We start from the raw sequence: 72089 nt of genomic DNA, 5'->3' as shown, positions 1-72089 counted from the left end.
CCGAGACGCGGAAAGGAAGAAAAAATAGAGAAAAGGGCTCGAGAAATACCACGTGACGGCGCTCAACCAATTCGGAGACGCAGACCGTCTCTCCTGCCTCCTCGCAGCAGCGGCGGTGGCAAGATAAAAGTATGTCGCTACCTTTTAGCTTTATTCAGGGACCTTAATGCCGCCGAAGTTCTTACGACGTAGTTTTGCCACATGCGCACTCACCGTCGAGTCGGATATACATATTATGGCTAGTAGCCTCCAGGATGCTGCCTGCTTCACGTGCTTCATCGCGTGCTTACTGTCACTGGCATTGTTTGGCCCTGCGAGTGAAATTGCAATTAATAAAAGACCGCGCGGATCTATGGACTTGCATTTGTGAATGTGAAATAAAGCTGCCACTGCTTCTTAAAATGTTACTTTCATTTTCGTAAGATGGTTGGTTGGGCTAGTTGGCAATTTATACTATTTGTAAACAGCGCAAAAGCAGCATGGGGACGAAAACGAGACGAGGCGAGCGCTGTGTTATCACTTTCGTGTTGTGACCAATTCCTCCGAAAGAAGGATCAAGCAATTTTTAGAGCGTAGCTCTTAGGTGCCCGTTCCTGCTGCGAGTATCGGCGCCGGCGTTGTCCCTCGTAACCGAGCGAACGAGCCCAGCGAAGGATGAAAGCGAACGTGGAGCGCAGAGGGAGATGAAAGACGCCTATAGCAAAGAGTGCGAGGAGGATAGCGTAGGAGGAGGGTGCAGCAAAACCGTGAGGTGGGAAGAGGACGAGGAAGGTATGGCGAAAGCGTGTGAAGGAAAATGAAGTGCCGCGCAAGACGGGTTTTGCGGGAACGATGGCTACGAGATGGCGTCAGAGTAGCGTGCTTCGTCTGTATGGAAATAAAGCGCTGCATGAACGGAGGTCTGTCTGCGGCGGCTGCTGTGAATCGCGCCCACGCCTCACAGACGCGCTGTCTCTCACAATCGCCTGATTAGCGAGGCACTCGCGCTACACTTCGCTCCATTTGCAACATGCCGCACGAGATAGATTGTCCGTTCCAGCCAATATATCGCGAAATGAAGGCCCTATGCAGCTGCGCTCAAATTTCGCATTAGGGAGTATCGTGATCGTCGGTGAGTTTTTCCTTTTCTTTATTTTCTTTTTTAATGGGCAAGGTAAACTGATTAAGGAAATAGTGCATTAGACTGTAGATGAAGCGACAAGGACGCCAAAGAACGTAGTCCCAGTATACAGTTGACCCCGACTGGACTAGAGTATGCGTGCGCTTTAGCCCGGCCGTGGTTTGGCCAGCTGCGAAGAGGATCAGTGGTTTTGTTCCGCTATCTCAATATCGGCCGAACATCGAAGGTTCAGGTGTGTTCGCACTTAGCAGCTGAGTAGAGTAACGCCCATTTCACACGGGCAGATTTAGTGCGCTATATTTGATTGCAGTTTTGGTAAGGTAGTAGAACGGTGGATCGCGCGCGAAATTGTGCCACGTTCTTTTTGCCTGGAAAGCATTCTCCGTTGCATGAAAATTACGTTGCAAGAAAGCCAATGGTGCTAATGTCGGCAGGAAATAAAGCGTTCTCATCCTTCACAAGCAACGTATATTTGTGTTGACGTCCCTGCTGCCTTCTGAACTTAATACCCTCCTACACGGGTAAATTTAGTACACTATACTAAGAATAGTCCAGCGACGGATCTTACGCAAAATCGTACGTCAAACTCCTTTTCGTTTGCCTGTAAAGCGTGCTCCCTTGCGCATATAGTAATATTGCAAGAAAGCCGTAAGTGCTACTGACAGCAGGAAATGAAGGGTTTTTGTTCTTCGCAAGCAACGTATATTACAGCGAAAGCTGTATAAGACTAACCTTCCATAAATTTTTCGGTGTCCGGCAACAGAAACGGACTTAACGATTTCTAACAAAACCATACAGGTGCAGTGCAGCGCCGCAGATGTCAAAATGCACGAACGCTCGCAGTGAACAATAGCGCCACGACAAGGTTATCGCATTGTATAAGCAGGAATGGTATCAAAGCTAAAAACAGCTTGTTATCGATGGAGCCGATACGTATAGTTCGTACGCCCGAAGAGCGACATGCGTACGAGGAGCGCCGGAGGGAACAGCAACGAGAAGGTAAACGGCGCCGGCGCGAAACGACCACCGAGGAAGAACGTTCCCGTGATGCTGAACGAAAACGACAATCGCGAGCCCGGGCACCTCCGAACGAGCAACGACGCCAGACTCGCAACGCAAAAAATGACAACTATTCCACTCTGTGAAGTTGGAATGGTAGCGAAAGCACTTTGCTTTTCGTTTGAGAACTTTGACTGTCGTCAGCTGTCGCTGCCATTCCATCTTCACACGGTGGAATGGTTATTTTTTTGTGCTGACGTCGCTGCTGCCTTCTGAACTTAATGACCTCCTACATGAGTAAATTTAGTATGCTATGTTTGATTGCAGTTTTGGTGAGGATAGTCCAACGACGGATCGTAAGCAAAATCGTACATCAAACTCCCTTTCGTTTGCTTGTAAAGCGTGCTCCGTTGCATAAACGGTAGTGTTGCAGGGAAGCCATAAGTGCTACTGACAGCAGGAAATGAAGAGTTTTTGTCCTTCGCAAGCAACGTTTATTTGTGGTGACGTCGCCGATGTCTTGTGAACTTAATGCGTTCATACACGGTTAAAGTTAGTGTGCTATATTTCATTGCAGCTTTGGTAAGGATAGTCGAAGGACGGATCGAGCGCAAAATCATGCAACTCCTTTCTTTTTGTTCTGTAAAGCGTGCTCCGTTGCATAATATATAGTGTTGAAAACAAGTTAACAGTGCTGCTGACAGCAGGAAGTGAAGTGTGTTTTTTCTTTGCAAGAAATGTTTATTTGTGTTGACGTCGCTTATGACTTCTGAACGTATTGCCCACATGCACTCACTCAAGAATTTAATCTGTTAATGTTGCGAAGCACCTAATGAAAGCGGTGCTTTATCACCTCGCGACATGATGAAGAAAATTACAAGGAACACGCTAAATTAGGGAGCACTTGTGCCTGTTGGGAGTATGAAATGTCTATGGGTGACGTTACGAGTTAAAAATGATTTTTTATAAGATTTCTAAACATCGCATCAAAGTTGTCGGGCGAATTAGAACAACGAAATGCTATTCACTCCGCGATTAGGATACGCGTTTCTGTTCCGGGACCAGAACCTTGCGGACTAATCTATAAGCCCATCAGCAATAGCATCCACTGAGGGGAGACTATACTCTCGCTTGTGAGACATTAGATGCATGTAGCAGAACGAAAAATATCCTGACGACAAGGAGTATGCGTGAAGCAACTGTTAACGCATCACCCAATAATACATCATTTTGAGAAAGGGAATGCTTACCATTGGCAAAGGGGAACGAATTGTGCCTCCAAGAATTCGGAAATAAAAGGCAGAAACGCCCATTAAATACTCCGCCATAGTGACAAAAGAAGATGCCGAGGGACGTAGCCGCGTAACACGTCCCAAGGCGAAGGAAGCAGTTTGATCCAGAGGACGCTATGTGACACTGAAACCGGAAGAAATGCGAGCTTAATTGGGAGCTTCAGAGAGCCATTATCGGGGCAGCTCGAGACAGCTGCCATAGTCACTGCCCGCGTCGCAGCTAGAGGCCGTGAATTGTGCGCAAGTGTGGCGTAGACTGTTTTAATGTGGAATGCATTCCGACGTGTTTTCAGTCAGGCGTCGTCCGGCTTTAGCGCTTCCATCTCGCGCTGCACTATAACCGCGCTGTTATTGCTGCCTAAACACGAACCTTTTGGTTTCTGAATTAGTCGGTAATAACGTAGCACAGATTTCCGGCGGCTGGTATAACGCGATAGTCGCGCTATTTAAAATTGGCGCGCCATCGCCGTCTGATGCCAAGCCAGATTAAATATGCCGCAAACGTGTGTCATATGGCTGCCGCTTTAAGATCACATTTGAATGTCTGCATCCTGTCGCGTACTGGCAGAGAGGGTGGGGAAGAAAACAGTAAAGAAAATGTGTTCGCTGACGACGTAATAAAAATCATTTCGGGCTACTTACATGTACTGTGGCCGTCAGACTTAATCCGCACAAACCGAAATATGCCTGTGAAGATCACTGAGAAAGAGGATCAAAAGAAGTGAAAAAAAAAAATAGAGGCTTTAAAGAGCACGCACTATGCGGCTTTAGAGCTTATCAGGCGTTAGCACTCGGAAGAGACTCTCAGAGGTAAACTCGACCACAGTAACGCAGGAAAAACGACGAGATGGCGCCTGTACGCCGCAGGCATACAATCTTGTACATGACATGTCATCGCAGCGCCGTATAGGCGATTGTTCATTTTTTGTTTTTCTCGCGCCATTTAAGAAATTGTGGCTTGCGTAAAGGCAATGTTGCACTAAGTTATCACGTCGCAAGCTTAAAGAAATCTATACCATAAGGTATAGATATAGTGTCGTCTGTTTACGTGTTTCACTTTGTGATACGAAGCTAATGAGTTGGAAATTTCATTAGGTTTGTCTGCATATTATTGACGAAATAAATATACAGATTATGACTATTGAAAGGCAACGAGAGAAAAATAATTCTTTAGGAGAGCGGAGCATGCGATAGATATAAGTGAACGTCACTTGCGTGTTAAAATCATTGAGTAAGTCTTCTTTTTCTCGTAAGGGAAGTTCGCGGGAAAGTTCAGTGTTCACTGCTGGTGCCAATGCAGTGTGGATCAATGCCAGCAACGTTATCCTCTTGAGGAGCCCCGTGCACGATTGTGTTCGTCAAGATGGTGCAGCAAAAGCAAGATCACTCATAAAATAATGCTATTTAAAACGTTTCATAATTCCTACATACTTCGGATTAAAGCTTTCTTGGAAGTTTGATTAATAAGTAGCGTCCAAACCAACATACTTGCGACGACTTACTAGCAGTGATGGACGCCAATCTCGAAGGCAATGCTTATGCTGCTACGGGTGCCGGAAGCAATTGCCCGAACCGGAAACACGTCTTTGCCGCCGTATTTTTGACCTCGCCTATGGTAAACAAGATTAAAAATATACGGCTGGATTTTTGCTTTCGCTGGGAGTACGTCATCATGTGGCGAGTTCATTTCTTTTAAAGGGAACAGCTTTCTTTGACTCTTTGCCCCGTTTTTGTAGTCGGATTTTCCCCGCTGTGAGAATGAGGACAGGACTGCCGCAGATGCGGAGCCAGCGAACAAAAACTTGGACAGAGGGGGAGGGGAAACAATGGCTGTGTCTTCAGATCTTGCTGGTTGGGCAGAGTGGTGCTGACGTCACGCCAGAAATTGGTGAACCTTGTGGGTCGGCGAAGGAATGCGGCCAACTGTTTTGCTACGATGACTGTGGCAGCAAAGGCAAAGAAGTTAGAAAAGCGCCGCAAGACTCCGCGTCAACGAAAGGCCGCCATGACCGCCGAGGAATGAGAAGAAACCTTGCGCCAACGACTTTCACAGATAAGTCAGTAAATTTAGAAAGCTATTAACTTAGTTTGACGATGATCTTCGATAGTTTCTTCATTTCTTTTGATTGGTTTGAGAAAGTTATTTATAGGAAACATTTTTCAAATGGCTGGATAGGTGCCTTCCAAGTATTCTGTGCATGGAATTGTTGACGTTCCGATATCTGGCATTCCTGTAGTGAGTTCACGCACAGAGTCCATATTTTGTAAGCTTCACAAAACTCACCTAAGAATGCGAAACTGTCAATTCATTCTGGTACTGCACGCGTTTAATTATACTGAAGAATAAAAATATAGTAGTGAAATTAAGTTTTCAACGTATGAAATAATTGGCGCCCAAAGGAGACTGATATGATGCACAATATATTTTTAGCGCAAGTAAAAAAAAAAAAAAAGGAACTAAGCGTTAACATCATGCGTTTTTTATTTAAATGCAGAGTTTTACCATGATTGTTGAGGTCAACAAAAGGCCAGAAAGAATCTGACAAAAGAAGAGAAAGTTTTAGCGGAAGTTAGCATGTAAATCATTTAGAAATAAGTAAATTATCGCTGATACCATCTTCTGACTTTCAGCATCTAAGTTTCAGCATCTGAGTGGTGTCCTTCTCGGCAATTTGAAGTTACATATATCAGACTACGCAGTCGCATTCCGCAATTGAATTTTTATTTACATAGAACTGGTCTGACGATGTCCCCTCTATGCCACAATTGTAAGGAAATTGAATCAATAGACCACTACTTTTTATCATGTAGACGACACTCACACCAGAGAAAGATATTGTCGCAGCACTGCGCGACTGCGATAGAGAAAGAAGAAGAGTGCGCACGCGTGATCTCGAGGTACTCTGCGCCGGCTGGGCCTTGCCTGTGGCTTCCTCCTGGACCCCGTTTTACCCTGTAAATAAACATCTTTCGTAACATCTTTGGGGGAAGCGCGGGATAAATCCTGGACGATCCTGGACGACCCAGCTCTACCAACTGCCCGACCGAGCAGACGCTTTAGACGCTTGGCCGGTTTACGACCACAAGCAGCGGACATGGCCGATTCCGGAGAAGGCAATGACGACCGCGCCTGCGGCGAACCAGACAGCAATCACGCAAGGCAGGCTGGCTACTGGACACCGCTGCTAGAGCCACCCACCTTTTAGGGGAAGGCGGACGAAGACGTCGACGACTCGCTGAAACACTACAACAGTGAGTAGCCACAACCACTGGATCACTACGAAGCAGCTCGATAACGTTTTTTTTTCTCGCTGGAACCGCGCTCCTCTGGTTTGAAAACAACGAGAACGTTCTGACAAGCTAGGATAATTTTGTAGAAGAATTCGTCAAGTGCTTCGACTTCGGGGACCTGATCGCTAAGAAAAAGAAGGCTGAGCAGGCGCTCTCCCGACGAGCTCAGTTACCTGGCGAAACTTGTACAACGTACATAGAGGCTGTTTTGAAATTATGCGGAATCGTCAGCGCTACCATGACAGACGAAGACAAAGTAGGACATCTGCTTAAAGGAATCACTGGAGATGTTTATAATTTTCTTATAACGAAGGAGGATCTTAGTACTCCGTCTGATTTGAAGAAATACTGCCGGGTGTTTGCAGCGCTGAAAATGAGAAGCATTGGACCAAAGTTCAGACGCTTGGACAATGTCACTACTGTTGCAAATGTGTCTGTCGCAGCCCATGACGACATCCCCTCGGCCATTCGGCAAATGGTTAAAGAAGAGCTTGACCGTCTTAAAGTTGTTGACGACGCTCATGTGTGTCATCAGTATACATTTGACGATCGCCCTAGTGTGTCACCGGCCACCTGGGCACGTCAGAGTTACCGAGAGCCTCGAAGGACTTATGCTGATCGCCCGGAGAGCAGCAACTTGCCACCGCAACCGACAAGCCTGGGACGCCGGCAAGATGCACCACAACGATTTGTTCCGCGGGCTCTTCCCTCCTACAACCAACCTGAGAGCTAGTTTCTGCCCCTGACATCCATGTCACCGGTGTCACCCGCAACAAGCCGCGACTCCCGCATTTGCTACAGCTGCGGTGTGCTCGGACACATTGCTAGGTATTGCCACCGCCGCCAGCAGCGTGCTCCACGGTTTAATGCCTATACACCTCGCGTGCCCGCTGACGAGCCCAGGCCGTATCCCACTTTCTTCCAACGGCTGCAGCGGGGATGCGCGAACCGCAGTGACTGCCCCGTTTCCGAGCGCAGCTTTACACCACCACCGACACGACAACGTCGCTTTCCATCACCTCGTCATCGCTTGTTGTCACCGCCGCCGCTGGGAAACTAGCTGGTGCGATCGACGGGGGTGAGACCGCAATATATTCATCGTCATCAAGACCCCATTATTTATTTATTTATTTATTTATTTATTTATTTATTAAGGAACCCACAGCGCCAAGGCATTACAGGGGGGCGGGGATACAAGAAGAAATACATACGACACCTCTGCTCCTGGACAGTGTTAAAAATGATAACAAAAGAGAAGAATGAAAAAAAAAGCAAAGCCCTTAGCAATGCACATCTACAATCTACAACATCAAAAAGAAAGCATCATTTGATTCAACCCTCACAACATCACACGGCAGTCTATTCCATTCCCTAATGGTTTTAGGAAAGAAAGACATTCCAAACAACTCAGTTTCTGTCGCAAATTCACGGACCTTAAAATCATGGTCAACACGATTGGATCTATAAAAAGGCTCTTGCACAAACTTTACGCGATCAAACCGAACAGCTGAATAGTAAATAGCATGGAAAAACTTCAAACTCAACTTCTTACGGCGCGTGTCTAGCAATTCCCAGTTTAGTGGTTCCTTCGTACGCGATGCACTGTACTGCGCCCCGCGTATGCCAGATACGAAACGAGCGGCAATATTCTGCAGCTTATCTTTATCTCTACGAGTAGGCGGGTCCCAAACCGTACAGGCGTATTCCAGAATTGACCTCACATAAGTCTTGTACAATATATCCCGACATGACTGTGGAAAAGTGTTTGCATTTCGGCGAAGAAATCCCAGGGTTTTGCATGCTTTAGCAGCGACATAATCGACTTGACGGCGCCAATTCAAAGCGGGAGTAAAATAAACACCTAAATATTTAAATTCGAATACCTGTTCCAACATTACATTCCTAATAACATATGGTTGCATATCAAGGTTTTTCTTTCTTGTAAATTTCATATGAACAGTTTTAGACAAGTTCAAATTCATATTCCATTTCACGCACCACTCTGAGATTATGTTCGTCTTCCTGAAACATCTCAGCATCACAGTCACAAGTGACTACTCTATAGAGGACGCAGTCGTCCGCAAATAACCGCATTTGAGACACTATTCCGTCACTAATGTCGTTCACGTACAGCAAGAACAATAGAGGCCCCAACACGGAGCCTTGCGGAACACCGGACACAACTTGCACCTTCTGAGACTGAGTACCATTCACCACCACAAACTGCTGACTTAAACATAGGTAATCTTTCACCCATGATATCACTTGAGGACTGATATTGTAAAAGGCCATTTTTTTATTAGTAAACAGTGCGTCACGGTATCAAATGCCTTTTTGAAATCCAAAAACACACCGTCCACGCTGAGACGCCTGTCCAGTGCTCCTGCCAGGTCGTGCACAAATTCAGTCAACTGCGTAGTACAAGATAGGCTCCTTCTAAAACCATGCTGACGAGGATTAAACAATGAATGTGCGTCCATATGTGCTACTATACTAGTATACAAAATATGTTCAAGAGTCCTGCACGCAACTGAAGTTAGTGATACTGGCCTATAATTTCAGACGGTGTCACGAGGACCAGATTTGTGAATTGGCACTATGCTTGCGATTTTGCGATTTTCCAGTCATCTGGAAGGCAGGATTCGTCAAGCGATTTTTCGAATATGATCTTCAAGTACGGTGCAACCAACTGAGCACAAAGTTTATAAAACTTGTTTGGTAAGTCATCAGGACACCCAGCCTTAGCAATCTTCAGATTCCGCAGCAGAAACTCTATACCATTAATGCTAATAACAACATCATCCATAACACTCATCACCGGCTGGAAATTCAAGGTACTAATATCATCATGTCTCTGTTGCAATGTACAGCTGAATACAGAGTTAAAATACGTATTAAAGAACTCAGCTTTTCCTACATCATCATCAATAAAGCTTTTACCAGACACAAGCGGTGGTATAATCACAGTGTCTTTTCCATTTCTCTTTGCATGTTTCCAGAATTCCTTCGGATTACCCTTTCATTTCGACTCCATTGAAATTCCAAATGAACGCTTTGCAGCTGCCACTGCAACTTTCATTTTTTTCGGTAGTTTCATGCAGCTTCAACCAATGATCACGTGTCGGCTTTCCTTTATATTTACTGTAAGCTAGTTGCCTTTTGCGTCTTAGACTGCGCAACTCCCGAGTAAACCAAGGTTTACTTTTACTTCTTTTCGTTAATGTCCACACCGGAACAAAGTGCTGCCTCAGCTCAAACATCTTCTCCTTAAATATAAGCCATAATTCAGTTACTCCAGTGTAGTCGGCATATGTTTCATATACTATACGGTACTCATTCAACGCTTTATTTATCTCGCTTACATTTGCTTTTTCGTAGTTATATACTCGTCTGTTTGCTGTTCCAATGCTTCTTAAATGTTCAACATTCATTTCACAAAGCACAGCATTATGATCGCTTATTCCAGGTAGCACTTGAGTAGACCGGATGACTTCAGGTTGATTTGTGAATAACAAATCTAAGATATGGTTCCCACGTGTCGGTTCTAAAACAGTTTGACGTAACGCAAAAAATTCAACCAAGTTAATCAGTTCTTGACTGGACCGACCCGAAAAGAGTGAAAGTGAGGTTGGTGATTCTAGTCAATATTAGGCAGATTGAAATCACCTCCAACTACCATGAAGTCTGTTTGAACTGCGTCAACTGTCACTGTCACTGCCAACTGCATAAGCACATCGACGGATGAATCAGGCGGGTGGTAGAATGAACACACAGTTAAAACTTTGTTATTATTAAGCGTCAGTCTGCACCATACAGCCTTACATTCATCGGCGCCAGCATTTATGTGAGAAAAAGAAATTCTAGAATCCACAAGAATAAATACACCTCCGCCAAGCAAGTCTGTCCTTTCTATTACACTTAAATCCACCTGAGAATACTTCACCATCAGCAACTTCATTTGCTAACCATGATTCAGTACCGAGAATAGACAGCTTTACTATGTCAACTAGAGATGCAAATTCATCAACCTTGTTCTTAATGCTTCGGCAGTTAATTACAAGAAAGGAAATAAGCGTTGCATTATGCCGACGCCGTCACCCGACCGGTTCTACTCCCTTTGTAGTATCGGCTTTGTCTTTTATTACTGGTACCACATCATTTGTATTATCATCAAACAAGTACTTCTGACCATTTATAATAAGAGTGTCCTACTTAAGACTGATCTTGTCGCCACTTTGTTGTCGCGATTTCGCGAACTGCCATAGATGCCTTCTCTTTCAGCGTAAATCCTCAGAAAAGTCCTCTGAAATACTGATATTGCTTCCTTTGAATTTATAAGCGCTTTTTAAAACCTTTTGCTTTTCCACGTAGGAAGCGAAAATCGCTATTAAAGGACGATTGCTACCAGTCTTGAATTTGCCTAGCCTGTGAGCATTTGGCATTTTCACTGACTGGATACCCAATTTTGATTCACACATATCAATTACACATTCTCCAGAGTGACTCGTTTGGTTTCGTATCCTCTACATCGAAAAAAAGCAAATTAAAACGCCTCCTCTGGTTCTCCAGATGGTCAACCTTCGCCATAACTGAACCCAGCATACGCTGATGTTCTTCAGATTGTTTCTTACATTCTTTAACTGCGCAGTTAATTTGGTCAATACTAGATATTCTGGATTCTATAGACGCTATACGGGTGCTGAGATCATTCATGGCGCGTTTAATTTCAACTTGGGTTAGTTCTATTGCATGTAATTTGGCCTTAATGGTATCTTGACCATCGAGGAACCTCTGCAGAGTTTCGGCAGTGGTCGGCCAGGGTTAAGCTCAACGTCGCCACTTAAAGGTAGCAGCAACAGGTAAAAGGAAATACGACACAACAATCGAAAGCGATGACGCGAATAATCTTTCACTTGCGAGTTAGTTTTCAGGCAAGCAAATAACATTTGGGGTGGAACCGGCAAAACAAAAAGCGTGCGAAAGCAATGGAAGTTCGGATTACTAACCTGCAAAAGCAACAAGAAAAACGTGAGCGGCACCGCTTCTGCCATGCCGGTTCCACGCCCCTCTGGGTGACTGCCAGATCCCGGTATTCGTAGACTGACGATAAGGCGATCATTGCACCAGTGTTCCTTGATCGGCACGGTACATCGGCCGAAGTCAGCGGCTATGCTTGTCGATTCGTCGTCGTGACTTTGTGCAAAATTTTTTGAAAACAAAGTGTGTGTTTAAGTTAACAATGTGAGTGCTTTTGCTTTAGTTGATACCGGGGCTGCAGTTTCCGTTATGAGCCTGTACTTCGAAAATCGTCCTTGACAAAAAGTTATGTTTTCTTGGGATCGGAACGCTACCTTTCACGGAGTTGGCGGGGAAATGTTACGCCCACTTGGGGTCTGTTCTGTTTCAGTTATGATAGGGGACCAAGCATTTCGAAGTGAATTTACTCTTCTTGCACGTACAACGCATGACATTATTTTAGGAATTGATTTCTCGCGTGAGTGGGGAGAAACTTTGGATTATGGCACCGGCACGATTTCTCTTCGCAGCGACGCGCGAACTTCAATGACAGGTAACACCAGTGATGCCGCGGACGTTCTGTCCGTGTCGCAAGATGTGCGTTTAACAATGCGCTCAAGAAAAATGCGATAGTCCCTCGCTCCCTTGTTGTCACCACTGATGGCTGTACTCGTTTGTGGACAGTTAACGTTTCAACCGAATCCATAACATTGCCGCTAGGACTTAAACTTGCATGTTTTGACGAACCAGCCATTGTCAACGTCGGAACGGTCTAAATGTCAACTGCCGGAAAAAAATCCTACCCAGATTGCAGCCATGATAATTCGGCTGACTTTAAGCTCATGATTAACAAGTCGCTGGTTTCTAGTGAGCAGTGTCTGCTTTAAGGTGTGCTCGCTCGCTACGCCACAGTGTTTGATTTTACTCAAGACCAACGAGCGACCCATGTACCACCGGCGTCTCGCATGCAACACAGCATCCATATAGGGCAAGCGACGCCAATTCGTCAGAAGCGTTGTCGCGTTTCACCGTAAGACACAAAAGTCATCGCCGAGTATAGGTTGAACAAATGTTACAGAAAAGAGTGATCCAGGAATCATGTAGCCCCTGGGCTGCTCCTGTGATCCTAGTCACGAAAAAAGACAACTGAGAGTGGGCAAGGTGACAGCAACGCCGCAACCATGCTTAGACGAATTCTGCTCTTTGTGCAGTTTCTCTTCGGGTTCCTTGCTACTGCGGGCCCCCCTCCGGCGGTCCAGGATGCGTCGTCGATTCCGGAACAACGGATACAGGATTCATCTCGCCCGTGCCTGGCCTGGCCTGTCTTCTTTGGTGAAGATAGCCTTGGCCCGACCGCCGCCGATTTCAACTTATCTCCGTTCGACTACGTAATCACGGACTGTCCAATCCTACTGGTATCCAACGCTGTGACGTCAGCGCCTGCGACTATAAGAGCAGCATCGCTGGCCGCTTTCTTCAGTGGGCAAGGTGACAGCAACGCCGCAACCATGCTTAGACGAATTCTGCTCTTTGTGCAGGTATGTCACTTCAATAATGCTTACTGCATTCGATCTGACGACCCCTTTTTGTTGCTGCTGCCTTGCCCACGATGCTGCAATTGCTGTTTCGCGTACATTTCGAAAGAGCTTGTGCATCTTGTTAGTAGCCTTTTGTTGAGTGGTGATGTTGAGACGAATCCAGGGCCTCCTAGAAGGAACCCTCAAGCCAACACAGAGCTAAACTCTCAATCCGGATGCGCCCCTACCCTCGATAGGTCGCCAGCAGCGGTTGCTGACACTCACAACGTTGGTGATATGTTTGCTCAGCTCCTCGCTGGCCAGAACCGAATTGCGCAAGATATTGCTAATCTTACAACTTCCGTTGACTCCCGTTTCAAGGCCTTTGAAAGCCGTCTAGCTTCACTTGAATCTTCATTCTCGGCCTCTGGCTCTGTGTCTGATGACGTGCAAAATAAAATTCTGGCATTAACAGCCACAGTGAACAGGCTTGTCACGCAGAATGATGAATTGGAAGCATGTCTCAGTCAAAACAACTTCAAGGCTGTTTCTTCACTTCTCGAGGACTTAGACAATCGCATGACCGCAGCGGTTAACGCCCTTGCGGTCAACGACCTGTGCACCAAACTACAGGCAGAGGTGACTTCGCTTTCGGCAACTTGACACGGCTACTTTCGAAGAATGATGAACTAGAAAACAGGTCCCGTCGCAACAATATAATTCTACACGGTCTTGATGAACCGGCTGGCGAAACTCGCGAAACATTATTAGCTAATGTTTCACGGCTATTTTCTGAGACATCAATGATGCAATGTCCGTCCATTGAACGGTGTCACAGGATTGGTCGGCCACGGGAAGGCCACCGGCGCCCCGTAATAATGAAGATCTTGAGTTTCCAGGAAAAGCTTCAGATCTTCAAAAATGCCACTAAACTCGTAAATTCCGATCTGCGCTTCACCGATGACCTGTCTTCAAATGTGAGATCTGTTCGAAAAAAGCTCTGGGAGGCCTCTGGTTCATTTCGCGACAAAGGTTTTGTTGTAAAAATGCGCTATGATCATGTCTTTATTAACAAGATTCGCTATCACTGGGATCACTTGTCTAACTCAATGGTGAAATCTTAGTAATTCCTTTCGCTCCTCATCTGTGCCTTTAGTTAGCAACTGTGCCGATGCCAGCAGCCATACGGCATCACCGTCATCGCATCTTTGACCAGCTCCCACATCGCTTGATTGCCTTCGTTTACTCAATCTTAATGCACGAAGTATCACCAATAAATTTCCTGCCTTATCTCTTATTCACTCGTACTGTCCTCACGTTGTTGCTATCACGGAAACGTGGCTACACAATGGGATTTTTGACTCGGAATTCACTCCACCGGACTATATTGCAATTCGGACGGACAGACAGAACAGTAAGGGGGGCGGCGTCGCCCTTTTGCTTCGGTCTGATCTTAGGTTTTCCGTTCTTCCAGCTCCTCTAGATACGGAGTCGGCCTGGTGCAAACTTCACTTGGAAAAAACGCATTTTGTAATCGGCGCTTTCTATCGCCCCCCGGGAACAACGGTGGACTCGCTTCAAGCAATCGAAACGTTCATGCACATGCACAACCTAGGTCCTTCCAACTTTATTTGTCTGGGCGATTTCAATGCACCGGGCATTCATTGGCCCTCTCTATCGACATGCGGTCATGATGGCTCTTTCGATAAAGAACTTTTAAATTTTAGCCTGAATTTGGGGCTTACTCAGATCGTTTGCGAGCCTACCAGACAGAATGCTCTTTTGGACTTTGTCTTTCTTAGCTCGAACCTCACCGCGAATGATTACACTTGTGAAGTGGTAGAAGGCATTTCTGATCATAAGGCTGTTTTTGTTTCCCTTCCGTGCATTGTTCCTAAACCATCCTTCGTTCTTACTACATTTCGCGATTTCAATCACGCTGACGACACCTCTATTTTAGATACATTGTCTGATGCCTTCGACACCTTTGAAACACTCAGCATATCAAGTGATGTGAATGTTCTCGTGACATATTTTGAAAATATTGTGATGTCATGTATCGAACACTTCATTCCCATCAAAACAAAAAAGAAAAATACTAAAATCCCTTGGATGAACAGAGATATACTACATCTTTCACGTCGTGTTCGCAGGCTTAGACGCTTGAAGGACTCCCATAACCCCGTACACACTGCTAGGTTAGCTAAGGCGAAGGAGGACCTTTGTACAAAACCCAAATCAGCCAAAGATTTTTTTATAGCGTGCAGCTACCGCTTCTGTTGAAAAGTAACCCGCGTAAATTCTGGGGATCCATTTTTACTCGTGACAGCTCTTATACATCCTTATGTGTGAAGAACGAAATGACTAGTGATTCACTATTAATCTCCAACGCCTTCAACGCATACTTTAAGTCCGTTTTTACTTGCGATAATCATATTGTTCCTCCTTTTCCAAACATTCGTCCGACTTGTCCCATTAATGATGTCTTAGTTAGCGCAGAAGGTGTCTTAAACCTCATACTAAATCTTGATACAAAGAAAAGTGAAGGGCCTGATGGAATCCCGAATTTGTTTCTCGTTTGGTATGCCTTATGGACTTCACGATACCTTACTCTTATCTTCAATAAATCACTAACTTCCGGCATAGTACCTTCATCATGGAAGATGGCTAAGGTGCTTCCGTTACATAAGTCAGGTAGTAAGCAGCATCTTTCTAACTACCGGCCAATATCTTTAACACCATATTCATGCAAAATACTAGAGCATATAATATACAAACACATTATGGAATTCCTTGAATCAAATAACATTCTCTCTAATGTACAACATGGATTCAGACGCGGTTTTAGCACCATAACACAACTTGTCGAGTTCACGCATGACATAGCTTCTAACCTGGATCATCATCATCATCATCATCATCATCATCATCATCATCATCATCATCATCATCATCATCATCATCATCATCATCATCATCATCATCATCATCATCAGCCTGGTTACGCCCACTGCAGGGCAAAGGCCTCTCCCATACTTCTCCAACTGCCCCGGTCATGTACTAATTGTGGCCATGTTGACCCTCCAAACTTCCTAATCTCATCTGCCCACCTAACATTCTGTCGCCCCCTGCTACGCTTCCCTTCCCTCGGAATCCAGTCCGTAACCCTTAATGACCATCGGTTATCTTCCCTCCTCATTACATGTCCTGCCCATGCCCACTTCTTTTTCTTGATTTCAACTAAGATGTCATTAACGCGCGTTTGTTCCCTCACCCAATCTGCTCTTTTCTTATCCCTTAATGTTACACCTATCATTCTTCTTTCCATAGCTCGTTGCGTCGTCCTCAATTTAAGTAGAACCCTTTTCGTAAGCCTCCAGGTTTCTGCCCCGTACGTGAGTGCTGGTAAGACACAGCTGTTATAAACTTTTCTCTTGAGGGATAATGGCAACCTGCTGTTCATGATCTGAGAATGCCTGCCAAACGCACCCCAGCCCATTCTTATTCTTCTGATTATTTCACTCTCATGATCCGGATCAGCAGTCACTACCTGTCCTAAGTAGATGTATTCCCTTACCACTTCCAGTGCCTCGCTACCTATCGTAAACTGCTGTTCCCTTCCGAGACTGTTAAACATTACTTTAGTTTTCTGCAGATTAATTTTTAGTCCCACCCTTCTGCTCTGCCTCTCCAGGTCAGTGAGCATGCATTGCAGTTGGTCCCCTGAGTTACTAAGCAAGGCAATATCATCAGCGAAGCGCAAGTTACTAAGGTATTCTCCATTTACTCTTATCCCCAATTCTTCCCAATCCAGGTCTCTGAATACCTCCTGTAAACATGCTGTGAATAGCATTGGAGAGATCGTATCTCCCTGCCTGACGCCTTTCTTTATAGGGATTTTGTTGCTTTCTTTATGGAGGACTACAGTAGCTGTGGAGCCGCTATAGATATCTTTCAGTATTTTTACGTACGGCTCGTCTACACCCTGATTCCGCAATACCTCCATGACTGCTGAGGTTTCGACTGAATCAAACGCTTTCTCATAATCAATGAAAGCTATATATACTGGTTGGTTATATTCCGCATACTTCTCTATCACCTGATTGATAGTGTGAATATGGTCTATTGTTGAGTAGCCTTTACGGAATCCTGCCTGGTCCTTTGGTTGACGGAAGTCTAAGGTGTTCCTGATTCTATTTGCAATTACCTTAGTAAATACATTGTAGGCAACGGACAGTAAGCTGATCGGTCTATAATTTTTCAAGTCTTTGGCGTCCCCTTTCTTATGGATTAGGATTATGTTAGCGTTTTTCCAAGATTCCGGTACGCTCGAAGTCCTGAGGCATTGCGTATACAGGGAGGCCAGTTTCTCTAGAAAAATCTGCCCACCATCCTTCAACAAATCGATTTGTTGAAGATTTGTTGAAGACTGGTATTTCGTATTGCGCAAATGTGTGAATAGGTCTGCTTCAAGGATTAGGTGCATGGCTCGTAAACTTGTTTGAGACGGTGAGCTATATCTGTGCTTGCTGTTTCTTTTGTTCCTGACTAGTGTAAATGTGTGCATAAGCGTAGCAGTCTAGTAATTCAGGAATGAAAGTGAAAGGCCGCAACGTAAGAAGTCTTCTCGCGGGCTTGTCGGTACGCTCGAGATTCCGGTACGCTCGAGGTTATGAGGCATTGTGTATACAGGGTGGCCAGTTTTTCTAGAACAATCTGCCCACCGTCCTTCAACAAATCTGCTGTTACCTGATCCTCCCCAGCTGCCTTCCCCCTTTGCATAGCTCCCAAGGCTTTCCTTACTTCTTCCGGCGTTACTTGTGGGATTTCGAATTCCTCTAGACTATTCTCTCTTCCATTATCATCGTGGGTTCCACTCGTACTGTATAAATCTCTATAGAACTCCTCAGCCACTTGAACTATCTCATCCATATTAGTAATGATATTGCCGGCTTTGTCTCTTAACGCATACATCTGATTCTTGCCAATTCCTAGTTTCTTCTTCTCTGCTTTTAGGCTTCCTCCGTTCCTGAGAGCTAGCCTGGATAAGGGATTTCAAATTGACGCTATATTCATAGATTTTTCCAAAGCTTTCGATACTGTACTTCACTCAAAACTACTGTCCAAACTAAATGCCATTCTTAACAACCCTCAATTAGTGAACTGGATAGAAAGTTTTTTGTCTCACCGCACTCGATTCGTAAGCTTTAACTCCATCAATTCTTAGGTGGTGGATGTGTCATCAGGCGTCCCTCAAGGCTCGGTCCTCGGAGCTCTACTTTTCTTACTATATATTAATGATTTGCCACACGAGATATTATCTAAAATTCGCATGTATGCAGATGACTGCGTATTGTATGACATCATTTCATCTCCCTCTGAGCATGTTCGCCTTAGTGAATCATTCGTCAGATTTTCTAAATGGTGTGAACCATGGCAAATGAATATTAACTTCCGTAAGACTGTCGTTATGTCCTTCTCTAATAAAGCTAACCCGTTCCTTTTCAGCTACGGATTTAATGATAATTTAATTCAACGCGTTTCTGAATATAAATATCTTGGTCTCACGTTTACCACTAACCTGTCCTGGTCAAAGCACATTGATTCCATTACGACTAAAGCTCTACAAAAACTCGGCTATTTACGTCGTACTCTGTCTAATTCTCCGCGCGACACTAAATTACTGTTATATAAGACTATTGTTCGCCCTATACTTGAGTATGGTAGTATCGTTTGGAATCCCTTCAAGCAGTACGAAATAGACAGAGTTGAGGCCATACAAAGGAAAGCCATTAGATTTGTCTACCGACGTTATGACCACCAGTTCTCACCATCGTCAGTCATGTCTTCACTCAACCTGACATCTCTCGCCGAACAGCGACACGTTAATTCTTTACAAATTTTTCATGGCATTATTCACTCATCTTGTCGCCTCTCCAGTAATGAATATATCACCTTTGCAAAAATCTCTTCTAGTAGGAGACATCACGCGCTTAACATTACGCCATTTTTTGCACGCACTAATACTTTTAAGTATAGCTTTTTCCCTAAAACAATTGAAGCCTGGAATTCGCTACCAGGAACCAACCGTTCTCTCCCATTAAATGAATTCTTGTCTGTACTCCCTCGACACTGCGCCTAAACTTTCTTTGTTGCCAATTGTATTTCTTTCTTGTATTGTATTATCCACTCCTGCTATAGCCCCAGCAAGGGCTGCAGTATGTGTAAATAAATAAATAAATAAATAAATAAATAAATAAATAAATAAATAAATAAATAAACTCGTGGAGATTCTGTGTGAATTATCGCCGCCTAAACAACGTCACAAAGAAAGAACGTGTACCCCCTACCACGAATAGACGACGCCGTCGACTGCCTCAACCTCCTCGTCGTATTTCTCTTCTGTCGATTTACGGTCAGGATATTGGCAAATTCCCACGCACCCCTCAGACAAAGAGAAGACAGCCTTCGTGACACTTGACGGTATCTTTCGGTACAACGTTATGCCCTTTGGCTTATGCAACGCTACAGCGACATTCGAGCGATTTATGGTTACCGTGCTTCGCGGACTCAAATGGGAAATTTGCATGTGCTATTTAGAGGACGTCATCATCTACTGCCGAACATACACAAAAACTTACAAAAGCGGAGAAAAACTACACCGTTACTGAACTCGAGTGTCTAGCTGTCGTCTTCGCCATTCAGAAGTTCCGTCTGTATCTACACGGCCGCGCATTCCTGATATTGGCTGACCATCATTAACTCTGTTGGCTCGTTGGGCTTTGCGCCTTCAAGAGTACAGCGCTTACGTCAACTGCAAAAGCGGACGATGTCACACGGATGCTGATTGCCCATCCCGCCTCCCTCCGCCGCACACTAAAGCTGACTATGATGACTTCGATTACTACCTAGTTTCCACCTCTTCCGACTTTCCAGATCTGAGTACCTTCGAGAGCGAGCAACGTTGCGACCCTACGTTGAAATCCCTACGGGCAGCTGCACGTGAGCCAGCAGGAACAACACCATTTACTTTTCGTAATGGTTCGCTGTATAAAAAATAATTACTCGTCTGATGGTCCTCCATTGCCTCTAGTTATGCCCGAAAACCTGCGCCTGCAGTCCTTCGTTCCATGCATGACGATATCACGTCCGGGAACCTTGGATTCGCACGCACACTACACCGACTTCGCCAGAGATTTTTCTCGCACAAGCTCTGGAAAACAACAACAGTATGTCGACAGCTGTACTGTTTGCCAGCGCCACAAGCAAACGACGACGGCTCCAGCAGTCTATTTGCAACCAGTTAGGCCACCGACATTACCCGTTGAAAAAGTCGGCATCGACTTGCTCGGCCCGCTCCCAAAGACGTCAGCTGGCTACCACTGGATTATAGTATGCGTAGATTACCTGACTCGCTACACGGAAGCGGCGGAACTGGCGGAACTTCCATCTGCCACTGCAGCAGATGTCTCTTCATTTTTGTTGCATCGCGCCATACTCTGTGACGGCATTCCACGGGTTGTCATCAGTGACCGTGGACGGCAATTCACCGCCGACGTCGTTGAAAAACATTTACGGCTTTGTGGTTCTGCATATCGTCATCCACTCTTTACCACCCGCAAACCAATGGCCTCACGGAGTGGACGAATCGAACCCTTACCAACATGTTATCAATGTATGTCGCTGCTGACCACAAAAATTAGGACGCCGTCTTACCTTTTGTAACGTACGCGTACAATAGTGCCAAGCACGAAGCTACTGGATATGCGCCGTTCTTTTTGCTTTACGCACGTGCTCCCCAGAGCTTTCTGGACACTATTCTACATTTATCGTGTGAAGAAGATCCTTCAATTGGCCAAACTATGTGTCCTGCTGAAGAAGCACGTCAACTGGCGCATCTTAGGACGTTGTCCTCACAAGGCCACAGCAAGATTCGCTACGATGTGCGGCATATCCTCGTCATCTTTACTCCCGGTGACTATGTTTGGCTGTGGACACCTGTTCAGAAAAAGGGATTGCACCGCAAGTTTCTCGCCACTTACACGGGACCATTCGTTATATTCAGTCGCTTGAGTGATGTGAACTATGTCGTCGCCAAAGTGACGGCAAGTAGTCGGCGTTCACGTGGGACGCAAGTCGTTCACGTGGCCAGACTCGAGCAGTACCATCACAGGTCCCTTTAACTCGCTCAGCGAGCTTCGTCTGTCCCCGGGTAAGATGTCGCGCACTGCGCGACTGAGGCAGAGAGTAGAGTGCGCGCGCGTGATCTTGGGGTACTCTGCCCCGGCTGGGCCTTGCCTGTGGCTTCCTCCTGGACCTCGTTTCACCCTGTAAACAAACATCTTTCGTAACAATAATACTCGAAACTTCACTCTGCGAAAATGGATTAGGGTTAAGTATAACAGCATTATTATCATTTGGCGCCTTGACACTAAGCTATAGTCACAGAAACGTTTGTTCCGCAGTATTTGATTATTTAACTGAAAGAAAACGATTGCCCTGATAATTATTGTATCTTTATTCTACATATCAAACCTGCATTCATTTCACCTAAATTGCTTACTCTAAATTCTTTATTAACAATAATTACTCCTTGCTTGTACCCTCTTTTAACATTCACCATTAAGTTAGTCTGAATGCTCGCTCGCATAGTAGTCTAGTTATTGCATAATCTCATTTTCTTGTATTTCTTTTACCTTGCGCTTATCTTCTTCAAATAAAAATTTCCTTTAGCTACCTCCTGCCGCCCGATTCTTGGCCTGTCCCTCTTAGTGGGTGCGAACCATGACCGAGGTTCATCATCATCATCATCGTCGTCGTCGTCGTCGTCGTCGTCGTCGTTGTAGAATTGCACACAAGTGTATTGAATGCGCTTATTGCAGTTTACCTGTACATTTAGACACTTGTCACTTTTGAATAGCGTTATGTTCATTAGACTATTAGTTCGCACCATACAGCTTCACCTACGACAACGCACCCACAGAGCAGTCAATACCAGCGTAAAGCGTGCAATTCTGGTCTTCGCGCTGGTGCTGTCCCCGAATGCAGCTGTACGCTATTGCGAATTGAACGGAGTAGTCTCGACTTTTCACGATTTCCTTCTCTTTCTTTCTTGTTTTATTTCTTTATTTTTCTTTTGCGTGTGTTGTAGTTGAACGGTACAATACAAAGTTTGTATGAAAGAGAATGACATTTCATTTTCCTTTCGTGCTCTGGGCGCTACACACTATGTCTCGGGTGCTGTTCTTGACGGGCAGGGAAGGAAGTAATATGGAACAACACAAAGAAATTTTTTTTGGATTGCTTATTGCGGTGTAGTAATGCAACGAGCAGACAGTAGACAGATATTTTCTTTTTCATAAAAATATGGAAAAGGAATGACCTTTTCTTAGGAACGCTGGGCGATATTAGGTCCATCAAAGCCAGCTTCATTGAATGTCTATGAAATTCCTGGTGCTCACGACACTGGTTGAAGTAGGTGGTTTTATGACCCCGAGCTCGAAGGAAACAGCGGTAAGGACGTGTGGAACTCATCGGCGGTGAATCTGTTGGAATATTCAACGAGGAACCAGAGCCGAGGCTTTTTCACGTAGTCTATCACATGCGCGCGCACACATACACACACACACCCGCACAGTGGTTGCAGGCGTCTTGGCAGTAACTGGACATGCCTCTCGGAGAGTCTGGCGCAGCAGTGAGGCATGTGTGACGAAGATTTTATTTCGAAGGCTTCCGTACCAGCGATCACGAAACTGCGGTTGCCAGTAGTGATAAGGCACTCACGAGCAGCCTGGCGGGAAGCGTCGAACTTGTAATGCTGGGACATGCACCGCAGTTTGCAGTGGCTGTAAAAGCAAGAACAGGGACTGAGATAGATAGATAGATAGATAGATAGATAGATAGATAGATAGATAGATAGATAGATAGATAGATAGATAAGATAGATAGATAGAAACATGATGCCCAGTGTGCCTAATACTTCATCGATTGCTGATAAGCTTGCATCAAATCAAAGCATGAATCAATCCAATGATATTAATTCATTCACGATATGGGGCACATTAACAGGCTCAACGATAAACGAAAATGGTGTGACCTCTTTATGATACTGTATTCACCTAGTGCGTTAATGACGCGCACCCAGTTACGTCTAAATGATTGCGTTTCTATCTAATTTAAAATCTGCTCTCATTTATCACGCACAAACGAACTGACTTCCTGTATCACTGAAGTGGTATTTCACTCTTACTCATGTGCTCCCGTAAACGGAACTTATCCTGCGCGTACAGATATGAAGTCCCTAATTAGCTTTAGCTTCTTGCATTTATTTTATGTAGTAAAAAGTAGTTACGGAATTTACAGGAGCGTACTTGCGTTTGAATCACTGAAATGGAAATTGTAACATTAAAAGAAACACGCCAGGTATGTTGGTGGCGCTTCGCGTGATGCAGTTAGTCGTACAGGAGAAAAGTGATTAAATGTGGTCGAACAAGGATTGTCACAGGGGCAAGAGACATTTCTTGTTAGACCCCTGTTAATCACCTCCCAAGCCTCCATCTTCCCGCAAACTTTTCTTCATTAGGAGAAAAGTGAGTATCTCTCGAGATATTCATATTCAGACAGGAATAATGTATGATACGAGCTTGCGTTGTGCAGCAGAAACCTGTGAAGACCATTAGAAGTACACGTAGCCTGTAGCGTACCTTTAAGGTTCACCACGGCAGGCGAAAGCGGAGACCAGGGATCGGTCTGGTTGCTGTACAAGTTCTGCCACCAGTCGTGTGAGGAGCCTGTGAAATAAAATTAACGTCATACTTAAATGCGAAGAGGAAAAATGCACAGGAAATTAGCGCGGAACTCCCACAGTGCATGGGAAAGTGTTGTCCTACAGCAGGCACAAACTATACAGCGGACCACAAGACATGAAAAGAAATGGCTGCACCGAAAACTGTAACATACTGTTCTCTCAGAAGCAATGTGGCTCACTTACCAGAGCTACGCGAATGTGGCGAGTTCCTCCACTCTGTGTCAAGTAACTTTCCGCGGACCCCTTTAGGGACTAGCTTCAAGTGGGATGTAGGTGCGGAGCTTGCAGGAATCTCTGTGAGGAAGCAGAAACAAGTTCTAACCAAATGAGAACTGCGTAAACTATTGTTTCAATGCTACGAGCAGTAGCTACTTCACCTTCACGGTTTCATCTGCTAGCCTTTTAGTTCAGTTGTAGCTTCTGCCTCGAAAAGAAGAACTTCTTATCAAGTGCGAGGCTTCTTTATTCCTAATTAATCACTCTCTGTTTCCTTTGTAGCTTCGTTTCTTTTATATGTAACTCCAACCTTTTTATTTCAGCGACAGCTTTTATGTATATTTTTCGTTCCTAATGGCCGAGTAAAAAATACAAGTCAGCGGTTAGAAACCCTACATATGTGCGGGCATTATACATTCGGGTAAATAATGTGAATACGACTAGATGACAGTAGGAAAAATATAAGCTAGAAAGTTACGTTAACGACGGCACCTTTTAGTCATTGCCTACTTACACAGGGCCACTCTTGAATTAAAGCACGAAGGCGCCAGGTAAAAAGTTGGCGCTTTCTTTTCAGCTAGAAATGAACTTCAGCATATTTGTTCTCATATTCATAGAAATCTCACTGAATGTTCTATTAAACGCAGTAAAAGTTTGTGAAAGGTTTGTGTGTCAGACATTGTTTACATGAGTCAGTTTCGCAGTGGCAAGGTGTATGTGGGTCAATCTAGCCGCTGCATCAACTTGCGTCTAAGAGAGTACCAGTCGTAATTAAAGTCATATTGTTTGCCGCATCTGGCTGTCCATCGAAGAGAGTGCGGGTGCCATCACATGTTTAATGAAGCAGACGTTGTTTTCACAAGAAATAACCGGCTTATCCGAGAATTAACAGAGGCCTATCACATTAGAAAAAAAAAATAGAGGAGGTGCCTGCGTCAGACACCCTTGTCTTGCTGCACGATAAGTACGCTTCTTTTTTATTGTTAACACGCGTACATGGTCGGTTTGCTTTATGGTATTTTCGAGAGTAACCTGCGGTTATCATTTTTTATTGTTACCCCCGTTTCGCTGCGCTTGCGCGATCACCCTTTTTTGTGTATATATGTGAGGCCTGTACAATAAATCCTTTCAGTTACGAGTAAGCTTCTTGTCCTGTCACTTCTTGTGTCCCGTACTTTCGCTGGGCTTTAAAGAAGTTCTGAAGGTGAGCGTGAAGGTGAGCGTGTTTTTTTCATTTTTCAGCATGCTGGTTCGTTTCTTGCCACCATTAAGTGCAGAGTAACACTAGAACAACGATACAGCAGACGGCACGCAGATGCGACCTGAGTTGAGCGTTGTAACTGCAATGTGTAATCCCTTGTTCACGTCTCCTTTCACGTCGTAGTACTCAGGAGCGAAATTTTCCGACGAGCTCTATACATCGTTTCAAATAAAGCTTTGTGGACAACTCTGTGGGAGAATAGGTGAGAAAATCGGGTCGAATGGCCGTTGCGAAGTCTGTGAAGAAACAGCTGTTAATTGCCATCGTCACTCACCGTAGAGATTGACCGTGCCTTTGGTCTCCCCGAGCGTGTTCTTGGCGACGCAGTGGTACTCCCCGTAGTCGTCTGGCTTGAGGCGGTGTACGACGAGTTGCATGCGAACCTTGTACATGGCGTGCTGCATTGTGACCACAGAGTACTTGACGTTCTGGTGTATCATGCGGTCCGCGCCACGGGTCCAGTAGGTGACCGATCGTGGGTGCGACTCCAGGTTGCAGTCCAGAGTCACGTCCGAGTCGATGCTCGCGCCGACGAGCTGATTCGGGATCCAGATCATGGGCGCGACTAAAGAGACATAGGCAAAATGCATACAGAAGCATCGTTACTTTGGCGTGGCAGTGACGCTCCTCTCCACGTTTAATTTCAGGCTATGTCGAGTTTACTTTCCTTCATAAAAAAAAAAAAAAAAAAACCCAACAACAACCGAGCAGCAGCATAACAGGGTGCCACGTTCAGCAGCTTGACGGGGCCACTGCCCCCCATGAGGACACATTAAGAATGGCTATAGTTTAGCTTAATTTCTTTTAAAATAGCGCTTGGTATTGAAAGTATCGATCCGCTTAATACCATAGTTCGTGCATATAATAATGGTCGTTGGCTCCAAAACACGCTTGTAAGGCTCATCGAACAATCTTCGCGGTTTTACGAAATGGCATTAGTGAGAGGAGCACCAACATGCTGCTTATCCTATTGCAGCTGATCAAACCTCTGCGTTTTAAAGTTTCCGGGAACAACAGAATGTATGGCACGTGCAATGGAAAACATCACGGAACATGCTGGCAGCGCAACTGAAGAAAAGGACAGAGAAAGGAGCAGATGCTACATTGATTTCACGAGGGCAGACTTCAATACAAAACACGTTCGAAGTGCATGTTCGATTTTCCTTCCTTTACTTAGTGTTTCCGACTGTGAGTCGAACATTTGTGTTTGAATAAGCTACCAGTCCAGCGTTGGTCCCGCGTAGTAAGGCTTTCTTTCTTTCTTCTTTTGTCCGAGTCGTTGCTTTCACTTGCGCTTTCAATAGCCTCTGGCGATAAATTAGGTGGTCGTTCTGTATAACGATGTAAGATTTTACGGAACACAGTTTTTTAATGTGAAAGTGACGTACAGACTTAACGAGTAAAACATGTCGTACGATTTGGTTTGGATGAATCCGACGCTGGCACATCGAGATAGAGGCCTGTATTAGCATCGCGACCTGATTGTGATTAAACGAACGAGACTTTTTTTTATTTGAATATAAGGCAGGCCCTTCACGGCCCGTGCAGGAGTGGTACAGAAATGTAATGATAAAAAATCATGGTGAAAAGTCAATAGACTGAATGCGGTTAATAAAAGAGTCGATGTTATTGCAACACACAATATCGGTAGTTAACTTATTCCACTGGGAAATGGCCGACGGAAAAAGGGAATGTTTATGAACATTAACACGACTTGGGGGAAGATAGATTGTTTTGGAATGATTTAGTCTGGTTGAGCGTTTTGGAGGATCTTGCAGGTAAGGAGATCGTGTTATCTGGAAATGACCATGGTATAATTGATACATGAATTTTAGTCGTGAAATTGCTCTTCTCTGGGAGAGGGATCTTAGGTTTGCCCTTGCGAGCAGACCTGAGATACTGGACTGCCTTTGGTAATACGAATATACAAACCTGATTGCTAATTCTTGTATACGTTTTATTTTATTTATAAGGCATTTTTGATGAATGCTCCAGATTAAATCAGCGCATTTTAGGCATGGTCTTATTAGTGTTTTATACGCATTTAGTTTGAGGTGTGGTGGTGCTGCGCGTAGTTTCCTTTTTAAAAAGGATAGTTTTCCGACGGATTTTTGACACATGGTCGAGATATGAGGCTCCCAGTTAAGGTTGGGCGTGAGTTTAATACCTAGGTATTTTACCTGGTCGCTTTTGTTGATTATTGAGCTTCCGATCGAATATGTAATGTTAAGAGGGAGTTTCTTATTTGTAAAAGAAATGTAATGTGTTTTTGATATGTTCACTTTCATGCCCCAAGTGCTGGACCAAGAGTAAATTGTTTGCAGTGAATTGTGAAGTTCTATCTGGTCGTCTGAGTTGTGTACGACTGTGTACACGACACAGTCATCAGCGAACAGGCGCATCTGAATTGAGTTTTTAATGGAAAACTGGATGTCGTTAATGTACATAAATAACATGAGTGGTGCCAGAACCGATCCTTGAGGTACAAGGATTTCGTTACTATCTCCCAGTGTAAGCTTGAAGACTGCCATTGTTTAACCGAGGCTAATTATAAATAAATTAACTATACTGAAACTTAATGTGAAATATCGTTTCTATAGGGCCGAAGTTCTTGCTGAGCAAGTTAGGATGAGTCAGTCTCCCACATGCAGGTGAGTTGACTCAGTTCAACCTTTTCTCATTTACATGATCTCGGAACTTAAATTGTCGTCTGAAAAACCGACTCGGTGCGCTTTTGTCGGGCTCTTGTCGACTCTACCACAACAGCCTCGGCTTTTTTTTTACTAATGCTAGTAACTTTCAAAAACTTTAAACGGACATCAAGGGGGACTCTAGGTACCTTTTTTTTGTACTCATACACCGTACTCACAGCTGACTTCGAGGATGATCCGCTTGCTGACCGAGGGCAGCACACCGTTGGAGGCGATGCACAGGTAGGCGCTCATGTGCAGGCGGGAGACCTTCGTGATGTTCAGCCAAGTGCCTTTCACAGACAATGCTGCGGATCGGACAGGATTACACGATCGTTAAGAGAACTGTTGTAGTACGGAATAAGCTTATCGCTTTAGAAGAGTAGCACTTTGGGCCAGTTGGTAAGGCATATTTGACTAGAGTACTAATAAAGCGCAATATACACGGGACAAAAGGAAGGCGAGACAGATGGGACAAGCAGTACAAACGGTACAAGACGGGACAAGTTTGTCACAATGCACACACCGAGAAGGTCAAGAGGTCCCGGACCGTTTTATTGTTGAAAAGTGGGACTATTTCATGCGCCAACATCGCAGCATTCCTTTTTATTATTCTCCAGCTTCGCAAAGGATAGTCTTGAAGTTTGTATTAGGTTGACAATGTTGTCAGTGCTTCTAATATGTTCTACTAGAATATCTATGAGGTACACAGCTTAAAAGGAAAGAAAAAAAGAAGGGGAGAAAAAAGGAAGGAAGGAAGTGCTGCTGACACTGCTTCTCACCAGGACATTTTGGTGAACTTACGTATAGCGTTATTTTCTGCGCTGTTATTCAGCTCGTGAAACAAGAAATAACGCACTAATACATTGTAAATGCTTCCTTCAGATAAGTTACCTGTAGCCTTTCGTTACAATATCTGCTTTACGCACTAATTAGTAAGTTTGTCGGGATATCATACTATCGCGCAGCATTTTCAGTTAAAGTTCGCCCGAATAATTTCAAGTTGTCTTGATGACTGAGAGAGTTCCTTGAACTCGTAGTGTATACATTCCGTCTACGCCACTAGAACTAGCTTTAAGACACAAGAAACTTCAAGCGCATCGACACAGATACGAGAAGTCAATACGTGGAACATTCTGGTATATAACATGATATAATGTCCCAATGAGAGGCTGATTAGCAAAACGGAACTACATGAAACAAATGTGTCCAGTGAAATGAAAAAGACGAATGGGAATGGTCCTTGTTATTCTTTTTCTTTTTATTCATTCTTTTGATTTTGCTCGCGTTGTCTTTAGCATGCCGTTATCGCTATGGTCGCGATTCTCACTCAACAACGGGTATCCATATTTAGCCGAATAAGGGCCGACTGTTTAGGGAAATATCTAAGGAAATGGCTTCACGAATAATCAGTTTGCCAGGGCTGGCTGCGTGATGTAATGCTCCCTTATACTTCCTTTCTCTATGGAAAGGCATGACAAACACACTGTGGCCGACTAAGCCGCTTTTAATGTTTGCCTAGCAAACGCTGACCGGTAGCGCTGTTCTGGAAATCGTCAAATTCCGCCATATTGTCGACTTCACCAACTTGTCAGCCCTGATTGGCTCAGAACGCCAAAAATGGCGTAAGGCGACAACGTGGCGGTAAGCACCTAGGGCACATCCCGGGTCTCAGCGGAGCAAAGTTTGCGCGCATTGGCTCCGGTCGAAGCAGCAGCGAACGGGGCGAGGGTGGTTAAACATCTCCGCAGGCCTAAGCGTTCTCTCATCTCTCGTCACGCGAGGCGTCTCTGACCTTTCCTAGATGCATCAAGCGCGATGTGCTGGGCGTCCTCTCTGCGCCACGTGATCTCCGGTTCCGGTGTCCCATTCGCGATGCAGCGCAACGCCACGTCACCGCTTTCAGCCACTTCCGTGCTGTCGCTGGTCAGGTTGTTGTCGATTTTGGGTGGCACTGCAAGAGAGCCACGTTGAAAATGTCTGCCACGCTGAGTTCACTGTAAGCGTAGCTTCTCATAGATACGACGTTATGTTCAGTCTGATGGTGTCCACAGGGGTCATTAAAAAGCTTCCCGGAAATATGAAACTTTGCGATGCTACTCCGAAAACAAATAAGAAATGTGGTGTCTGCTTAATGGTCTACACCAACTGGTGGCTGTGGATACGCACACGACCTGGCAGGCTACAAATACCCGGCCCTGCAACGTTTTTGTCGAACACAGCTCTAAACGATTAATCGAAAACACTGCCCAGAACTTGCGACGCAGTTGCGCTGTTGCTTTTTGATGTGTAGAGTCGCATATCGATTCTTGTTAGTTTGACTCTTTTGCGGTAGCGCTCTTTTTCTTCTCGTGGCCAATACTGCGTTTCCATAGGGCTGCTCCGATCGTCAAATGCAGAATCACCCGTACGCGCGCGCCGCAAATGTGCCGGATTTTTTTGTTTTGTCATATACGATGTTCGGCTTACAGACTTTGCCTTGTAAGACGAGAATCAATCTATCTCAAAAGAGCTTCATCGAAGTGAAGAAAGGCAAGAATGTTCCTTTAAGACGATTATCTTTATTCCCGAATGTAGGCTTCATTCGCATACTTTCATTTGATCCTCACTTATCATTCGTAAAAAAATAATAAAATTTCTAGTTTCAAGAACGACTGAAAGTGATTGAGTTAGTAGGGATTCGTACTCTTACAACGCAGGCGTGAAAACATTAACACAAATAGGAATGAACAGGATAATTGTCGTCCTGTTCGTTCTTGGTTGTGTCCGTGTTTGGACGCCGGCCTTTCAGTAGCATGAATGCCAGTGTCAACTCTTGAAAGTGTAAGAGAGCTACAGTTATCGTATGCGCTAACAATGTACAGGTTCTGCATTTACCACTGCCTCGAACCTTGCGAGGAATGTCTCTACGGATATTTTTTGTACCATACAAATTTTTAAATAAAAAGCTAAAGCGTAGCGAACTTGGCATTTTATAAAAGAGTTAGTAGGTGAGGTCGACATACTTTGCCGCTAAGGACGTGAGGCTCAGTGGACTAATTAAGAAATATTCAATAACTCACTGTTTTTGTATCTCTTGGCGGCACTTGTTTATATGGCAAATTTAGAGGGAATGAGCAAAACGAGAACAAGGTAAAAGCGGGAGCCAACGTTCTGACAAGTAGGCTTGTCTTTTTCAAGGCGACAAGCCCACTTGTCCGAAAGCCTACTTTCCCGTGTTTTCCCTAAATTTAGAGGCAGCCACATTTCAGCGCATCCTCATCTTCTTCTTTTAAACCTTGAAAGCCGTGCTCAGTTCCAGACATTCGTAATCAAATTTAACAATAACCCGCCGGGGTTGCTCGGTGGCTATGGTGTTAGGCTGCTGAGCACGAGGTCGCGGGATCGAATCCCGGCCACGGCGGCCGCATTTCGATGGGGACGAAATGCGAAAACACCCGTGGTACTTAGATTTAGGTACACGTTAAAGAACCCCCAGGTGGTCTAAATTTCCGGAGTCCTGCACTACGGCGTGCCTCATAATCAGAAAGTGGTGTTGGCACGTAAAACCCCATAATTTAGTTTTAAATTTAACAATAAATCCAGGCAATATCGGAAAAGAGCGTGCCAAAAGCGCAGGAAAGACGGCCCCGCTATCATATCAGACGGAAAAGCCCCACGACGGCAAGTGCGAGGAATTTTGAAACTGAACTTATCGGGGCCGGTCGTGGCAGCTACTGATACGGCACGCTTTGCCTGGCAAACATGCGCTGCTGTGTGGCATGTCAGTATTTCCCGCGACATGCTTGCATTCAAACTTCGCCCCACACTTCTTTACGAGGCGTTTTTGAGAAACGAAGCAGCGGGACGGGCTCAGTTTCGATATTGACTCGATTGAGCTTTGAAATTCGATGATGAATATTACGAATTAGGTCCCATTTTCAAGAATAAGAAAATGGGGGTGTTTTAAAATGTGTCTGCCTATACATTTGCCATGTTAGTTAAAATACTGCTTTGCGAATTAGTCTGCCGACGCTGACGTTATTAGCGCCAAAGTATGTCCACCTCGCCTAGGAACTCATCTACAAAAACATCACGTTCGCTGCGCTTACAGCAATTTTATAAAAAATCTGTATGGTCTAACAAGAAACGCCCTGTTTAGACAGGTCGAAAGACGTACTAACCTACTACGTTGAGGTATCCGACCTGGGACTTCATGGGCGACGTGTTGATCTGGCACATGTAGGCGCCCCGGTCGCGCTCTTGCACGTCGTGGATGTGCAGGTGCCAGGTGCGGTGGTCGTTGTGCGTCACCTTGAAGCGGGAATTGTGCGTGATCACGTGCTTGGCGAGTGTCAGCAGTGTGAACTTCTCCACGAACATCCAGGCCACCTGCGGAGTCAACGAATCTGTCATGTTGGGTAGAAGTCACATATTAATTCGCAGTCGAGTACGAGCCAGGTGGATGTGGTTATGGTCGCAACGTTTTTTTTTTTTTTTTGGGTCGGCTGGTAAATCGTTTTTCCCCCACAAATCTTGGAGGAAGTAATGAAGCTGGCATGGAGCCGCTATAGCAATTTAGGTGGCTGAATTAGAGCCATTTACCGAAGCAAATGTCTTGCAAACATGGCCCCACAGTAGGGTTGAGGATTGGGCGAATTCATGTTGTATTCTAAAGGTAAAGCGGAACATAGAATGCTCATCAGCTCACAACTCATCAGCCCAGAAAGCCGCGAGGGATCTTGTAAAGTACTTGAAGGTGACAGATATGTCGGCCCAGCTCTAGAAACGGAGTGCCTTATTTAATGTGCGTATGAAATCCGGCCTTTGTCATAATCTTCCTCTCTCACCCCCACTTCTCTCCCCACGTGTACAGTAATAAATTCGACGTAGTCTAGTTAACCACCCTGCCTTAAGCGGTAAAGGGAATAAAACGTGATAGAAGGAGGGAATGAATAAAAAGTAGAGCGGGAAAAATGACCGCTCGTTAACGCGATGCATCGTGTTACGACTTTCAGGGTTGGTCGCCCAATTCATAAGTTCTTAGTATTGGCGCAGTGCAGTTGAGATCTCGAGTGCGGAACTCGATCTGGAACACTGTCCCAGGACGCTTTCCTCCGCCAAGGGACGACCGTTTAGTTTTTCAAGCGTAGTCACGAGCACTTTTTATTCCACACTGTAACGGGGACATTCACACTTCATGGCACCTTCTTTAACGATGACAGCCATCAGAGTGTAAAGAAGGTGTCACGAAGTGCCCATATGCAGTGCTAAGCGTGCGATTGTTTGACTGTACGTGCCTGATTTCTCATTGAGCAAGGCACTGGGACCTTGTTCTCGCACATCTCAGCTGCAGAAGGCCACAGAGTTGCTGCTGCGATTCCCCGCAAGGCTGTCGGATCTGCGCAGGCGCTTGCTCAATTGTGAACATTGTGTTGGTGTAACCTAAATTAAAATAGTTTATAGGGACACTATTCTTGCCTGTACTCTTTCGTACGAGTCCATTCGCGACTAACATCCACGTACGTTAATCGCATGTCGTCTAACTTATTATTTTTATGCAAAGCGGGATAAGATGTGATTTGCGCAAATACCCTTACGCTCAGTTGCGCACACCGCAGCTTACTCACTGTAGTGAGCTGTCGTTGCCTGACCGTTCAGAACTTTTCTGTGCGGCTCTGAATACTGTGAATGACGTTGGAGACTTGGAGCACGCCATAGGTTAGCTGTAGCAGACGACACAACTTTGTGTCGAGCGTAAAAAAAGGAGGCTAGAGTATCAATAACGCAAACCAACTCAAGGCGTCGCATGTGGTGCGAAGAGGCGATTAATAAAGCGAAGAAAAAGAAACTGAAGTAACCTGGGCTACATGCCGACAACATCCTGTTTATACGTATGTGGGATCTAGAACCAAGCTCTAAAAAATTCTGTGGCCCTCACTTCTTCGACAGAGCGTTGGCGGTAAATTTTGCTCGAGACAAGCTAACCGAATAGAAGTGGACAAAAAGAAAAGCAGTTGAGCTGGAGAGCAGTATCAACAGAACAAGGCGAAACAAGGGCGGAGTGCTTACCCTGTTACCCGTAACTTGCTCGCGCTATAGCCGGCTGCTCATACACTATACATATCACGCTCTTCACTCAAAAGCGAGGCGGCCGCTCAGTTTTCTCATGGGATCAACAACCGTCAAAGAGCGGAGGATACCCGGTTTTTGAAAAACGATCTCGGGCAAATGCCCACATATATTACGAGCGGCGCGTGTGCACGTCAGCCGAGACCTTGCTCGCCACCCCACTCCTTCTCTCCTTCCAACGAGAGAGAGAGAGAGAAAGAAAGAAAGAAAGAAAGAGAGACGATGGAGACACAATCGCCGCGCAAGTCGCAAAAAGAACAGCAGCGGCAGCTAAAAGGGGCGAGAATTCCGCGCTTAAAAGAAGTTGAACACGGAGGACATTGCTTCATTCCTTGATTGTAAAAAACGACTGACGCCCATTTTCTTCTTTATTTCTCTCTCCCTCGCTGCCTCTTAGTCGCGTCTTCGCATCGCATACGGCGGCGGGCGAACAGCGTCTTCGAGCTGGGGTCGGTCCATTATTACAACACTTTGGAGCCACGCAGGTCGCGTCTGAGGATGTGCCCCGAGGGGCGCGGTGAGATTTATGCCGTCTTGTTTTCGGCGTCTCAGCTCGAGGGGAGGAAAAGAAAAAGTTCAGGCCGGGGAAGGGTAAGACACGTGATCTGTTATCCAGTACCGTAAAATTTCAGTTTGTGATGAGCCCGCCTTTAGATATATATACATTTATTACGCTCGGCATTGCGAGAGAGTCGAGAACGACGCCGTGGCGTAACGCGCCATTCGCTGCGTGCTGCAAGTAACATGGCTCCTCGTGCACCGCGGTCTCATGAATACAAAGAGGCAACCCGCCTTTCTTTGTGTCTGCCCACGGGATCCTGCGAAAATCTGAATTGAATTTTGGGGCTTCGCATGCCAAAACCACGATTTGGTTACGAGGCAAGCCATAGTGGGAGACTCCGGATTAATTTTGGCCACTAGAGGATCATTAACGTGCCCCCAATGCGCAGGATACGGGGGCTGTTGCATTTTGCCCCCATCGAAATGCGGTCGCCGCGGCCGGGATTTGACCTCGCGCATAGCAGCGCGACACCGTGGCCACTAAGCCACCGCGGTGGGTGGTCAAGGAATCTGTGTGCGTACATTACCAATTGCGGCAATTTTAGAGATGGGCGTTAACAGTGCTGTACGTAATCTTCCCACTGCGTACGATTTGCTGTCTGCTCATTCCTTTTATTTACTTTTCATGTGTTCTATTCCTTTCTACCAATGACAGTCAGGTAAATCTGGCCCATCTCACGTTAATTTCCCTGCCTTTCCTTCATTTTTAAAAATTTCATTTATGCAATATAACGGCAGTAATAGTTACTGCCGTTATCTATACAGTGTCTAGCTTCTAGAGTATGTAAATCTTTGCCACTTTATAAGTGCTTAAGTTTGACGTGTGATCTGGTTGTCACCGTATATGTAGTCTATGTACCTCCACGGGAAACGTAAAACAAGTCATCCAAATCTGCCTATAAGGGGCAGTAGCGCCTGAACGGATATGTCGCACATAAAGGTGTTTTGTTGTGAGACTAAATTTATGGAATCGGGAGCCATGTAAGAAAGTTAGCTTGCGTGACTGCACCAAACCAAAGCATCTCTGGACCAAATTTAGAGATGTACACATGTCTAGAAACACGCTCTCCCGGCTGACCTCTCCTCCTTTCTTTTCATTAAAATCTACTCCTCCTGTCTTACACATGTGAACCGTGAGTCAAGTGGTATGATAATTGTTCACAAGTCCGCTAATTTCATAGCTTCTGCAGCATTTTACGCTAAATATGACTCGGGCTATAACATGAACAGAAAGGACATTGCTTTCGAAGAGTCATTCAGTCCTCCAGTGTTCCTTAGAACACTCTATTGCGCCCCAGCGAAAACAAGAAAGAAAGAAAGAAAGAAAGAAAGAAAGAAGGGAAGAAAGAAAGAGGGAGAATCAGATAGAGACAGAGAGAGATAGAGAGAGCACTCATAGAGTGTTCGAAATAGCTGCCTCTCAATCCTTCTGCATTGAAATGCGGCTGTCCCGCTTCCGGGTAAAATCAACAAAATGCCTTTGTGAATTTTGCAGCCATTACGCCCTTGGGTGTTGCGTGCAGGTCCTTGGCAGACAAACGCAGAGCTATGCTGGCTCAGTAGCATGCACGCGGGCTGTTTACAAATCGTAATAATCGAAGCGGGGACAGTCTTCGTCCCGGCGACACCATTTCACGCGCCGACTGTTAAGGGACGGGGCACCGCGCGAGCGAGATTGCCGCGTCGCGTGCCTCGAGACGCGTTCCGCACCCGGGGTCCCTCGTTGCCCGACGGAAATCTGGCCGCAACGGCTTGCGCAGGATTTGACGGGACCACGGTCGGGTCGAAAGCACGGCGCTGTCGCAGGGTACGGCCATTCCTGCGCTACTCAGCCGAGTCACCGCTTTCAACCCCGTATGCACTTTCTGGTTGGCGGATAGCAGCTCGTGGGCTAGTGGTCGTTCAGATGAGTCGTTCAGCTGTGACTGGCTTTTCATACGGAGTTCTTTCATACGCTGGAAGTCAGATTTGATGTGTCTATACAAACACGGGAAAAGGATCTTTCTTCCTCTCCCCCTACCACACCCCCTTATTTTCTCACTCTCGACAGTTCCAACATTGCAGCGTAATGTTTTCTTTGAAACAGAGAGCGTGGATAAATTGTAATCCCTTGGTGTGTGTGTGTGTGTGTGGTTGGAGGGCGGAAAGCCCGAAACATTTTTGCGTCGGGTTTTCTGTGTTCCGTGCTGTTGCACAGACCTCGCACACCTGTACGCTCGCGCATGCACAAAACGTGTAGGTGCCCTGCACGCACTCACGCACGCACGCGCGCGCGTGGCGGAACACATCTACTTTCGTGGCGTGCGTCGGCGCATGTATCCTGTTCGCGCACGGCCGTCGCTGCCACGCAACGTCGCATTTGTCTTCGTCAATACGGGCGCGCGTCCTATCGGCGATTCGTATACGGGCCTCGCATTTATGGATCTCCTCGTTTCCCGGGTGCGAAACGAAGAAGCACGTCGGAGGAAAAAGGCAGCGCCTCCCCATCCATCAGCGTGTCCTTCCAACCGCCGGCGTCGGTTTTCCAGAAGTAATTTCACCGTCGTTTTACCTGCCGTGATACTTTGCTACTCCTGCCCATTTTTGTTTTCGTCTATAATGTGCCCTCGCCAATAAGACCAGTTGGTTTTCTCATTCGTTTATTGTTCTTTTTTTCTTTTCATATTTTGCCTGAGTTCAGTGAATGCTTGGGATAGAAATGTTGCTCTGTTATGACTTCTGGATTGGTATTTCTCCGCACTTTTAAGTACGTTTATGCGGTTGCTGAATTGAGAACGTATCTTCTGTGAGAAAGTTGTTTTAAGAAGAAAACGAGTCTGAAAAGGATTGACGGCCAGAAAACAAAAAGGAAAACGAGTCCACTTTTGACGATGCAGAACGTTTGTATGTCATTAAAATAGTAGTTGATGTAGGCATCGTTCTAGGCATGCTGCATTCTCTATCAACGCCGTCGCCTACGAGCAATGCGAAAGACCTAAAATGCTAAGTGAGAACGACCAAGCAGTTGTAGTAAGTACTCATCTTAACAAAGTCCTAAAACCCGTTTCCCTTTAGATTAGGATTTAATGTTCTCTTAGTCTAATCTTATATCTTTTTTCTTCGAGTACGTGGCATGGCTACAATGCTTCTGGGATTGCCTTGGAAGCACGTCGTGCTTCGGTCACGATGTGCTTGGCAATAGAGACACCCGTCTACTTGAGCGACGCTGCTGCGTCAATAGCAAAGGCTTCGTATTACGTATTATTTAAGCGCCGTTGCTCCAGTCTACCAACGTGACGTCATTGCTCCCTGCTTCCCTGTTTTGCAGTTAGAGGCGATGACGGTACTCGGGCGCCACGTGCACTGCTCGCAATGCTTGGACAGTCGTGCATTGTATATTGTTTCGCTATTGTAAGGGAACCGTCTAATGACGGCTTTAATCTTCCGCGACTTAACAGAAGCGATCCGCAAGAGGTACAAGTGACGGGAATTTCCAAAGCTTTGAAACTCAGGGTCAGGGGACACCCCTTTTTAGTACATTATTTTCATTTTGTTCTGTTTCAGCTGATCGATGAGGAAAACAGTGAACGGAGAACTGACGGAAAAATAAGGAAAAAGGAAGATGGCGTTCACTCGACAAAAACATGGCTAAAGTCCTCAGGGACGACAGAATGTCGTGACGCCGCATCTATGTCTCCACCTCTAATTCTTCCTTCGGTTTGCGAAATTTGCGCATTCGTGGGGCGCTGCGTTTTGCGCGCGTGTTCCAAAAGCGGAGCTTCTCCAAAGCAGCAGCTCTACCCATTCGTGCCCATTGCGTTACATGCGGGAGCCAGACGGTCGGCCCCAAATGGCTGAGCCTGCGACAGCCATGATTATCTCTCGAACGTCACGCGAACTAACTTTTTTACCCGGGTAAGAGGTGGGAGCAGAAAGCGAGGGACAGCGCCACTCTGGTTCGAATGACAGCCACACGAGGCTGATAAAGAGCTTACGCGATGCTTTCGGCGGCGCAAGTCCCGCCGCTTATGCTGATCAGTTCTTTGTGCGTGAGAGCATCCGTTCGCACGCCATGGCTTTTGTGGCCGCTCGTAAGCCGCTTAGCGGATGTTGCATCCAAACAAGATGCAGCCGTCTCCCTGTCGTGGTGTCAGCAGGCGATGCTGCTGCCGTAGACAGATGAATTAGCTGTGAGAAGCGTGGTTGTTTTTAACCCGCCGCGAACGTTCCGCGGTCGCGCGTCGTGGCCCTGCCAAAGCGTTCGCCATTGTCGCTCGACGTTGATGCGAGACAGTAAGCGTTGCCTTAGTGTTGACTTAGTGCGATATAATGAACGCGCTAATATCACAAAAACGCCTCGCGCTTGCTTCAAGTCTATCCTTTAGATAAGGCGACCAGGTTGTAATCAATATGCGTGCTTTATTCGACGTGCTTTCTAAGTAATCATGGCTTTCCTTAAGAACTCCCCTTCGCTGCTTTAAAGCAACGAAGCCTTGGAACCATGTGTTGTATATGAATACAGGTCTCTTAATGAGCGTGAATTAGCGGTATTAAAAAAATGTACTGGGTGTTCTGTTAACTTTGTCAAGTGCGAGACGTTATCACCATTAACACGGGAAGTATCTGGGGCGCGCACATTGTCAGCAGTGCGTATAGCACAAGGGAGCTTACCACAGTTTTCACACCTGCTATGGTGGCGAAGTGGCTTTGGCGTTGCGCTACTACTAATACTAAGGGCGCGGGATGAAATCCCGGCCGCGGCGGCCACATTTCGGTGGGGACGAAATGCAAAAATTCCCGTGTACCGTGCATTAGGCACATGTTAAAGAACCCCAGGTGGTCAAAATTAATCCTGAGCCCCTTCCTATGGCATGCTTCATAATTATATTGTGACGGAGGCGAGATGTAGGCGAAGGATATATTCAGAAAATATTTACATAGAAGACTAGGTCAAGAGAAGATGTCTGATCCGGCCCACGTGCAAGCGACCTCATCGTCGTCTTTATCGCTCTGCCAAACCTCGCGTTCATCCATGTATAAATCGCTCCAAAACAATATCGTTGTTTCGGCACGCAAAGCCCAAGAATGTTTTTTATAATTCCACGCAGACACCCAACATGTGGCTGAAGGGCGACAGTGAGCGGGTGTGCTGTTTTATGGGTTATTGCGGCAAAGTTTAGTGAAACAGATGGATAGATTATAGGCCCAAAGTAAGTTCTGCTATGAAAGGCGTAGAGAGGGAGAAACGAAAATGCAGGGAGGTTAACCAGGTTGCACCTGGTTTGCTACCCTACACTGATGGAAGGGGAAGTAGGCAGAAAGGAAAAGTAGATGTTGAAGGAAAGAAATAACAAATCATGAGAGCGCGCACAAGCAAATCGGTGTTCACCATGCAATCAGAGGCGGTCGCACCTGCTAACTCTTACTTCTTTAGCGGAAAAATTAACAAAAGCAGGTTGGAACCTTTTCCTACACTAGCTTTTTCCAAAGTGAGCCATGCAACATTTATTCATTTCGACTTCACAACGTATCGATATCGGTCACGGCGCATGCCAGTCGCCTTCCCATAATAGAAAGTAGAATTCCTCAAGTTAGCAGCATACGGACTCCTGTTACTTTAACCCTTTTTGACATATGGCATCCAGCACGCACAAACTTGCAACAAACTATACGCGCTGCTTGCCTTTAACACTATTGTCTCGTCTAAAATGCATTGCCTAGCTTGTATACAGAGCGATGATACGCACACCAGGCGCTGAGGTCGTTATAAACGTTTCATATGACTGCAGATCGACCTCAACATATTCGCCCTCCATATTATTATTATTATTATTATTATTATTATTATATTCGCCCTCCTGTTATTCCCATCTTAATGGTATGATTATTTCCCTGTCTTTCATTTGTCACCCTTTGCTCAAGGCTACGATAGAGTGCTTCATGCTTCGTGCGTTCTTATCGCCTCTCCATTCCTAATGGACCTTGTATGTTCAGAATATTGGAACGCAGGCGCAAGGCAGAGAATAGCTCACCCTGTAGTTGTTCAGGTTCTCGACGACGCAAGAGAAGGTCACCTTTCGTCCAACAGGCACCGTTATGTTCTGTATGGGCTCTGCGAATAGCGGCTCGGCGTGGGGCGTTGCGCCGATTTCTGCTCGGGTCACCATCTCGGCAGCACCTGCGTTGCAAGAACGACTGATGATAGCGAGGAACGGACGCAACGGGAATAATAGCAATGAAGGGAGACATATAGGAAGCTGCGCTGCTGTACTATTTTAATGCGATATCGCTACAGGCGGACGTCACCCACTTTGCGGGTAGTATCCGTCCCTGACGAAAAAAATGTGGGCCATTTCGAAGGCAGTGCGGTCTAACACCGCGTCTCGAAGCTCTAGCTGTCACGAGGGAAGAATGCGAGAAAATGGCACGCGATGCATGCGCCAGACGTTTCAAAGAGCAAATATGGCACGACAGAAGCACGCCTGCGATCGCGTTCTGATGGTTAGGGCATTGTGCTCCTTCGCTGGAAAACAGACGTTCGAGCCCACCGTTGGTCGCGCATTTCTGTATAGGGAATTTAGGCAGGCTTCACCAACTTGGGAGGCATGCAACAGAAGAATCGAGATGTGCGCACGCGATCTCGTCACAGTGTGCTCGAAATCGCAAACGAGATACGAGGTACGGAAACGTCACTTAGACAAACGAGAGTGGTCAAGGTCGCCCGTGACGCACTTGCGCGCTTCTTGTCGACACTTCACGCAGATTTTTTAAAATGTATTTCAGCAAAATAGCTGCATTTGTGCTGGAGCAAACATTGAAGAATACCTTGCAAGCGACTGATATTCCAATAAACATGTGGCGGCGTTCTTCGGCACCTTCACAGTTCTCTTGGCTGGAGGGCTGTCGCGCCCGACCGTGCTGCGACTTGCAGCTTGTTTCTTTCAATATAACACTTCAGCTGTATTAGGTAGGTTCAAAGTTTCTAAAAGGATGTCAGTACGATCGTCCAAACAAACTCAAGCAGTGTCCTTTTAGTGCTTTACGGTTTTACGTGCAATGCATGGGAAGTCGGCCCTGTTTGAGTACCGAAGTACTTAAGGACTCAAACAGGGCGGACTTCGCTTGAATTGCATGACAAAAAGCGCTAATTAGATTACAGAATGTTACTCAAAGCACCAATGAGCACGCTGCCGTTGTCTTCAAACCGCGGTTCAGCAAGAAATGGTTCGTTCATTTTATATTTTTTATAGCTTTTCAGTTTACTTATATTGTTCAGAAAGTGCTTTTGGCACGTACCCCATAATTTAATTTTAATTTGTTTACTTATATTGTATGATTTGCATAACTTGATTGATCGACTTGTGTTTAATGGCAGAAAGCGCAGAATATGCCATTTTGCTGCTGTTCTTTATCTTGATTATTTAGGCACGTTTACGAAGTGTGCTTTATAGCTGAAACGCTTTCATATAACTGAAGTTATCGTCCTTTGATTATTGAACAAATTATTGTTTGTGGAAAAGCTGGCGACACAATAGCTGGCAGCATTTGTAATTTCCATCCAATGATATCCCTCACGCAATCTTACAGGAGCTGAAAGGGTGTGGTATGAGCTAAATCGGTGCCGTGACGCTTGAATATGCAAACAGAACCCCACACGAGAAGAAAAAGAAGATAGGAAAAGAAACAAATGTAGCTTTGGGGCCTCCTCATTCATTCGCGAATTCATTCAAAGCGTCCACAGAACGTAAATGCCAAATTTAACAACACTATAATTCTTAGTTTTGAGTTCTTTAACTGTTAAAATGTTAAGTTCAAAGAAAATGCTGCTTGTTTAACTCGATAACATATGTGCGTGATTTGGTGCATTGTAGTAATCACGGTAAGGAAGGAAGGAAATCAACTTTAGTCAAGGCCCTGCAGGCCACGAGAACTTTGGGCTCTCATGGAGTGGGCGTCTCCCACGACGGAACCGGGAGGTTGAGTTTCCTGGCGGCGTCATGGACCTGCTGGACGGCCCAGAGTTGGGGAGCGAGTTCTTCGCTCCGGATTGCTTGACGTGACGCCATCTCACTATAGTACAAGCATTGCATGTAACAGGAAAGAAAGTACACGTAACAACAATTTGCATGTGCCCTTCATTCCGCAATTGTTTATGAAATTGGAAGTACACCAAAGGAAATAAATTGACATGTGCTAAATTTGAGGCTTTTTTGAAGATAATTCACTCTCAACTGCTGAACGCTACCATTGCCTTAGGGAATTTTGAAAGCAGCTGTTGTCTGTGATGTTTTATTCTGCAAACGTTGCACCTCAAATGACTCATACGTAAAGAAACACAGTGCGGTGTAAGTGTGCCAAATTGTTCACATAGACTGTGTCAGACTCTGCGCCAAGTGCGTGGGGGTAAGGCATCAACGATATACGTGAGCGATTCGGCAAGTGGCATTAGCCCAGTTGCTGTCGTGCCTCTGTGGCCGCCTGTCGTTGAGCAGTGATTGCAAGCCTACACTGTGAAAAGTTGCACGCACTGTCCGCTCAAAACGCAACGTTGCGTGCGGAGCCCTGTCTAACGCCGACACCTGCGTATATCTGAACGTACGCGCTTGGTGCGAGCGCATATTAATCGCTATCGAATCGGTGACCTCTTCTTCAAGCAACGTTTTCCTCGGGCAAAATAACATTTAATTATTTCATCTTTAGCGTTCGCGGCGACAGTGCGTCACTAAATTCTATCGATTGACTTAAATGATAGCATAAGCAATGAAGCACCCCGATTGCGATTTCTCCTCGGGTTATCTGGGCAAGCTAGTAACATTGTCTAACATCTGTAATGACCTACCTAGTGGTCGTTCAAGTTTTCGTGCTACTAGCGAGAAGGGCCGTCGAATTGGATTGGATTCTGAGGTTTTACGTGTCAAAACCACGATTTCGTTACGAGAAAGGTAATACATATAAGAAGCTTTCAAGGCAGCTTTCTTAAGTGCTTCTCAGCAAACGCTTCGTGATTTCTTTTTGTTCTGTTTCTTCACCCGTTAACATGCAGTTCATCTTTCTCACAGTACTTACTTCATAATTATTTATTACAAAGTAAAAAAAAAAGAAAAACTGAAAGGTGGCTTACTTTCCATCGCCTCTAGAACTTTGTTTTTGTAATTTACATTAACATTTTGCATCATCATCTATTCGATTCTTGACCAATACTTCTTGCGGGTGCGAGCCGTATGCAACAGCGACCGCAACGACAACAACAACCATGACGACGACGACGACGACGTCAACGATGACAACGGATACGGCCCTACAGATAAAAGGTGTAAATGCTGCCGCATGCTTCCGTAGTACATTTGCTTCATGTTGCAGTAATATTGTATTGAAAACTAGATTCCGAGAAATATTGTCGCTTCGTTTTGGTTACTGGGAAAATGGCGAAACTGTTGTGTTTGCGTTATATTTTTCTTGAGCGCTTGAAATAATAGAATAGGACAGAGAGCGCTTCACTGATAGAGAGATGTGGCGCCACGTTTTCCCGTGACTGTGGACATTTAGAAGTGCGGTGCGGCGGGTTCCATGTAACAGACGCTTAATCCGGACCAGTTGCCGTGTACCATACTGTCAAGCTAAAGTCGCCTGTCGCAACACATCCATTATCATGGATCATCACCGCCACCACCTTTCAGCACGCGATTCGGAGGTCCCATTGTCCAAGCCTCTTGCACAAGCGACCCAATTCGATTGGCAATGGTAATGGTGCATCGGCGTATTCTGTCGCATGCTTCAGTTGCACGTGACTACAGAATGCATTGTCAGCGCTTGAGTAGAGCAGCTTTCCTTTCGAAGAAGACAATTTACGGGATACAAAACACGGTATCGAAGGGACATAGATAAAAGCAAGCCCGAAAATGGACTCGTGCGAATAGTCAAGATAATGTAGTGATTTAGAGGAGGACTTTGGAAAAAGGAAGCACAGTGTTTTCCCTTGAGAGGCGCTGCGCCCCACAATGTCTCGAATATCTAGCCCACACAAAAGTGAATCAGGAAGACAGAAGAAGAAAAGCAGGGCTAAAGTTGGGGAAGTTAACCAGACCGACTTCCTTTAGGTTATTCTTTAATAAGCAGCAATAACTTTTGTTTTTACGTGTTTACACATACAGGTTAGTGATCTTTCATGGCCGAGCCACGAAGGCCCTTTTGTTATACTTACGCCATTCATGTCTAATTGACGTTATTCACTCTTTTGTTAGACATCTGGGCTTGAGTCGTTTATTTATTCTTATAATTTCCTTTTGTTTTTGTCTTCTTCACCTGTTGTAATCGTTTCTTTTCTATGTGATCTCTAACACCTCATCTGAAGTAGCAAGGCCTGCATATAGCAGGGCTGGCATCTACAGTTTCTATTAAACACTTTCTCTCTATCTCCCTTATAAGAAGAAGAAGGTCATAACGGGTCTGAAACGCGGAAGGCGAAATAAAGGAATGCTGCCAACAACCATCACTACCGCCAAACTACTTGGTAAGTCGGTTGCCCAAGGCACTGTCTGCCCCATATCGCTACGATCACCAGGAAACCGAAACAAACAAAGTACCTCACGTTCGACTCGGGGCACTTGAAGCTGAAAGGTGCACTTGAGTCGCAGTTGTGCCGGCACAAAAGGTTGCTGGTAAGGCATTGGGGACGTCGCAATGATAAGCCTGGCGCACAAGCCTTTTGTTAGAAGCTTACCTCTCCAACATTGGTGGACGTGACTCGCTGCGGGCAGTTAACGGCATCGCTGGCCAGTCGATGAGAAACGGACCTAATGTGAACCGCTCTCAGAAGGCGCTCCGCAGGGTACGCGTTCCACACCGATAGTTTTCGTACATGTCAGTGTTGTCGCATCGCAGTCACAAGATTCGTGTGTCCCCCAACGGGTAGAAACGTCAACGCAGACGTTTGTCTTTTGCAGTCTTTCTTTTCTTTTTCCAAAGGATACTTAAGTTTACAAACGAACTTGAAGAAACATACTGAGATGCCTTTTTTCTCTTTCTTCGTCTTGTTAACAAAGTTTGCCAACGTATCTAATCTCATGTGTCTCCACATGTGCGCACTAGAAGTACTTCCCGTGACAGTCCTGTCTTCGGTTGTTGAAGGAAACTAGAAAACAAACGCAAAGAAGGCGCCCGGCCAGCTATAAAACGTAGTGAAGCCCAGCAGGTCACCGAGCCCAGTGAAGCAGCTTATTTCGACCGTGCGTCAACGTCGAGTATTTCTCGAGTAATTTGGGGGCAATTGAAGACCTTTCATTTCGCGCTACCGAGCGCTTTCTTCTGTGATAAAACAAGAAAGAAAAGAAAACTAGACGGCTATAAAAAGTATGCTTGTGAAGGCACGCGCGAAATAAGCACAAAGTGAATTAACATCACAGGCAAAAAATAAACAAGAAAGCTGCCAGACCAGGCACTCCGTATACAGATGGTTAACTAGCGAAGCTGAAACGTGTGGCCCCCGTGTTTATCACTGAGTAAATTCTGACGGTTCATTAAAGCCGTCCTAAATTATTGGTTACGACTTTACGTTTCTTGATTAATTAATTATTTAATTAATGACGACGATGAACGCGGGAGGAGGGGCACGAGCGCGTTTGCTCGGTAGCGCCGAGGGGCGCCAACGAGCCAGCTCGGAGAAGGCACTTGTCCAGAGACAGGACAAGTGCCTTGTCCTGTCTTTGTTCTTTCTTAGTGTGCTGTCCCTGTTGGTGCTTCATCTTTTGAAATACAGGTCAGTGCCCTAGGGAGATAGACGAACAAAGTCGGCGCAACAGAGCTGGATCGGTACAGGGTCGGTAAGGAAGGTAACATCATGGAAATCAAGTTTCACTACACCAGCCGAGCAGTCGGTTATAGCTGAGTGGGCAGATAAAAATGAAGGTCAAGGATCACGACGTGAGGGCAATGGTCAAGTACATGGAACAATACAGATGTGTGGCGACCGGCGACGCTGACACGAGCGGCACACATTCCCCGCACAGCGGGAGTTCCCCCATCAGCGACTCGTTCGACGCGGGACTCGGCAGGAGTGAGCACTTTATTGAGCCACTTCCGGAGATCAGCGCTCATGACCGATATGTGTGAGCTGGTGTCGATCAGGGCAGTGACAGGTAGGGCATCAACTTCCACGGCGATTAGGTTCTGATCTGTCGGCAAGGTAAGGAGAGGATTTGCAGGTCGAGAGTCCAATGCAGCGTCACCTCCGGAAACTGCATCCGCACGCTTTCCGGGGACGAGCGTACAGAAGGGTGAGGCGATGAAAAACGACGGGGCAGGGGTAAGCGGGACTGACGATCGGTGCGGCGAACGGCTCGAGCGTCTGAGGGACGCAGAAAGGCCGCGGTCATGGTATGTCGCGTCATTTCGAGCATGGTATGGCTGGCGCTGGTTGTCATTGGGGCGGTAGGAGAATGTGGAGCGTGAAAATCAAGACTGACGATAAGGGCAGTAGCGAGAAATGTGTCCAATGCCGCTACAATGGAAGCATATGGACTTGTCGTCTGGTGTTCGCCATTGCGCCGGATCTCGATAGCGTCGAAACGTCGGTGGAGGGCGATGAAGAGGGGCAGGGCTAACCGGAGGGCGTGTGATGTAGCACACGGGTTGAATTCCTGCGGTGGCAAGTTCATCGCGGACAACTGCGTGGAAAAGGGAGATCATAGCTTGCGAATGCTCAGAAGGACGCGCGAAAGAAGATGGCTGCGCAGCTTCGGTTTCGCGCCGCACAATTCGGACAACGCTATCCGTAGTGGACGACTGAAGAGCCGAACGAGCGTCTTCGCACGACGACGTAGCGGCGGTGTTGGGAAGCCGCACGAACTGTCCGGCAATGCGACGGCTCTTTGTTCCTTCGAAACGTCTGCACTCACGGATAATTTCGTCTACCGTCGAGCAGTCTTTAAAAACGAGCAAGGGAAACGCATAATCGGCAATGCCTTTCAGAATGTGCCTCACTTTGTCAGCCTCGGCCATACTGGCATCTACGCGGCGTCAAAAAGCTAGCACATCAAGGATGTACGCAACGTACCACTCGATAGCTGTCTGAGCCCGACAGGATAGGTCTTTCGCAGCGGCGCACTTGCGACCAGCGAGCTTGCCGAAGAGGTCGCGAAGTTTTTTCTTGCATACATCCCAGCTGGTCCACTCTTCATGTGTGTCATACCAGGTGCGTGCTGGTCCCTGGAGGTAGAAGAGAAGATTTGCGAGCGTCATTGAACGCGTCACTTTGCAAGCGACGCGTTCGTATATGCAAAGCCATTATTCGATGTCGACTTTGTCGGTGCCGTTACCAGAGAAGGTGCCGGGGTCGCGCTGATGGGTCAAGACGACGGACTGTTGCGGTGTCGCCGATGCTGACGGCCCGGATGCGCCGGGTGCTGACGCCGTGCTTAACCCAGCAGCCTGGTAGTCTGTCAGCATGGTAGGACGGCCGAGTACAAGCCCGCTGCGGAGTTCCGTCTTGTGCAATACCCAGCACCTCCACCAAAAATGAAACGGGCAGAGATACAAGGTTAAATGGGACCGTGTTTACTCTGCAGAAGATATGGCCAGTAGTTGTTGTTGTCGTAGCCTGTCACATGTGTGGCTCCTACCCACGATGGGGGATTGGCCAAGGAATGGCTGGATTATTCCAAATTATTATGGAGCATAAATTTCCTAGTATCTATGGAATTAGCATTTCATAGCGTAGAATTACCTGTTAAAATAAAATCAGGAAGGTCATATGAAGTGAGTAATAATTAATTTAAAAGTTAAAAAAAGAAAGAAAGAACTTAACAGGGCATTAGTTTAGATTCTGTAAGGAATGTTTGGACAGCGAAGCAAGCATCCCTGCGGCTGAATCCCAAAGTGGACGCCCCCAACAAAAGAATAGCAGGTTCTGTCAAGTCCAGGCCAATTCTTCGAAAAGGTACTTCCAACAATCTTTTTCTTGCCGCAGTAAAGCGGCGACGAGATAGAAGAAAGTGCTGTATCGTCTCCTCCTCATTACAAAATGAACACAGGGGGGAGGGAACCAAACCCGACCTGTGTAAGTAGAAATTCAGGGAGGGAATGCGGCAGTGTAATTTGGTGAGGGAGACCTCAAGCATCTTTGTATAATAGGATATGGCCGGTACAACCAGTACGGCCGAACGTTAGGTTAGCGCCACTACATCGTCTCTTTCATACTGTTCGGTTTCGGTGATCGTCGTCTTTGTCCCTCTCGTGGCACCGTGACATTATTTTTTACCTGACAATATTTTTTACCAGAATATGGCAATGGAATCGTAGAAGTTACGAAAAAAAAAGTCAGTTTTGCAGCAGTATTTAAAAGACAAGGATACACCGGACGTCATAATTCTGCTGGAAACACACGGGATTGGAAAGCTAACAGGATACAGATCTGTCGGCTTTGCCGAAGGGGAGACCAGGGCATTAACCACGCTGGTAAAAAGAAACGTAACTTGCGTGCAGCACAACACAGGTATAACGCACATTGACAATATTCTATTGGAACTCATCGCGCAAAAGAAGAGAGGACGTAGCTTATTTATTCTCAACCATTTATAGCAACCCCACGCTACATAAACACAAATTCAAGAACCTATTCAAGAAAACACTCAGACTTGCCGGAGAAAATCCGGTAGTTATAGGAGGAGACTTTAATGCCCCACACACCACGTGAGATATTTATATGCCAGAGCAAAAGGAAGGGACTTATGGAACGACTTGCAAGAATTAGGCCTCACGCTCGTCACAGACCCGCTACTCCAACAAGAGTAGGCACGGCGCTAAACAGGGACACAACCCCAGACCTAACCTTTACCAAGAATATTGAAAAGGCGACGTGGCACAACACACTGAAAGATTTGGGTAGCGACCACCGTATATCGGAGTAACACGTCAGGGAAGGGCCGATTAGACCCAAGGAACGACAGATCAAATTAGTAGACTGGGAGCTATTTCGTAGAACGCGAGAGACGACACAAGCAAGGATCAATCGCAGACGTAAAACAATGGACTAAGGAGCTCAGAGATGACGTCAAAGCTGCCACAAAAATAGCACCACCTGAATCTAACTTGGAGAAATGCGACAGCAGACTTCTTCACATGTGGGAAGCTAAGCAGTCGCTTCGGAATAGACTTAGCGGTCAGAAGCATAACAGAAAGTTAAGAAAGCGCATAGCGCTCCTAAAAAAAATTGAAGAACATGCTAAGCAATTGACCAAGCAACAATGGGACGAGATATGTAATTCCATGGACGGACAACTAAGCACCGGCAAAACCTGGCACATGCTCAGGTTCGTGCTTGATCATGAGAATAACAAGAAAAACCACATGCAAGCCAGTAATAAGTTAACACACGCATATGAGCGCACAGAAGAGGAATTTCTCAATGAATAAGAGCAGAAATACTTAAAACAGGCACCCCCTTGCAGCTATCCTAGCTACAACGGGAATACAAACGCAAAATTAGACGAGGAACTCACGGAGGCAGAAATCCGTGCGGCCTTGCAAAAGCGAAACACCAAATCAGCCCCAGGCCCGGAAGGTGTAACCAACAAGACTCTCAGGAACCTTGATGATGAATCGATCGCCAAACTAACAGAATACATAAACGAGTGTTGGGTAAAGGGAGAAGTGCCAGCTCAATGGAAGAAAGCGACGATGACGCTCGTTCCAAAACCTGGTAAGAAGCTTGAGATCGACAACGTCAGGCCAATCTCTCTAACATCCTGCGTCGGAAAATTAATGGAACATGTAATTTTAAACAGAGGAGATAACTTCTTAGAGTATCATAACATATACCCAGATGCAATGATAGGATTTCGGAAAAACCTTTAGACACAAGATTCGATGCTTCAATTTAACCATAAGATAATCAGCCATCTTGGGCCTTGATCTTAAAAAGGCTTTCGATAATGCCAACCACGCAACCATATTGGAAAACATCGAACGAATAGGACTAGGGTAACGGACGTATAACTACATCAAGAGCTTCCTTTCAGATAGGAAAGCAGTCATCTCCGTCGGAGGGCTCACATCACCCGAGATCGACATAGGAGGCGCCGGCACACCGCAAGGCGCTGTCATCTCCCCGATGCTGTTTAATCTCGTCCTGATGGGACTCCTTGAAAAATTAAATCACACAGAGTCCCTGAATCACGCAATCTACGCGGACGATATTACTAGCTGGACCTGTGATGGCAGCGACGGACCAATAGGACAACGACTCCAGACTGCAATTAACACAGTAGAGGAACACCTCATAGGAACAGGCCTCACATGCTCTGCAGAGAAATCTGAACTTCTCTTATACCACCCCACACTTAGGGGCAGGCCTCCCAAAGGATACGACAGAAACAAGGCTCATGAAGAAATGAAGCTATACACCAAGAACGGGCGGAATATCCCAATAGTCAACCAGCTCAAGGTGCTGGGTCTAGTAATCGAGAACAAAGGCACAAATGGGGAAACCATAAAGAAGTTAGACACAAACCTAACAAACACCATGAGAACGAATTACTAACAAGCACAAGGATATGAAGGAAGAAAGTATCATATGGCTGATACAATCATTCGTAATCAGTCAGATCACATACATAGCAGCCTTCCATAATTGGTTTGCAGCTGAAAAGACTAACATTAACAAGCTGATCAAAAAGGCATACAAACTAGCTCTAGGGATTACCATCACTACGAGCACGGGTCTCTTGCTAAAGTTAGGACTCCACAACACACTGGACGAACTCATACAAGCACAACAAGCATCTCAAGCAGAATGACTAACCGAAACTAAAACGGGGCGGCATATGCTAAGCAAACTAGGGATGAATTACCACAATCTATACGGGGAAAAGATGACGATAACGATATAAATTCGTGACAAACTCCTAGTACCAAATATACCCAAGAACATGCATCCAGGTTACAACGATGGCAGACGCAAGAGTAGAGCAGAGAAAATGATCCGAAGCTTTTGGTCAGACGACAGAGCAACCTTCGCAGACGCGGCTGAATACCCACACAGAAATGGCTACGTAGCAGTAATCGTAGGTCACATCGAAAAACTCCTTACAAGCGTATCAGTTAATACCAAACCTTCCGAGACAGCATTGTAGGTAGCCATTGCACTAGCATTGGTCTTCACGAGTGCTCAGTGCATCATTAGCGATTCTCAAGCTGCCATTAGATATTATGCAAAAGGTAGGATCTCTCCTGAGGCATGGCACATCATCAGAGTCAATGAAGCAAAGTTCTCTAACGCAGAGAAGAACGGAAGGCAAATACTCTGATTCCCAGCGCATACGACTCCAGGCATTCCCGCAATCAACCTCAACGAGGTAGCACACCGCGAAGCTCGAGGTCTTACTCGCCGATCTGAGCAAAGAGTGACTTCCATCGGTCAGGAGAACGCGGAGGAGGATATCTGGAGAGAAAAAGATAGATTAAAAAGATTTAGCGATATTACCACATTCTATCAAAATCGGAGACTAAACTGAACAGAGCTGAGTCCGTTACTTGGAGGCGATTACAAACAGAAACTTGTGCGAGTCCCGTGCAACTAAATACTTTCGACCCCGATATATACGAGAGCAATATGTGCAAGCTATGCAAATCTGTTAGAGCCACCCTTCAACACATGTTGTGGGGATGTGAAATATATCAAGGTAAAATTGCAGTCTCCCCTGAAAATCTTCGGGCGCGGTGGTTGGCCGTGCTGCACAGCTCAAAACTCCAAGACCAACTTTGGGCCGTCCAGCGAGCCACAGAGGCCGCACGGGAGCAGTAGCTCCCAGTGGCCATCTAGGCGGCTCCAGGCCCGGGCCTCCCTATCGCTGGATTCCAAATAAAGTTATCACATCACATTTGGTGATGAACAGTGCTATAAAGAGGAATGTGGCTGGAGCCACGTGGGCTTCGTGGACTCTGGAACGGGCCAGAGTGCCTCCCTCTACCCCTGCGTATAACCACTACCGCTACCACTCTCGTGGACCATTTGGACTACGTTGAGGCATTTCACTTTCTTGAAGCATGGCGGTGAGAACAGCTAAGCATCCTTTGATAACTCCCCCCTCCCGCTTTTCACGGTATAATTAGCCTGTGGCTTCGTCAACGCGCACAGTTTTTCCACGTTATCGCTTTTTGCTTCGTACACCAATAACTCCGTAACTATATCTGCTGCCCTGCGATGGTCGCCATTTCTAGCTAGGCGACAGCTCTATATATTGCTTAGTACAGAAGAGTGTAAAGCTAATGTGCAAAGTGCGAGAAGTATAACCATCAAGATCAGCAGGAGGGAGTATAAGAGACAGTGTTGCTATCTGCCTGAGAAAATATGTTAAAAAAGAAAAACTGTTTTGATTAGTTCCTCAGAGAACCATACCGGAACAGTGGTTACTCTGGTAACACTTTTAAAATCTTAATACTTGCCATCAACAAAGGCTATTAGATCCATTCAAACGCGTTTTCTATAGTTTTCTCATGTGTATAACGTAATATTCAGCTTTAACAAAAAGAACTGCGCATGAAAAAGCGAACTTGTTTCACGTGGGATCTTGTGTCTTCGCCGGTTGTGCCAAGAGAGAGGGCGATAAAGAAAGTCTAATTCCAAAAGGCTAAACACGCACTGAAAATTGATGTCTTTGTCTCCTATCTCACAGCGTCAGCTACAGAGCCTCTTTCTTGTGTGCTATAATTTAATTCAAAGAAGCAAAAGCGGCAGCCACGGCGCCAGATGTCCAGCTACTCTAAGCTCAAGGCGCCAGTGTGTTCCGTTCTTTAACGGCACGCCTGTATTCGACAGGTTCAGGTTAGATAAAAGGGGGTTGCCATTTTCCACGTTTTGCTGAATAATAAATGGAGAAACCTGCATTAGGATCGCCTTTGTTACCTTTTCTTTTGCCGTCCGTAGCTTAATTTTCTTGCTTATGGAATCGTCAAGAGGTGCTGGTGTTCTTACAGCTTTGGAGTATACTTCAATTTACATTATAGAGTTGCTGGGAGGTCGAATGAACGTTATTTAACTTCTTTGCACAGAGAAGGTCAGTAACAGATCGAACCACTTCTGTCCAACGAGTTTTTCCAAAATGAGTGCTGACGCGGTCCGATAATTACGCCCGTCTTCACCTAACGCTTACCCCTAGCACGCTCTTCTGGCTGAATCGTAATCGCCACGAAATTGCGTCAATCGAAGAGTAACCTGCGGTGGGAGCAAAGTTGTCTCGGACGCACTTCTGCTTGCCTGCCAAATCACTAGTTGAAAATGAATGTCCGTAGAATAATGGTACAGTGTGTGCCGAGGTCATGAACGAAGGATGGTATTTAAAGGCAGGTCAACGGCCAAATTAGCCTGCCGGCAAGATTGACGGGTCACAGAGGTTCGGCAGTGCTACCTGTCATGCCTTATCGCGGTTGCGCTCCCTTCGTCGGGCTCGTCAGGACGGTTAAATGGAAGCCTTCATTAGGGATTCAGAAGCAATGATGCGAGTGTGCGCTAATGGTGTTCCTTTCGGTTCCAGGAGCAGATGAGTTACGCTTGTGCAGCAGTGTCGATACGCAACGCACTGTCGTCTGAGCCGATAAGTTCCCGAGCACACCTGAGTGGATGTCGGTAGAGAAGTGTGCGATAACCGAGGCACGGGTGCCGCGTTAGCGATTGCGCTATTCGTGCTGTGCGAAACGAGCTTATTGACGAACACGAGGAACGGAACACCGGAAGATTCGCGCTACGCTGTCCGAGGTTCTTGCGCCAGACAAATATAACTTTTGACATACAGTCCGTCCGTCCAAAACTGCCAAGTGGCGTGGCAGGCATAGGTAACGTCGAACAATCAAACTTCGCGTTCACAGGGCGGTGTCCATAATTGGCTCGTGTCCTAGCTGGCTCATCCGTGGCTGGCCAAAAGCTTTCGCACTGAATAGCCAGCTCATGGCGTAATTCTTGCAGCGCATACCCCCGTGTCCGTCCTTCTTTAGCTAACCATTCGTTCTTTTTTTCTTTTCGCACTTCGCGCTGCAAAATCAGGCCATGAACTTAGACCGATTCGTCCACATCTCTATTATTATTGAATAGCCATCGCCTGATCGCCGGCTGACACATCACCCTTTAGAATATAGAGTTTCATACAATTACTAGAGGGAACTGTGGCACTAGTATCTATGGTACCTGCAAGCAGGCCAGTTCAGTCAGCATGGGAATGATTGGTAGTACAGGGATTTGCCTAAATATCGCCCTTCTGGCTTTAAATGGCTTTGTGACTTTGCAAGTTGAACATTTTCAAGAATGTACTGCGTTATCAATAATTGGCTAAGCATTATTAAAATTGACCGATGGAAGTATTTGAACTCAGGACCTCTAGCAAAGAAGCCTGATATTGAAACCACTACGCCAAAGGCGCACAGACAGGCAGAACCACTACACTTAGCAGCGATTATGCGTGCTTGTAGAGTATTATTACCTTCTGGATTAAAAATAATATAAATTGATTTTAAGTTTAGTTCAATTTATGCCACGATAACGCTTATTAAACGAGGCCACCGGAATGTCTGACGCTCCAAGCACCAAGATCAGACAAGTCCATGCACTACACATAATTCCCATGGTGGCTGAATGATCACAGCGCCAGAGTCCTCTATACTAATTGTGAGAAAGTTTATGCTTAAGACAACAGGTCAGCGATCTTTCTGTCATGACGTCACGTGAAAACGCATAGAGAGCTTAAAAAACCCTGGATTTGAGGAAAAAATATCGCGCTATGCGTTGCCCGCTTTGAAATCTGTTTCCTTATATACCCTCGCTGCGTGATATCACGTTGCAAGACAGTCTTGCCTTTTGTATGTTATAACAGCTCTGGAGTGCTGGATGATAATGGAGCTTTCATACTATATACAGTAAACTCTCAGTTGTACGAACGTCGGTTTATCGAATATTTCAGAATAACGAACTTTTTAAAAATCCCCGGCAGTTTTCTTATGGATTCTATGCAAGAATGTTTCACTTAAACGAATTTCAGAACAGTCAATATTTCAGTTTAACGAACTCGGTCAGAGGACCAAGGCTTATTTTTACGATCAGTTCAACGAAGTTTGGCGCCCTGCACTGCAGGCGCAGCCGATGCCCGCCCTCATCAAACCGCCGCCCCAGTGGCAATGTAACGTCGCTGGCGCTACAGCGCCCCTGGGGCAAAGCGGCGGCGCGGAAAACGAACGGCAACGAGGCATGGCCTCCGAGATCGCCCGCACAAAACGAGCAAGCATGTAATCTCGGAGGCCATGAACAAAGTAACATGGCCGAGTCAGTTTCAAGCCCTATAACTCTAGCTGAGGTTGTAGGGTACATTGGAAAGTTCAGAGACTTTGTTTCTCAACAGCGAGCTGTGCCAGAAGAAGTGCACAAAAACATTGACTCTTTGGACAGTTTTGTTACTTCCTGTGCTTTAAATGTACAAGTGCAGAAGAAGATTACAGATTTTTTTTCTAAGTGAGAAAGGCAGCATTATAACTGTTATGAACATTGTACTTGTTGATATGTACAAATTCCATTTCACACATTTCTAACACTATGGATTCCATGTCCTTTGCTCCATGAATTGCACTTCAAACTTTTGGCTCTGTATGCCATGTCCTATGTTGGTCTAGTGAATATTCAGTTTAGTGAACTTTCAGTTAAGTGAACTATTTCCTTCGGTCCCTTGAAGTTCACTCAAGTGAGAGTTCACTGTATAAGCACGAAGAGCTTTGAGAATACCATTTCTGGTCCCCCGATATGTTACACACACACGCACACTAGTGGTTTTGCATTTCGCCCCCATGATGGCCTCGCACGCTACCCCGGACAAGACATGAAATAGTTGCATCTTGCATTATTGGGAAGTTTTTAAGACTTCCTTGAAACTTTTCTTTATTGCATGATATACAAACACAGTAGAGCGAGCATCCAATTCTCCAACTTCCAACCGTTATACTGCTCCCTATCCCTTCGTATCTGGCGATCTCATGTGATATGAAAGTTTCTTCTATTAATTCTTGAACACGGTAGAAAGTGCAAAATATATTTGCTCGTAGAATATATTTACGTCTGTAATGCCATCTAATATTTCGTTTTTTTTTTGGTGTTGACAGGCAGGGAAGAAAATGAGCATTAGCATGCTCGTATATGGGCACAGTGGTTAGAACGATGGTATGCGCTTGGCTCCCGGGAAAGTTTCGTACGTGCTACATTATTTTTATGTTTCAATAAGGTATTGCGACAGCGACAGAGAAAATTTATTTTTTTGAGCATAAGAAGCGGCGCGAAGGAGGCAGCCCGCGTCGTTACACACGTCATTTAATGATACATTAAGTCATGTGGTCATTTTAACGAAATATGCGAATGTTTTCGTAGCGGCTGCGCGTAAGCTACTATTCAGAGATTTCAGCATAAACGGCGCATAGATTGTGATCTCTGATGCACCGTCCACGAGCTTAGAATTAAATATCCATCATTATTCCCTACTGGCCCGAAATACTACCGTGCAAAGAAAAAAACACGCCCTTGGGTGAAATGATCGACCCGGTTCTCCACCCTGTTTCTCTTTCTTTCTCTCTGTCCCTATGTAACTGAATATTTTTCCCCCAATTTTTGGCTTGGGTCGCTTAAACAGCGCGCAACCTTGACGAATCACGTGACCCTCTTTGATTAGCTGTAGTACCCAACCGTGTTGTCACGTCGGCGACTCGCATGTCGACGCGCTTGCCAAGCCATAGCCACCGTGTTTCCGTGCAGTCGCCGGTTAAACCGAAACGAGCTGTTCTGCCGCCTGTTGTAATTCCTTTTATTTTTCTCATCTACTTGCGCTCCACTTTTTTTTTTTGCTAGTCAGAAGATCACGAAGCAAACGCGAACTGGGGGTGCTATCGCATGCGCACACTCCCTACTCGATTTTCGCTGCCACCGCACATCTGTCCAGGTTGCATATTTTATTTCCAAATCACGAGATATAGATGAGCCCCGGAATTGCTATCGCGCCTCTGTCTTTTTTATCTATCTTGAGTGAAGAGTCGCCAACTACATTTTATCTCATTTCTTCTCGCGCCCTTTTCCACGGACGCCTTTCGTTTACGTAGTGAATGGAGATGCCGTGGACCTGAGAAAGGAATGGTTCGAATTAGAGGATGAAGAGGAAAAAAGAAAGGAAGAAAGTAACCATGAACAGTGAGACCATACAAGAATAGCAGGCCGCTCTGAGAAAAAGAACAGGATGAAATGAAACCATGCATATTTCTGGTCACATTATAGATTTAAAACAATCCCTGTAAACCACATTTGAACCACATCTATTATGACGTGAACGCACCTGAGCTCTCTGCCGTGTAGTCCGTGCAAAAAAGACGTCGTCTTGACGTTACGAACGTGGACGCACGCAGACTTGACAAAATATATAAGCCATAAATGAAAACGTATGTTCTTGAGGAAAGCAGTATTATTCTCCACGTTACATCACATACCCCAAGCGATTTGCAGAGCTGTGTTGACATAACACTGCAGTATGCATATCATGGGGTTTGCCCATGTCATTCAACAGAAAACGGTAACCAGGAAGCGGAAGATACATATCAACACATAATTGCCGTCAGCATTTGCATAAACTCTATCAGCTCTTTGTAACATACAGTGCTTCCTGTCAGTAAGTCAGTGACGCAAAGCGAAATACCGGCACTCACTACAGCTGTATGCATAGTGCCTAACCTACAGCTACAGGGTAAACCTGGCACGAAAGGGCAGCGCACGAAGGCACATGCTACAAAGTTACGCTCCATGTTTATTTACATTCTGTTATGATCAGGCTTCTCTCGATCTTTCTCCTTTTCTCATGCAGAGATACATTGTTTCGTCCACGTGATCACGTCGACATCTCCGTGCCTCAGTGCTATTTGTGTTCGCAACACATTAGACTTAGGCTCCTAAAATATTTCGAAATATAAGTTCTTCCCCCCTTGGAAGACCAGCTGTCTTCTCGCCAGAAGGAAAAAAAGCCCGAACGTATGTGCCGCATAACGTAGCGGTCTGAATTTCATTTTGTCAAAACACTAATAGGATTTACGGAGACGCAAGTCACAATGATGTCATTAAATAAAGAAAACTGCTGCACGTTTGAGCGTTAGCGTTGAGCTTTAACACTACGGGAATGTTGGTCGACATTAGAAAGATTCCGTGAGAAAGAGAGAAAAGAGAAAAAGGAAGCGAAATAAATGTAAGAATACGACCGAGTTTTACTTGCCTGCTATGCAGAAGATGAGAAGGGGCAGAATAGGTGCTCGCAGCTCTCCCCACCGCACGCTAGAGAAGCGAATGCATCTTGTGGCCATCTCTCTGGCGTCTACGAAATCACCGAAAGAAAACCAGCAGGTAAAGTAACGTAAAATGGCTGTCGGTTCTTCGTTAGAATGAGGTCTTTAGAACGTTCTTCCCCGAAAAAAGCGGCAGCCTGGCCCTCAGGAGCGCACGTGACGTTACAAACACCGACGAGCGGGGGCAGGTCAACACGAAGCTTCCGATTACGAGAGGACGCGCGCTCGTCACGGTTAGCGCACGGGGGCCATTTGAGGAGAGCTTATGAACAGAGCGCGCGAAAAACTCGTATTGGCAGCTTGCTGCGGCATCGCGGCGGCGCGTCGGGCGAGGGGCTGCGAGTTGGGGGATGCGCTCCCTAAACTAGAGTTGGCGCGCGCCGGTGCTTCCCGCTTCGCGTGGAAAGGGCTCGTCGCAACCGAGGCAGTGCCGGCACTGAACAGCGCCGTTCCCGCCACCGCGCGGGAGATCCCCGAAGCGGGACCCTCCGCTGCAGCGGGCTCGCGCGGACGCCGGTCCGTGCTCGGTGGCCCTTACTATAGAATGCATTGACTGCCTTCGGCTTTGGTTCCAGCCTTTGTCGAGCTCGGTATATGTTAAAGCGTCTAGGAGGAGATTAAATTTGTTCCACAAGACAAGTGTGAGCGAAATAGAAAGAAAGAAAGAAAGAAAGGAAGAAAGAAAGGAAGAAAGAAAGGAAGAAAGAAAGAAAGGTAGAACTTACTGAGTGTGTGACTGACTGACCCATTGTTTGATTGTTTAGTGAATTGATTGATTGATTGACTGACTGATTTGGCGTATTCTGCCAGAAAAAAACACAGGGGTTTGGAGAGACGTCGTAGTGAGGACTCCGGTTAAATTTCCCCAGCCCAGGATCCTTTAGCGAGTATATTGGCATTCCATCCCGATCAAAATCCGGTTGTGTTGGCCGGAAATCGAATCAGCGACCTCGTGCCCAGCCAAGTCAGCAGTTGAGCACCATACCTATTTGGTCAGCGTGACGGATAGGGAGAGCGAGCTGTAGCATGCAAGGGTTGCAATTGGTCAACTAATCAGAATAGTGGGTTTACCAGTTAGGTTGTGATTTGCTACTTCAGCAACAACGGGAGGCAGGAAGTAAGCAAGCGATAAATGAAACAATCGAGACAACCGAAAATGAAGTAAACGATACGAGTGAAGAGGAAGTGAAAAAAAAAAAAGGCCATTCAGAGAGCGAGAGAGAGAGAGGGAGCGAGAGCAAGAGTGAGAAATAGATAGATAGAGAGAGAAAGAAAGAGAGAGAGAGAGAGAGAGAGAGAGAGAGAGAGAGAGAGAGAGAGAGAGAGAGGGGGAGACAAGGTTGCATAGAAAGGCAGGGAGGTTAACCAGAGGCAGTTCCGATGCCGTTAAGGAAACTACGCCTGATACCTTAGCCCTTTGGTGAGCGGGAACATGGGATAAACAAACATAGCGGGCGGTACTCAGCGCTCGGTGTTATGCACAGCGTTCGACTTCGTTTCTGTGCATTACAAGTGAGTGCTCAGGAGAAGTGCGAAAGCATACTGCAGGGGCCCTCGATTTGGCGAAGGATGACGAAGCAGTACGTATATGAGAGACACTGTGCCCAAAATATCGTTTCCAGAGTCGTAGTGCTCTATAAACTGATAAAGATTCGTCTTAACATTTGAAACAGATGATACGCGAGAAACAGTATGACAGTATGTTGCGCAGCATCAACCAAATAAAACAAGTGCGATTTTAGACGTCGTAGCCATGGCTTTGTATCCAGGAAGTACTGGCTTCCCCCGTCTCGATGCTCGTTTTTTTTTTCTCCTTCAAGCTTCAGCCGTTTCTCTCTTGTCACCTTTTGCGTCGTGGTTTACAAGAGTGTCTTTATTTACTCGTAAAAATGGACGAACGTAATACTTTTACGGTGACGTTTAAGGCGACAGCCTTTCTCTAGTGCTTGCGACGTGTCCAGAAAGATGCCTATATGTGCCCTTGTGTGCGCTTTTTTGCCCCCATTCATTTTTCCTTTGTGCAGAGTAGCAGGCCAGAGCATGCTAGCTCAGGGCGACCTCTCTGCCTTTCTAATAAATTATATATCTGTCAGTGCTCTCTCAAAAGCATTAAAGGTAGCCTTTTCGCCCTGTGAATAAATGTAAGACGACCTCCGCCCCCCCCCCCCCCCCCATCTTCCGTAAACATCATTTCAGAAACCGTAGCCTGCCCGTTCAGGGTACTTATGCGCGCAAGTGTAATCGATTCAAGAGGGGGGAACTCTGGGCCAGTTGGTCCGAGATGTTTAAAGAGGAAAAGAACCGCGACTTCAGACGGGACGTAAGACGAAGTAGTGGACAGTACGGTATTGCAGGACAGGACGAGTGGTAATTAGCAACAGTTGCTAGTTACCAATGCAAAAACCATGGTTCCACATACAATGGAAGTCTAGATTGCAGAACAATCGCTTCGCCAAGACCACACAAACTGCCAAGTTTTGTATTGGTGTCCATGCCACTCGCTGTCTATTTATTCATTTATTTATTTATTTCAAAATACTGCAGGCAGCAATGCTGCCCTAGCAGGAGAGGTTTACATCAAGTGCAATGACAAAGATTTCACAAAGGAATCTACATTTGCACAATCAACAACAGACGCTGGCAGACAATTCCACTCTTCAATTGTGAGCGGAAAGAAAGACTTCTGAAACATCGCCCTCGCAAAGTACGGGCGGATAACATTCGAGTGGTTAATTCTAGAAGACCTGTGTTGTGCGCGGGAAAGATAAGTTTCGCGCGGCAGACCGATTTTGTTCTGGTAGATCAAATAAAGCATTTTTAGTCTCGCAATCTTTCGGCGGACACGGAGGGGTTCCAGATTCAGTCGCTGCAACATGTCATTAACAGATGAAGAAGACCGATGGTCAGATACAATAAATCGAGCAGCGAGGCGCTGAATTCGTTCTACTTGTGCAATATCTTTAACGTAGTATGGGTCCCATACTGCGGAAGCGTACTCAAGGACTGGTCGAACCAAAGCGCGGTATGCCTCGAGTTTAACACTTGACGGTGAGTCTTTTAATTTCCTGCGCAAAAAGCAACGTTTATTAAACGCTGTTGTACAAACGTTCTTCAAATGTTTGTCCCATTTTAAGTTGCTTGTGATAGTTAGTCCTAGATATTTGACAGACGTTACTTATTGAATAGCTTTATTAGCAATGTGGTACGTATGAGACAGTGGCCTTTTCTTTGTGTTTATTGTCATAGCAACTATTTTATCAAAATTGATTTGCATACTGTTTCGTTCGCACCAGTCCGCGAGTTTACAGAGGCTATTGTTCAGTAGTGTTTGGCAAGAGGAGCTATTGACAACACTATACATCACGCAGTCATCAGCGAACAAGTTTACTGTAACAGGATGATCGATGTTAGAAGTAATGCCTTTTATATAAATTAAAAACAAGAGAGGACCAAGCATGGAACTTTGTGGAACCCCAGACAATACCCGCAGATCAGCAGACCTAATACCCGCACACTCCACAAACTGTGAGCGATTATTCAGATAAGCCTGCAACCACAATATCAATCTCTCAGGAAGCCCGGCATCCCTTAATCTGTCAATGAGTAAAGTGTGTGGCACACGATCAAAAGCTTTTGACATGTCAAGAAAAACCGCATCTATCTGCCTACAATTATCTAGAGCTGAAGCAAAATCATGTATAACCGAAACTGATTGTGTAGTTGTTGAGACAGGCTTCCGGAAACCATGCTGATACTCAACGAAGAATTTTTTTGATTTAAGGTACTGAGATATATGGTGAGCTATTACATGTTCAAGCAATTTACAGCATGTGCTTATTAGAGAAATTGGTCTGTAGTTACAAGCTTTTAGCCTGTTTCCCGATTTAAATACGAGAACTACTCTTGCCGTGAGCCAATCTGCGGGTAAGGAGCTGTGGTTGAGTGATGCGTTAAACAGAACATAAAGTTAATGTGACACAATCTCTGAGCACCGCACAAAGAAGGCATTCGGTATGCCGTGAGCGCCGCTTGACTTTTTCATTTTTACATTTAAACGTTTATATTTAATTTCAATAGCAAAGAGCTAAAAGATATGCACATAGAGACAATGTACTATGAATGCTTGTGCGTATTGGTTAAACAGGTGAATCATCTATTGTAAGCATATGTCATAACGGATCAAGAAAATGTAAAGAGTCTGAACATGTTCCAACTTTTACTACATTCTATCTCTATGTCAATTTTTGATTTATTTTTCAGTAGTGAATATTGTAGTGTTTGCTCTCTGTATGAGTAAATCTAAAGTAGTAGCCGGCGTCACCCATGATGTGAACGTCTAGTGCACACGGATTGATAAATAACGATGATATAATGTTGACATTTACTGAGAGTCGAGTGGTGCGCTCTGTCTCCTTATACTGCAGAACACTGCTTGCTGCCTAAAAGCAACTAAAATTCAGTGTTCTCTACCTGACGTCATCTCCTCCTCCCCGTTCTTTTCTTCTTAATTGCAGCGTTGTGCTGGACGACAGAACGAAGACATCTTGTTCGGTCGTCCCTTCTTTGCGCAAGATAAGAAGTCGCTTGCGCGACATTTTTGCGTGACATCTTGCAGGTCTCCGTGTCTTTCACAACGCGTGTGCAGTGCATGCCACGCCTCCACCACCGAGATTCTTGCCTCATCGCAAAACATTACGACGCGACATAATTTAATTTGGAGCCACTAGGGTGCATCGAGTGGCACACACGTTGCCAAGTAGACGACGTTGTAGTGCAAAGTCGACTGACGGTGCCCGGAGGACACATTAAGACAAGAAGATAAGCAATGAGTAAAAGAAAGGAAGAACATTTGCTAAGTCTCGAGACCATGTCGTGCAGAAATATCGTTACATACAGGCAGAAATGTCGTTCCGTATTACAGACTTCCCCGCAATAGTAAGCAGCAGAGAACTGTCAAAGTGGGATAATGACAGCACGGCCGATTTGAACGAAGTCTCGTAACGAATGTTAGAGGCGCACGACATTCTTATTTTGCTATTTAGTGACAGGGTGCATACCAGAGTTGTCGTAAGCCACTTGGGGGCGCTGTTTCGTATCTCACGCACAAGCGAAAACTTCCCGAAAATTAGCTCTTCATTCGCAAGCTTAGCACTCCATTATCTGTGATTACCAAAAAAAAACAAAACACCACGTAACTCCAAGCACACATATTTATCATAATTAGCGTTATAAAAAAGTTGATCGACATTGCTGGCAACCACCGAGACGAAGCAGCGATGATGGCATTCCTACCCTTCGTCCTGAATATGTTAAGAAGCGCTCAGATTTTCTTTTTCGCACATCTCAAGGGAAATTGTCATTTTTATGGCTTTATTACCGTAATTACCACTAGCAGAAACCTTAATATGCGCAATAAGAAAACAGCACTAACGATGATTAATATAACAAATAACAGGTGAAGACCACACCTATTCGACAGAGAGTAAAATTTCTTATGTGGCAATGTCGCTCTGACTAGAGGAAAGCCATATTAGGCGATGGTTACTCTCTCTCTCTCTCTCCTTCTCCCGCTACCTTCCTGCAATCTCTCCCCCTCCCCCGAAAGGTGCGGTCGTTTCCCACAATCTTCCTTTTCTTAAGCTGTGTTAATCACGTGGCTTATGCCATTGTAAGCCATGTTTCACAGCTAGACTGAATATTTTCAATGCTCTTTTATGCAACTAGCGCAGAGCGCACTACTCCGCGTCCGTGTACTGCCGCAAATAGTGCCCGATGACTGCATTTATGTCTTACCTAGTCGGAATATGTCGTTTAGGAATACCTGGCACGAGACGCATTGTACAGGAATGCCGAAAAAAAAAGAAACTTTGAATGTGCGACGGCGCCCTACGTAACCCAACCGCAGTTGGAGCTGAGGCTGGTTTGGTAACGGGCGTGTGACTATTCACTTAGCTGTGAATATTCATTAGGGCTCGTGCGAACTTCTTTGTCAGGCCTCAGGCCTTAGCCCTCTCACCCAGCGATGCTTACTTATGTTGTGAAATGGAGCGAAACGAAACATCCGAAGGTTTTTGGACGTGGCCGAGTAAACAAGAACGGCGCGACATTCGCAAACGCTCCGGCGGTTTCAGCGTGTGCACAATGGGGCAATTGTTGTGCGTCATCTTCGAGCACATGCTTTCAGAATGTTGTTCTTTCTCTTGGCGGAACTCTTGCGAAGTAATTGCATAAGCTTCACGGCAAAGGCGGGCAACGTATCAAGTTCTCCAGACCAGTTGCAGAAGAAGAAAAAAAAGAAATGTTATACACATCCCACGGACTGTAGGAATCGGTGAAAGCGAAGCTCTCGTGAGCCAGCAAGGCTAGAATAGCGCATTAGGACGAGAGACGCGCTGAAGATTTCAGTGACGAACTCCCTTAGTCACTCACCATGGTGGACCTTGAAGAGCGAGTGGAAGACTTTTATACCCCTAACACACTGGGCGTTTTGACGTCATTTGAATCGAATGACATTAGCATCAAATGACATTATTCGGTTGATACACAGCTATATTAGAATCGAATGAGTTTGAGAAATTCGTACGGCTTCACACTCGAAGCGAATGTATACTCTCTACCCAGGAAAGAAGTCAAAATATGACATTGAGCGTCAGTACCTTGAGAAGCGTTCAAGAAAAAAAGCTAATTAATTTTGCGTGGTTTAAGGCACCTGTCACTTTCACTAGCGGAAAGCTGTACAGCATGCTGTGACAATTTTTCTTTTTACTCTCCACCTTAGTGGCGTCTGGTCACCGTCGCTTTACTAGTCGGCGAAACTGTAACCAATCTGGCGCCTGTGTGCACGTGTGTTTTCGGCGTCTCGAATGGCATCTGCGTCTACTTGACGATCGAGCCTCGTCCTCTGGTTAGTAAGTCTTTCTCGCAATGGAAAGCACACATCAACTAAGCGCTTCACCTGCTGCAACTAAGCGTCGGCGTTCAGCGCTGTCATGTCAGTCATAATGTTTGCCTTCAATTTATCGGCTATGGCTACTAAGCTAGCTAAGCCTTATTTTGGCGTATTGTGGCCAGACATTCTGGAGTAAGAAGTTTTGTGTGCATGTTGTCAGTGAAGCGACGTCCCATATTCCTACTGAAATAAATAGATTGACTTTTCAGACACTCTACCCATACCTTGGTCTTCTTTTCTCGCCTTCTTTTTTTTTGCAATGATCGCCGTTGACATCATAACCAAACGAGATAAATCTTTACTGTGTAGCACCACCACAGGCCGGATGACATTCGGTGCACCGAATGCTATACGAATCTAATGACATTAAGGTGTCTAATGCGATTCAACATAAAAAACGTGTTGAATCTCGAATTATGGCATACTTGACCTCGCAGAAACGCGCGACAGCACCACATTACGATGAGACGTGCAGCGAATTTTGGCGACGAACACTTTTCGGAACTTCTATCGGGGTCCTTCAACCCTTTTCTTCTGGTTAGGAAACTTCCTCAAAAGTTTCATATAGGGACAGAAGGTGCCATCAGGGGTAATGGCGTAAGTAGAAGGGCACCAGTCTACCGTTCTTGGATGATGGAGGCTGCTAGACTACTCATTTTTTTAGAAAAGGCACCTCTTCCTTATTTGTTTCAGCAGTTTCGCATAATAAACATGCTACGCGAGCCTTAGGCGAAGTAATTTAGCGTGCGACGCGTTTGTGCTTACGTTATACACCACATCATTACTTGAAGAACCTGGCCCGCCGAGTCGCATTGCTCTCAAGAAAAGAACCGGTCAGCCCTGCCGCGCGATAGCTATTCACCATGCCCTTCCCTACCTACTGTCCGATTAGTGTAGCATGTCCCTGACCTCCAAAAGACGCAAAAGCCAATTACCTCGCATTTTGAGTTGCCTTGGCACAAGTCAGAGTAGCACGTAAAGTGCGCTTGGCCGTCCCAAGCAGTCTATGCATGGCTAAATTGACTTTCTTCCTTTCAGTCGGTAGAATTAATTTTATGCATTTATTCATTGATATCTTCTGACATCCAAAAATATAGGTCCATGAAAGACCACCATCGGGGAGGGCTTCGGACACCACCAACTCGTGCTTATCAGCAGAACGGCGTCGCCACTGAGCCACCTCGGTGGATAAAAAACATTGCAGTAGTAAACCAAAAGGATAGAAAGTTGGGCGAGTTGGTACGGTAACATGATCTTGGATTGTACCGCGTGTGTCCGTGTTCACTTCGCGCTACAATCCAAGATCAAGTAGTAAACCAGATGAAGCTTACGGCTAGAAGAATGAAAAAAAAAAACAACCTTAGTTGACTCATTTCCATGGCTTGGCAACGCATGCGCGGTTGAAAAAACTAATCTTAAGACAACCTTGGGTGTAGGAATTTTGATTTGTCAGGTACGCATCCCTTTGCAGGACATTTTGTCTTCTCAACGAAAGGGCAGAACGGTTGACATCATCAAGCACTTATTAGACGGTGATCGCAAACAGCTTTCGTGTCAGTGCGCGATACCAGGTCACTGGACGAGGCTGTTCTTTCGGCTTTTAAGTATTTGCACAGGCACTCGGAAATCCTTGAAAAGGCGTCTGCTTTCAGCTTACATCACCCACGTTGCAACGACAGAACATTTTCATTCAGTGTGCACGCGCCTGCATGAACGACATATTGGACTGTATGCTTTTCACATATGCGAACGTCTTTCCAGTCAAAAGTGAAATCGAGAGCTTCTCGCCACGGAATGGCTCTCTTCCACTTGTCTCGTAGGTCCACGTCGGTAGGGAAACAAAACAAAGCTACCTTTTCTGGGTGCCCATGCAACCGGATCGACGCATGGTACACCAGGCACACATTAGGCATGAGAGTGTTCCAGTAATGCGCCATGACGATACGTACGCAGCGCGAAATCGCTCTGCCGAGCATGGCCAGACGCTTTCATGGCAAAGCGCCTAACGTCTTCGGTAGTTCGCCTCTTAACCATAGCTTCTTATCGTGTGACAGGCTGCACGGCTTCTTTCGGACAACTGTTGGGTCATGAAGCTGGAAAGGTACCTCGAAGAGAGCCGCTGCAGGTGGACACGTTTCAATGCAGGTTATTTTCAGGAATTTCATTCTCACATCCACCGCACTGCAAATATCCGGAAAAGGTGTTCGATTATCAAGAGCGCGAGGATATCTTTCGTCACTGCTCGCCAGCAACTCCCTTCATTTCCCTTGCAGAGTAGCTGGTCTAGTCATACTAGCTACACAGCCCAACTCTTTGCCTTTGCCATAATAAATTACCTCTCTAGACTTTGCGTCCATGGCCACTTCATGTGAAGTGTTGTTCATCTTAATCGCTTCATGTGGGGACGTGACAGGATGAAGCTAAAGTCAACATCTTTCATTAACAGAGCTTTCACTTCGAAACTATGTCTTAACCGTGAAACTGGACATGCAGTACAGTCCCCTTTTGCATAATCCTGCGTTTTCCATGGTAACTGTGGGCAGTTAGCACCTTTCGTTCATCAATTTCGCTCAAGTCGACAAGGTTCTAGTGCACGATGCTCATTGCGTCTCCAGTGTCGACAAGAGTTTCTACTTTTTTGAGATTCACAAGCGTCCGAGTATACAGATATCAGACTTGACGAGATAGACAGTTTTTCGTCACGGTAGGTTCCGTCTGGTTTAGCTTGAGAAATTTCCCTGGCTGCTTATTAATCTCTTCACGTACACGCTGTTCAAGATTAAAAATTAATTAGGCTAACAATTAACTGGGCTCAAAAAACTCGTTTTTGACACAGTGTGCAAGGTGGTCTTCCAGAATACTGTTCAGATATTGATAAGGAAGATGTATAGCGTTGTTTGGAAAAATATCATCAAATTCAATTTCAGCATCTCCAACCGAGGAATTTAGTAAGACCACCTCGCATTGGTGAACATTTTTAATGGGTCCAATAGTTTTTGAGCCAGAACAACTTGAGGGCAAGGTGAGCGATACCACTGATAGTTAAAAATGAGGCCGGTTAATTAACGAAAACATATTGTGATCTCCTTTGTATTAATGCAGATATGTTTAGAAAAGTTTGTACTGTTTGGATATGAAATCGCATGAGAAGAGAAAGCAGACATGGTTCTTGGTATAAGATATCGTTAGCGACAAATTTATGAAGCCCAAGAGATAAACGTAACGCCTCTCGTTCTAATAGAATCAGAGGCCGAATTGTATATGCAGGTCCGCCAGAAAACAAAACGCAGTCAAACTCTATTATCGGGCGCACATACATGCAATAGATCTTAATGACAACATGCTCACGCAACACTGATTGAGCGCTGCTGAGTCTACGCAGCATTCCTACTGCGCGTGCTCCCTTTGAGGTAATATGCTTTATATGTGGACTCTAATGAAGCTTTTTGGTGTACATTACTACCCAATATTTAAGTGAATTCACCTGAGGGATGCTGTCTTGTCGATAAAAAACCGAGATTTGCACAGGAAATCTTTGGGGGAAAACTAAGACGGCGTTTTTTCTGATTTAAGAGAAAGGTTAATTCCATCAAGTCACATTCCTATAGGCGGTTCATATAAGACTGTAGAGTTTGATACAAAGCATGAAAGTCTACCGATGCAGCAAAACATGCAGTGTCGTCGGCGTATAAGTACACATGCACATCCTCTTGCAAATGAACAGTACTCAGTAAACATTAAACAGCAATGACGATAGGACTGATCCCTGTGGTGGATCTCTTGACTGTTGATAGGTTGATGAAGACAATCCGCCTAGATAGAAGTAAAATTCCCTGCCGTTTAAAAATTCGTAAACCCACGTGACAAAATATTTTTGCAGACCAGCATTCTGAAGCGCGTTTATTAGGCTTGCATGTTTTACGCTGTCATACGCATTAGTGATATCCAAAGTGACTAAGGTTGCATATCTTTTCTGACATTGAGCTAGTTGAATACGACTTTCTAAGTCGCCATACGCACACCAAATCGTCTTTGTCTTTCTCTTCTCGTCCGTGTTCAATTGTGCGCTGGAACGATGTTTCATGATGCTAATCACAACCAACTAGCCCAGCTGTCCATACTTAGCGAGCACTCACGTCTGAAGCCAATTTGGCATGGGCTCAAAATCATGTTCTCTATCAGCCAATTATCTATGTGGTCGTGTAAGATCCTTTCGACGAGTTTTACTAGGTTAGATGTAAAAGATATTGGCCTAATGTTATCTAATTCGTAACAAGCACCTTACTTTTTTTAGAATGGGATAACTTTTGCAATTCTCCATTCCGGGGGAATTCAGGCATATTTATTAGAATGGTTTACCATGCTAAGTAATGCGTGAGATGATATCTTAAATCTTAGTTTTTGTTATTGCCGTAGTACTGTCATCGGGGCCTGGCGCTAAATTAAGCAATTGGCTTAGTACATTTTCCACTTCCGAAATCGTAACTTCTTCGAAGTCTTCACCATGAATAGGCGGCGTAGCGTGATTGGGGAAAATTGACTTAAAGCGACATTCTAGAGCTTTAGCAGCATCTTCCAGTAATTTGGCCAATTCGCAGGGTGTTGGAACCACAGAGCCGACGTTTATTTGTGCCGGAAGGACCTTTTTATTTTTCAGAAATCGAAAAATTGCTTTTTTGTTGGTGGCCTTTGAAAGAAATTTGAAGTGCTCACAATCTAAGTTGACTTTCGTATTTGCAACTGTTCTTTTAAATGTTGCTGCCGCGAACATAATGTCTCTCCAATTGCTAGGACATTCGTATTTAAGTATGTTTTGTAACACTGCTTCTTTATCCTGTAATGGCGTGAGCATTCTGCGTTCCACCAAGGGTCAGAAGACCCGCTTTTAGTGGAGTGCACAGTGAATTGAGATTTCTTTACGGAATCTTTAAAACAGACAATAAATTTAAGGTTTTTTCTTTTTCGTTATCCAATTGCTGATTCTATGTAAAGCCATGCGTAAGGTCTTTTCGAATGCGCTGAAATAACAAAAGTATTTGAGCGTAATAATTTGAGTCAATGGGCATAGGAGCTCAAAAACAATAGGAAGATGGTCACTGCTTGTGGCCGAGTTTTGAGCAGACCAAGTGGGAATAGACAAATTAGTATTAGCGAACGTGAGATCTATTGCGGAAAGTGACTTACTACAAATAACTGTGGGTGTTCGTGCGTTAATGCTTGATAAATTATTGTTAGCAGCCCGACACACAAACGTTTACCACTCGAATCACTCTTGTACCCTTACGAAGTATGGTGCGAGTCAAGATCTCCGGCAAAAATGATTTCTTTTCTGCAGGACGTAATTACTGTATCTAGGACACTAGTATTCAGAATACCTCCATGGAAATAAACATTAACTAAAGTGAGTTGTATAAGACCTGGAATAGAAATGTCGATAGCTAGCATTTCACTTTCTATAAAGTCATAAGCTGGTAAGCCATTTTAAACTGTTGCGCAATTTTTGAAGAGATATAGATAGTTAAGCCGCCACCACGTGAGGGATGGCCCAAGCGAAATGCACAGTAATTTTTTAGAAGGAATGCCTTTTCTGCTGTTAACCAGGCTTCTTGCTTCCTCTACCCTTGGTGACCCGCTTCGCCCTGTTCTTCTGTGCGAACCCTCGCAAGTTTAAAGAAGCAGTGCTATGCGCTTTACTGCGTTGCTTAATGAAAACATATGAAGGAAACCGCGCCGTACCGTGTGCCAGTAGCAAAATGCTTCTTGATAGAGTCCTCCAGCGTAATAAAAAAAACAGAGAAAGGGGTTTACTTCAAAGTACCTTAGTTCGTCCCTGTGTCAGCAATATTACTGCCGCCTGTTTATTCATTTCAATTAAAAAAATTCGGTCAAGTTCCACAACACCGATCTGACTGTGAAGCATGTCGAAGTGGGGGACTCCGGATGA

General features: G+C 45.5%; 1 protein-coding gene across 4 annotated transcripts; it reads right to left on the bottom strand.

Moving 5' to 3' along the window:
- Positions 1-21721: 21721 nt before the first annotated feature.
- LOC126542465 (lachesin-like) lies at positions 21722-59777 on the bottom strand. Of its 4 annotated transcripts, XM_055077271.2 has the most exons (10): positions 48174-48444; positions 47912-48063; positions 40893-41038; positions 32373-32580; positions 30005-30163; positions 28389-28517; positions 25794-26084; positions 24226-24336; positions 23939-24025; positions 21722-23080 (listed from the first exon to the last, which is right to left on the bottom strand). In XM_055077271.2, exons 2-10 carry the CDS (start codon positions 48042-48044, stop codon positions 22980-22982), a joined length of 1365 nt encoding a protein of 454 aa, XP_054933246.1. In that variant the 5' UTR covers positions 48045-48063; positions 48174-48444; the 3' UTR covers positions 21722-22979. The 4 variants fall into 4 exon arrangements, with proteins under 4 accessions (XP_054933246.1, XP_054933248.1, XP_050045499.2 ...); XM_055077273.2 differs by lacking the exons at positions 47912-48063; positions 48174-48444 and adding an exon at positions 33489-33589 and having other exon boundaries at positions 40893-40973; XM_050189542.3 differs by lacking the exons at positions 47912-48063; positions 48174-48444 and adding an exon at positions 59127-59777 and having other exon boundaries at positions 21724-23080.
- Between the last annotated feature and the right edge of the window lie 12312 nt (positions 59778-72089).

Source organism: Dermacentor andersoni, chromosome 2, assembly GCF_023375885.2.
Source record: "Dermacentor andersoni chromosome 2, qqDerAnde1_hic_scaffold, whole genome shotgun sequence".
NCBI classification, from domain to species: domain Eukaryota; kingdom Metazoa; phylum Arthropoda; class Arachnida; order Ixodida; family Ixodidae; genus Dermacentor; species Dermacentor andersoni.
This window is presented reverse-complemented; position numbering and strand designations above follow the sequence as displayed.

What these genes read in the sequence shown, in the direction of transcription:
- LOC126542465 (XM_055077271.2), bottom strand. Translation starts at nt 48,044, where the DNA reads ATGACACACATGAAGAGTGGACCAGCTGGGATGTATGCAAGAAAAAAC. An exon ending in AGAACCTGAACAACTACAGG is followed by an intron (nt 32,581 to 40,892) that starts GTGAGCTATTCT and finishes TTGACTCCGCAG; the next exon opens with GTGGCCTGGATGTTCGTGGA. An exon ending in GCCACATTCGCGTAGCTCTG is followed by an intron (nt 24,026 to 24,225) that starts GTAAGTGAGCCA and finishes TTTATTTCACAG; the next exon opens with GCTCCTCACACGACTGGTGG.